Source organism: Beta vulgaris, chromosome 4 (assembly GCF_026745355.1).
Source record: "Beta vulgaris subsp. vulgaris cultivar EL10 chromosome 4, EL10.2, whole genome shotgun sequence".
Lineage (NCBI taxonomy): Eukaryota > Viridiplantae > Streptophyta > Magnoliopsida > Caryophyllales > Amaranthaceae > Beta > Beta vulgaris.
The window spans coordinates 48,197,253-48,269,341 of NC_079205.1; the positions used below are offsets into that span (position 1 = coordinate 48,197,253).

Here is a 72,089-nt window from a genome sequence, read left to right on the forward strand (position 1 = left end):
TCTAGCTACTGGCAGCAAAGTATTCCTAGTGTGAACTATGTTGTTAAACACTTCAAAGCACACACAAAAGCTATAATATGGGCTGTATTACCCAAGAAATTGTCTAGGAAGGATTATCAGTGGTTCAATGAACTGTAATTAGAGGCCTCAGTTGGGCTTGATTTACCAGCCTTAAGGGAGGGGGTCCAACCTAGTTGGTTCGTCTCCTTTTAGGTGTGGTTTGGTTGTAAATTGTGGTTCTATTAATCTACTCTCTTAATTAGCAAAAAAAAAATATGCTAAGTACAATTTGGTCAAGTTGGAGACCCTCATTATCCACATTGGTAACGTCTCCAATATCAACAGTCCTCCCAAGTACGCTCAAATAAAGGAGGAGGCGAGAATATGTAATCTAAATCAAGGGTTTCATAATCTGACTCCTCGTTGCCTTCATGCAACTTTGATTGAAAATTGGATGACTGGAGAAGTTTCATTTCTCTATTGCACAACACAACTCCCTCCTGTATTCTTTTCGAACATTCGTGATCTCTAGCCTTCTCAACTGATTTAAAATGTTGTAAATCAACCATTACACTAAGTCTACTTGCAACATCTAAATGTGCTAATATTTGTAGCTCTGGGAACATTCCAGTAATCCTACTACTATTTTTACACTATTCTTCTTTAACTTTTGACGCCATAATATGCTGAACTTACCACCCAAGCTTAAGTGTATCTGATCCTCCGCATAAGCAATAAGATGAATCACAATTACCAATTTCTCTAGGAAGCTCAGCTACCAAACATTGTTTAATGTCTAGTGTATGCCGGTTTCAGAGCTCCCCAATTGTACTAGGAAGGAGTTTTGACTTTTGTGTTCCTCAAGCTCAAATATTGCAAATGATTCAGATTCCCGAGTTCTTCAAGGATATGGATAATGGGAGCACCTTTAAGATCTAGTACTTTCAAAAGGCGAGCAACTTTCGAGAATGAGCTCATGTGAGGTTTTGATAAGTTGTTAAACTAAAGAAGAAAACGGGTACTACTCAAGATATATTTTTGTTATCAGAAACTTGTTGAACCATACTATCGCTACCACCATCTGTATAAATGGATAATCGTCGACAATTTGTATTGGTCGTGAACAAATTGTTTTTTGGTATAACTTGACCAAAGCACAAGTAATCTAACTTTGGAAGAATTATTTGACGCAGAGTGACTCTGAATGAGTCAGGAATCCACGTGTCAGGTGCAGATTAGTGCACCTGTCACAGGTTGACAAACCTACGCCTAACGCACAGCCGTGCGCTAGGTGCAGGTTGGTGCGCTAGGCGCACCAGCCTGGCTCCTGGCAAGCCTTTGTCAGCCTTATTTGAAACACGTTTTAAAATATTTCTTTTATCCTTTGACTTCAGATATCTGATTTTACGGGATAAAATCTGATTTTAACTTATAACAACTATCTTTTGAAAATATTTATTTACTAAAATAAATCAATTAATTATCAATTAATAGGGCTTTTCAAAGAATTGGGCTCAAATATAATTAATCATCATGAATATTTAATTGGGTTTTAGAATAATTTGGTTTTAGAATATCATTTCGAAACACAAATTTGGAGTGGTTCTTTAGATTACTATTTCGTTTGGTCGCGCTAACTAATACCGCGGTATGTTTCATCATTATATACTTAAATGGGGAGACACGATTATGTGTCTACACTCCTCCCTTTCTTGCACCCTCCATCTCCTTCTCTCTCTCGGTTTTGCTCTCTCCTTCTCTATCTTTTCCTCCCCCGTCCTCCCAAAATTAGGGTTTCATCTTCAACCCCAACACTCCACTTCACGAACTCCCCAATTTCCACCTCCATTTGCATAACTTCCTCCATCATCGTGGCATCTTTAAATACCCTATTAACAGTTGTTGCTACTGAAATCGCCAAATGGCTTGATATCTACTTTCAAGTGAATTTATTTGATTGAAGAGCTAGAATGGAGAGGTGTGAGTGTAATGGCTCGATATTCGTTAACAATCAAAATCAAGCGAAGAACAATGGTTGATCAACTAACATCAACATTTTCCCCCTCTCTCTCTCCTCTCTACTTCAAATGATGTCGAAGATGATGGATTATTATGTGCAAAAAAGATATAGGAGAGAAAAGAGATTGACGACAAAGTTCGAGAAAAAGATGAGAGTTTGGGGGAAAATTCGCCGGAGATGGTGACGGCGAGGGCTTTTCCAGTGGTTGTGGCGGAGAGAGAAAGCATTTGGAGATAGAGTAAAGAGTGAATCGTTTCCCTTTCTTGGGATTTTAAGAGAGAGAGTGAAGGTGGAAAAAGAGCAGCGAAAGCATCATTTCGTACAGATTTGGTGATACGCATCTGGTAAAAAAACTATATACATTTGGTGGAAAATGATATAGATTTGGTGAAAAATGACACAAAAGTCAACAAAACTGATATTAGTTATCTTATAAATGATATCAATTTGTCTAAATGATTTTGTACAGAAAAAAGTTGACAAAATGGTAAGAGATTCATGATAAGTTCATATTCTAAGATCATTTAGTTGCATATTAGGGTGCATTTTCATGTAGCATTAGAGCATTTACATTGCATTTATGCATATTTAAGTCTCCTTTTTATAAGTTACAGTGCTTTCACGGGTTTTTTGGTCTTTTGATGTAATAGCAGGTATTTTAGATTCCTTTTTAAGGAAATTATGATTAATGCACTTTTATTACCTTCAAACGATATCATGTGCTCGAAACGAATTGGAATTGAAGAAGATACAAACGACTTCATGTACTTGTGCGAAATATGACACCTCTACGCCATTTTTTCCATAACTTTTGACACAAAACTTATAAAGAGGTAATTCCAACTGTATTGGAAATTAGAATTTAATAGCTTTACAATGATATATTACATGCGGTAAACAAAGCTCTAGATTAAAAGTTATAGCTATTCGAAGTTGAGTTGGAAAAGCTGACTGTTAGAGGTCAACATGTCCGTGTCAGTTTTGACACGTCCGTGTTGTCCTCATTTCTTTGAGACAAGAGCTTATTTTCGTATACTAGTTTATATGGATAGAGGTCAACACGTTCTTCTCATGATTGACACGCACATGTTGGTCTTCTCTCTGACGCGTTCTATTTTGTCGATTTTTTTACTTTAGGAACTATAAATACTCTTTTTTGTTTAATGATAGGGAGATAGTTTATTGTATACACATTCTAGGGTTTATAGAGAGAAGTTAGAGAGATAAACTTGTAGGTTTTCATTCTTCTTCAAGACTTTACCTTTCTTTCATTAATTCGAGTATTTATATTCCCCTTCTTTTCCCAATGTTTTCTATATCATGAATTTTAATTATTCTTCTCTAGCTTATTTACTTATTTTATGCTTGAGTAGTTTTTTTTATCTGTTTTTAAGTTGAACCCTTGTATGAATAATTCATGTTGTATAATATGAGGACTATAAGAAGGGGTGTGAATTATAGTGAGAGAATAAACGTAACTTTTTGCGAAATTAAAAGCTAGCTAGCTAACACACAATGGGAACACAAGAGATTTTAGCGAGGAAAAACTTCCTAGGCCCAATAGGAAGAAACAACCTCGGCCACAAGGGATTTTGACTCAAACTTTCCATTATAATAGGCCAACAACTCTGTTACAAACCTATTAATTCTCTCGAGCCACAACCAGAGTTCATAAACTCAAGTTCCCAACAAAAGTTCCCACTAACTGTTGTTCCTCTCAAACTTCACTTGAAGTTCCTTTCTTTCTACCTTTCTCTTGCTTTACTCAAAGCTTTCTCACACTTACAGGAGTTCACTCAACCCTTTAACCAAATAGATAGAATTTCTGATAACAATGGAAGAGTAAAAACCAAAGATAGTAAGTATGAATTCTCTTGGGAACAAGGCACTGGCACTTTTGACAACTTAGGATTTTAAGCTATGTCAGATACACATCATGGTGTGACTACTAAAAGTCAGACACAAATTGATCTTGGGATTTAGAAGCCTATTTATAGAGTAAGTAGCCATGAATTAATATATCACTAATTAACCCACTAACCCCATGATATCCACTAATTAAATTGCTTGGGAACAAAGAGACTAACCCACTAACTTATTAAAACATGTAGTAGTAAGTATTACGTAATAAGTGGTTACTTGGAGGATAATTAAACCATTTAAAATAATTTAATTTAAGAAAAATATTTTTTAAATTTATTTTAGATACACTCGAAAATCATATTTAATTAAAAAGAAAAAAGTTTGATTTATTTAAAATATAAGATAATATTTTAAAATAATAGAATAATCACTACAAAAAAATTCCATTTAGAGACGGACAAAATCCGTCTCTAAATAGGTCAAATCTGTTGCTATATGGGCTCAGAGACGGATTTAGAGACGGATAAATATCCGTCTCTAAATCCCTCGTCGCTAATTCGAGTTAGAGACGGATTTTGAAAATCCGTCTCTAAACTTTACAGACGGAATTCGGAAATCCGTCTCTAAAGTTTAGAGACGGATTTTTGCAAATCCGTCTCTAAAAATCTTAGAGACGGATTTTCAAAATCCGTCTCTAAATTTACTGAAAATTAAAAAAATAAACGAAATTAACAACAAGATAGTTCCACATATTATCGTGATTATATTTAATCACCTATTATTACCTACCTAGTTCAAGTTGATCTCATTACCAGTTCAGAATATCACTCAAGTAAACTCGGTTCAGCTCTACAAGGGAAAGGATAAGGGGAATCCTCAGTCGCAAGAACCGTTGTTCGTAGGAATCGAACTTGCATTGTGACCTCAAAGAAACGAGAAGAAGCTCCAACCAACTACACCAAATACAACTTGTATACTCCCTCCATTTCCTAAAGATCTTCCCACTTACTGTTCCTACAAATACCAAGGAAAATCAAGTTGTGGGCATGTGAGTAAGTAGAGAGAAAAGGTTAAGATAAATAAACAAACAAAAAGGGTTAAAGTAGGAGAGAGAAAGAGAGTAAAATTGAATTAATAATTAATACCATATGATATACATAAGAGGGTAAATAGGGAAATTTTTTGTAAATAAGAATAAAGCAAAAGAGGAAGATCTTTTGGAAACACCCTTAAACGGAAAGAGTGAAGATCTTTAGGAAACGGAGGGAGTACTTCTCTACGTAATATTGGTAATATGTAGAAGAAATATTAGAGACGGATTCAAAAATCCGTCCCTAATTGAGAGATGGATTTTTAAATCTGTCCCTAATTTAGAGACGGGTTTTCAAATCCGTCCCTAATGTATAGACGGATTTTCAAAATCCGTCTCTAAATTAAAGAAGTGCAATATAATATTCATATTTAAATTTAGAAATGGATTTTTTAAATCCGTCTCTAACTTTAGAGACGGATTTTAGAAATCCGTCCCTAAATTAGAGATGGATTTTTAAAATCCGTCCCTAAATTAGAGACGGATTATTAAATCCGCCCTAAATAAGAGACGGATGTTCAAAATCCGTCTCTAAATTAAAGAAGTGCAATAAAATATTCATATTTAAATTTAGAGACGGATTTTTTAAATCCGTCTCTAAAGTTTAGAGACGGATTTTAAAAATCCGTCTCTAAAGTTTAGAGACGGATTTTAAAAATCCGTCCCTAAATTAGAGACGGGTTTTTAAGATCCGTCCCTAAATTAGAGACGGATTTTTAAAATTCGTCTCTAAATTAAAAAAGTGCAATAAAATATTCGTATTTAAATTTAGAGACAGAATTTTTAAAATCTATCCCTAAATTTAGAGACGGATATTGATAATCTGTCCCTAAATTTAGAGACGGATTAAAAATCTGACTCTAAATAAATTTAGAGACGAATTATCAATATCCCGTCTCTAAATTAGAACGGATATAAATATCCGTCGCCAAAAATTCGTCGCTATATGAGCTTTTTTTGTAGTGAATATCCTTTTCAATTAAAAGAAACTATTTAAAAAATATTTTCCTAACTAATTCCCTAAAATAGTGGATCTAGGTCAAACTTAACTAGGACTCCCATTTTACTGTTATACGCACAACATAAATTAAGCGCTCAACATTAATTCGGTTTAGGTGTTCCTAATTACGTTTCTAAGTCAGTTCCCAACCATAGTTCCTAATCTGTGCCAATGTTTGACCCTGTCATGGAAACATAACTAAGTTCCTTTTGAGAATTCAAATCCAAACATCTTTTATCTTTACTCGACCTTAACATGAAGAATATAATACATCCTAATGCATTCTAATCTTCATTCCAAGCTTGATTCTTCATCTCATGAACATCTTCACTTCGATCTTGATTAATTCTCCTTCCTTTAATCTTCGATCAAGTATTCTCTTTGTTCTTCAATGAATAACCTAGCAACATCATACATGAAATAATACAAGTATGTCTTTTGTGGTTAAGTCATCTACTGCTAACACCCGCATTCTCTTTCGAATTATGTTTTATGATCATGTCAATACTATGCTTATATATAGGGATTGTGGGAAATGAAATATTTTATGATGATATGATATAATATTACAAAACGATGATGTTATGAAAGTACGATGTTATGTTATTGATGAAATGAAAGGAATAATTCTTCATGACGATTATGATATACTTAAAAGAAAGGAAACATGATAAATTATGGTGAAAGACAGTTCTTTTTAGTATTATGTGGGCACCGCAAGTGTCACCTTTATTGTAGCCCCCATTCTGGTTAATGATTGGGCACCGAAAGTGCCACCTTTGTTGTGACCGCCTTTCTGTGGGCACCACAAGTGTCACCTATGTTGTGACCGCACTTCTGTTAATGATGTCATGTGGGCACCAAAAGTGTCACCTATATATGTCGTGGTCGCTTTTCTATATGTTCTGGGAGACGTCCCTTTCCGTTATCTTGTCAAGTTACCAATATACTTCTAGTAAAATGGAAAGATAATGATGAAGCTTATGATATTGATTATGAAAGGTACTTTTATGTTTATAAAATGATCTTAATATTTCTCTCCTCCCTATTTACAATGAAAATGAGTTGAATTGATCAATTGATGTTGTTAGGGTATTATGTTATTGAGCCTCGGATCACGACGTTTTATTTTCTATTTTACGTGCTGATGCTGATAACGGGATGGCGTAGCTAGTAATATAGAATATAAAATTATATAGATTCTAATGCTTATAATCTAAGTTAATGGCAGACTTTGCACGGTAACTAAGTTTTTATTAACTAGACTAAGCATTGATATATTATGTTTCCATGTTAAAATATATTTAAGTTTATGAAATTATGTTGCCTTGTGTTGGAGTTAAGGCTTGGAAAAGCCTTGGCTTATTTTGTTGTTTGTCCCACATTGCTTGTGGGAGGGAATCTCTCCTTGTTTTTATATTCCCTCCCTTCTTCCTTCTATTGTGTTGGTACTATAGTTGCTTTTGTGGTTGGATGTCATGTTTGGTTTGGGTTGCTATCACACGCGCGCGTGCCGCCCGCCCGGCCCGAGCCAAGGCCATGGGCTTTGGGCTTTGGGGAATAAACTTAACTTAACTAAAGTTTTGGACCTGGGACTGCGCGTGAGTGACCGTTGGAATTCTGTAACGTTTTGACCCTTACAGGATTCATGGCAAATCCCTTAGAATCCGCCGGTTTGATTGCCTTCCGTTTTGCCTGATTTCTTCCTATAAAATCAGAGCCTTCTGATCAGTTTGACATACATCAAAAACACTCTCCTCCTTCTCTTCTCTTCTTCTTCCTTCTTTTCCTAGATTTCGTGCATTTCTCCAAAGCTTAGTCTGCTAGTGGTGGCATTCTAAGCTATTGTGTTAACCTTGGGGAGCGTTCCGGCCAAGATCGATAACCACCATTGTCGGGCCGTAATTGCTTTCAAGTCAGTGGTCTCCTACCACGGCACCGTCTTGAAAGATTTCTTTTCTGCCATTGCAAATTATCAGTTTCTATCACCTTGTTTTCTCGTAATGGAAAGTACAACAGTAACGAGCAGACTATCTAGGTTTCGCTTCAAATAACTGATTAATTAACTTAATAATGTTGATTAGAAGTCGGGACATTACATTTTTGGACTGGATTTGGACTCACCCATTTAGAGACCATTAGGTCCAATCCAATTCGAAAAATATTTTACCATTCCCGCTACATATATATATTATCTTTATTGAAATTTTTGGACTTTTTAACATTCCCGCTCTATACTCTTTTACCCTTTTCGCGCCTTTTGTATTTTGCAATTTGCATTTTATAAGACTTTAAAGATGTATGTAACTTACTTTGTGGAATGGATGTAATGAATCAAATTTTTCAAATTCTAGTAATTCAATCATGAGAAAACATTGTAAACCTAAATAGGGAAAAAAAATTAATATATTATACTTCATCCATTCAACACTAAATGAAACACTAACTGTTTTAGGTTGTTTTAAAATAAATAGAATGTTACTTTATTTGGTATTCACTTCTTTGTATCTCTTTTCTGATCACTTGGGTCCCTCTTTTTCTTTCTTTCTCTATCTCTCTCCTCTCCTCAATCCCTCTACCAAGACCCTACGTTTCATTTACTACAAAACGGAGGAAGTATAATACTCGGGCTGGAGTGGACTGGATTTGGACCCAAGTAAAAGTTTCGGACTAGACTGGACTCAAAAAAGTTTGGATTGGACTCAATTTCTCGATTTTAATAAACTTTGGAGTGGATTTGAATTTGGATTTGGCAAAGTCCAACCCAACCCCTATTAACTGACAATGCTGAAACAAAACTCAACAAAATGATATTGATTGATATTATATTTGTTAATTATATAAGTCTATGGGAAGATAATATAGGAATAGGTAGAAAGGACATGAACTATGCTCAAAATGACATAACATTCAACAATATTGATACAAACATAAAAGAAACGGAATGATACAAAAGTCAACAAAACTGAAATCAACAATGACATGAAAGAGTATGTAAAATGACACATGAAATAATTCAAAATGATATCAAACATACCAATAATGAAATGAAAGTATTAATGACATGAAATAGATTTAAAATTGACAAGAAACAGTTCCAAAAAGATATGAAACACAACAATAATTACATTAAATTTATTTACAATAATATAAAACGGTTATATTAGATAATACATGTGAGATTTCGTTACATAATAAGTTATGATATAACATGTTACGGAATAAGAGTCCAGAAGTTTACTTTTCTCCATAACTTTTTGTAAAATAAAAAAAAATGAGATAATTTTTGGTTGATTTGAAGATAAAAATAATAAAAGTATATATAAAGAGACACATATATTGGAGAAATAATTTTTTGCCATTGAATGAAAAATTATTTTTAATATAATATTCTTGGTTGACTGCAATAATTGTGGAAGTTATACGACTAGATAATTTTGTAATTACTTTTTCATGTGGTAATCTTTCATTTAACCTTAATGAGTGAAAAAAAGGTTGATGTCGTTTTAACTTTCATCAATTAGAGGTCCTTAATCCTCAACATTAAAAGATGAGGTAGTTTTGCAGGTCCCCTACTTCCATCGCAGTTAGCTGGCAGCCTCCCCCCTCCAGTTGCTTCAAGCTTAGCTTTGATGGTCCAGTTATTGACTCATCAGCCAATGTCGGTGTTGCCATTCGCAACTCCGTTGGTATTCTTGTGGCCGCTCAAGTTTATCGATTTGGCCAAACCTTAGCTCTCGTTGCTGAAGCCTGGGGATTAAGAAATGGACTGATACTTGCCATCCAACAGCATATTCAAGATCTATATATTGAAGGAGATAATCAAGTAGTTATAAGAGTGCTGCAAGGGCATTATACTTGCCCCTGGACTATCCAAACCCTAATTGATGACATTCGATATTTGCTTCGTCATTTTATATTCTACACCATTAAGCATATTTTTCGGGAAGCTAATCGGGTAGCAGATCTTCTATCAAAAAAAGGTCACACTAGTTCCGCTGCCTCGATAGACGTGGATATCTCTACGGAACCTTTGTTAAATAAATTAGTTCTTCTTGATTCGTTAGGAGTCTCCCTTGAGAGAAGGGTGTCCTAACTTTCATTATGTACCCCCCCCCCCAAAAAAAGATGAGGTAGTTTAAAACTCTGTAAAAATTCCAGCTCCTTAAAGTAACGTTAACTTCGTATAATTTCAAAAATTAACTATAATAGAGAAAACTAACTAAATATTTTTTTAAAGAGAAATTTCATTTATCGAATGTCAAACGATATGTATAATAAGTATTAAAGAAAGACAAAATATAATCAGACAAGATCAAATCAAAATCAATGCATCCCTTTGTATTTGCTGAATCAAGCCGCTATTGATGGCCAAGTCTATCATTCTGAAATAGTTTTGAGAAGAATTTTTTTTGATTTATCCATTCATACTGCATTCAAATTTATAATACCTTTATGTTGATGTTCTTGAACTTCAATCAATATGAACAATTTTTCATACCATTTTTTAAACTTCAATATAGGAAGAAAATATAAGCAAACTCCACACTTTCATGAAAAGAGAGAAAGAATCAAAAAATTGGGTAGAAAACACTATAAAAAAAAGAATGGGAGATTATTAATAATAAAAGCAATAAAAACTAGAAGAGAAAAAGAAGAATTGGGAGGCTTACCACCACCGGAAAAATGATGGAGCCCCTAACTAGAACAAAATGATTAGAGTGTTTTAGGAGGAAAAGGAGGGAGGGAAGAAGAGGAGGCTAGAATTTTTTTTTATTTTGTAATTTTGAGAAAACTAACTATGTCTATATAATAGATTGACTATATCTTACAAATAATGATATTTCATAAATAAAAATACTACATCATATAAAAGCTTACTATTTCACATAATACTTGGTGGCTGGTGCAAAGTATATTATTCTACGAATCTGTTTAGCAAAACTAGTGGTTATAGTAGCTGTTAACTATTGTTGTAGCTTTTAGCGGTTGGAGTAGGGTTCAGAGATCAACTAGTAGCTGTCAGAGGTTAGTTGTCAAATTAGTTAATCCAAGTGCTTAATAATGATAGCTGTTAAAAATACAAAACTCAACGAAATAAGTATATATAGTTATAAAATTAACTACAAACATTTGATTATAAATTAGCATATGAAAGAGACGATAACTAAACAATAATAATACAAATGAACTCATGATTTTGTCTTTTTAGAAAATATATATTAAATTTTTAATATATAAATTAATTTTTTTATTAATAAGTCCTTTGCTTGTATATATGTCAACCGATTTTTGAAAAAACACATATGAAAGAGAAGTATACAACATAAGTAATGATAACTATATTTATTACAAAAATTAAAATATTCCACAAAAGGAGCATTACAAATTTATTAGCTCTCAATAAAATTTATCAACTTAACACTATGAATAATGAAGTACTACATCCATTCCAAAATAATAGTTACACTTACACTTTTTATGCATGTCAAATTGTCAATGCACTACTTTGAGCCTTTATTCTAAGGGTGCGTTCTCCTCAACTTAAAAAATTAACTTTCAGGTCCAATAAGTTCATATAAGTTCAGATAAGTTCAGGTAAGTTGCAATAAGGTCCAATCAGCGCAATAAGTTCCAATCAGGTCTAATAAGGTCCAATAAGTTCCAATCAGGTGCAATAAGTTCCAATCAGGTGCAATAAGTTCTAATCAGGTCTAATAAGGTCCAATAAGTTCCAATTGGGTCTAATCGGGTCCAATAAGGTCCAAACAGTCAATGTTTAATTAACAATAATATTATTGCCCGTTATTTTATTATTCATAATTTCATATCACTATTAGCTGGTTATGTTATTATTAGAATTTTAATTAAAGTACCACAATGATTATAAAGTATTATACTTGTATTAGTGTCTATTATTTTATTAAATATTTATATTATTGTCTATTATTTTATTATTCATATTACTATTAGCTGATTATGTTATTATTAGAATTTTTTATTAAAGTACCACAATGTATAGTATTATACTTGTATTATTGTCTATTATTTGATGATTCATATGACTATTAGCTTCACGTAAATGAAAGTGGAGTGAGAATTTTTCATATGTGCCAATTTTAACTTGTTTGCAATAAATGTTAAGCAACTTTTTATTTTCTAATAGTGCTTTATAAAATCAAAACAAGACTATTAGATATATTAGTGGTGAAAGTTATGTTATATAAATAGTAAATATTTTTTGTTAAATTAATTATCATAAGAGATAATTAAAATAATTTCTTTTAAATGACGAATTTTAATAATTATTACTTCATAATAAATTTTGAGGGGTAGTATTTACGTTAGGGGTAATAATTATGTTATTAATGGTCAATTTTTTTGTTTAATAAGGTCAATCAAGTTTCAATCAGATCCAATAAGATCTAATAAGTTTCAATCAGATCCAATAAGGTCTAATAAGTTTCAATTAGGGCCAATAAGGTCTAATAAGTTTCAATCAGGTCAATAAGTTCCAATCAGGTCCAATAAATTCCAATCAGGTTTAATCATGTCCAATAAGTTGAATCGGGTCCAATCAGGTTTAATAAGTTCCAATAAGTTCAGTTCAGGTTCAATAAGTTCAGTTCAGATAAGTTCTGGGCCAATAAGCTGAAGAGAACGCACCCTAACAGTATATATCGAGACGAATTAAATAAGGCTCCACATGACTATATCTTCTCTTAACCATAAATCAAAAATTATACTCAAAGGAAATTTTTTGAATAGTGTCAAAAGTGAGAGTATAATTATTAGAAAGTATCGGTGGTAGTATGAAAGAAGCGAGAAGATTGGAATACAAGATCAAAGATAAATCTGGGTCTTTCGTAGAATTTATTATTAACTTTTTAAAATAAATTAAAATAAAGCTTAACTATCAAATTGCATTTTGCACTAGACCGCTAGTTTACATATTGAAACATTAACTTGTGTAACGTCTCACAAACTCTACCAAATCTTTATCCCTAACTCTACTCGTTATTATAACCACTAGTCCACTACCTTATCAAACACGGCAAAGTATTATAAAAGACCGTCTCACGTTAACACTAACGTGAGACGAGTCTGTTTTTCCTCCAATTCTTAGCCTCGGCCTTCATTTATGGTTTTATGGTTGATAATTGTGATTCTGGCTATTAGTTACTATTTTCTGATATACATTTATGATATTTGGGTATTTAGTTATTATTGTTTTTCACACAAAACCCAGATTATCTCCTGCAATTTCTTCACCACCTTGAATCTCTCCAATGGCGAAAATGTTGAAGAAATTTCAACACTTCTCAAACACAACAATTGGGAAATTTTAATGGGTTCTTCAAACATCACTAAATAGCTAAATAACCCATATATTATTCAATCTGTTCTTCATCATGATCAGTTTTTTGATCCAACTAAACTTCTGGGTTTCTTCAACTGGTCACATTCATCAATATTTGTTTTCTTTCTCAATTTTGGTTGTTCTTCTTTGATACAGTGATCAATGTTTTTAAGAAAAAGAGTTTTTTGATTGAAGCTGCTAATGTGTTTTTGTGTGTTAAAGATGGTGATTTTTGCCCTAGTTTGGTTTGTTGCAATTCTTTGTTGTCTGACTTATTGAAGAAGAGCATGATGGGTTTGTTTTGGAGGCCTGTTTATGATAGAATTAGTGCATTAGTTTTTTTATGATATTGAAGTTATGGCCAATAAAATGCATTATAATTTGATTTTTATGATATAACTAATATACTTCAACGCTTAACTAATATACTTCAGCGTTTAACTAATATACTCCAGCGTTTAACTAATATACTCCAGCGATTAACTAATATACTCCAGCGACTAACTAATATACTTCAATGCTTAACTAATTCATCCAGAATCGATTGAAGGGTAGCATAACTAATAGGTGCAAGCGCTTAACTAATTATACTGTTGGTTTGATGCACGCGCGTGATGTCAGCATGACATCAACGGTCTCACATTAACACTAACGTGAGACCGTCCCTCCAAAAACGGACTCATCAAATACTCATAAAATTTCTAAGTAACATTTTGACCTTATCCAACCTCTACCCGGTACTTAAAACCTCATCCATTCAAATTCTTTCTAATGTGGCTTTCAGGTGCTTTCCCATCATTTCTTCAACTATCTAACGGATATGGCGGGAATTTGCTCCTCCGCCGTCATTACTTCAACAACCTACTACTCCAAAGTAAAATAATCAAATCTCATTTGTTCAAATTCAAACCCTTTGCAACGTATTTTTTTTCGCTCTTGCCGAATTTTATTTCTGATCTTTAAATTGCCAAATTTTGCAGATCACCAATACCACTAGATGCTGTTCAAACCCTTCAACTAATCGCATATCAAAAAAACAAACACCAAAACTCCTCAAATTTGCTGTTAATGGAGTCACCGAATTCCTTAGGATTTTTTCTTTTGTCGGTAATACTAACAGGTTTCTTTTCTTTCTATAATTTCAGGTTGATTGAGAATTTAGGGTTTTCATTTTTTTTTGTGTTTTTTTTTGTTTTCTTTAATGATAAGTTTGTTGATAATTTTTTAATTTTGTAGAATGGATATGGTGGAATCTAAAGAGGAAGAGGAGTTATTGGTTTATGGGGTTGATGATATATTGGCTATACTCAAGTCTGATTATGAAAATGCTTATTTTGTTACAGGTGAATTCTTGCTTTTTCTTTGATATTGCAATTCATGAAAAATTGTCATTATTGTTATGAATATTGATTCAGGAAAGTTATCCTGGGAATGCTGAATTATATGCGAAACGAGAATTGTTGCAAATTTTGTAGTGTCGTTTAATACACTAGCAAATTTGTGATATACAGAAGATTTTATAGTAATCATGTATGGTGTTATTTTGCTCTTGAAAGTATTGTTATGCGGACTTTTGATGGGATTATCGTAATATAGTTGTTGAGTAGACTACGTGCACGGTATCTTAACCTGTCCGCAAGCAGCGACTGGTGCAAGATTTCTATCTAGGGGTATCATAACACCGAAGAAATCTAATGGTATAAAAACTCAAAAGTTGCTAAATAATTTGTAAAATTGCAATAACTATTTAGGAACGCGCATTTGCAAGTCCCGGACTGTTCCAAAAATAATATATACTCCATCTATTTCATTAAAGGTTTACTCAGTTTCATTTGTAATGTGTTTCACAAATAATTATTCATTTCACTCATTCTATTTGGGGACATGAAGCCCACCATAACGTTTTGCTTTACTACTCTCATCTCCTTACTTTGAAGTAATTGTTTATCTTTAAGCCCACATTTTCAAAATCAGGGGTAGCACTGGTACCGCTTGCATCCTCCGTCACTGCCCACAAAGCCACAACCTGGTCTGTTTTTTTGTTAAGGTAGGGTGGGACCTACAATGAGGTCTGAGTTTCTCTTCAGAAACTTTAAACTTTTTACATATGCTTGACCATTCAGATGCTCCTAAGTGATACTTTGCATATCTATACGTAGAGATGATTTATGTGCCTCAACCGTCTTTCACATGTCTGCAACTGAATAATGGTTGCCTCTTGTACTGATCATTGATGATATAATTAGATTTCTTAGACTCACACCAACAAGCACGCATGAGATTTGAGAACAATGTACGGTGAATGCAGGGATTTTTACCTCTTCAATCTATGCTGAGGACTGTCTTTTTGAAGATCCAACCATTAATTTCCGTGGTAATAATGGGCTCTACAATCTCTGGTACTAGATGGTTTATGTATATAACACTTTGTCACTATTGTATTTGACTTTTGCTACAAGCTATCTATATTTCTCCACAGTTTGTGATGTCATTACCTTAAGGCTTCTGTTTTTGGGGGATTCTCTTGGACCCTCGCTTAGCTATGTTATCAATAATTGAATATTGGAGTCATATTCAAGTAGATATCGTACATATTCATACTGTCATACTGAAAGCCCAACTTTGTGTAGTTTAAACTTTTCGACAAGGGAACAATGGTTAAATATGGACATGGTTGCAGGAAAAACTTAAATGTATAAGCATGAAACTAACTTAATTAGGATAATAGAGGACAAAGCCCATATAATACAACTTGGTTTAAGGTCTAATTATGTTGTTGAAGCCGTTTAGACCGATACTTATCTCTGACCCAAGTTCCCTGAGTCAAAGTTCTCAGACGAGAGATTCACAAGGGGATCACCTCACCTTTACTGCTTGAACAGTAGGTTTACTGCATTTAGGTATATATCACACCCCTATACTTCTCTTCTCTGTTTCTTCACCCTATCTTTCCCATCTTATCTTGTGGTCTTAGCAGCATGAAGTTTTTAGTTGGAAGTTCAAGTCTCAGGAATGGTTTATATTTACCCCTGTCCTTGCCAGGTCGTGTCAATGCAATAACTTAGTGAACTACTTTTCGCCAGCAAATTGGTTAGTGGATTAAAAATTTATTGGTACATTTGATTTAGGCCATGGTAATACAAAGTTGAAGTTGTTCCTTCTGTAAAAAATGGACTAGATGATTCGAATTTTGACGTACCAAATTGCTCTTTTCTTGCATTATGAAGCAGGTTCTGTTTTACTTCTGATTGTATATCTTTGGCCATCGTTTTTGGAGTGAGGGGCTCATAGGTTTTACATGACTAGTACCTTTGATGATATGAAACTGGTGCACCATTAAGTCTCTAGTTCAAATAAACTGACTTTTTCACGATTTGTGGATCAGGAAGAGATTTGTATTCACGTAATTTGAAATTGCTGGTACCGTTTTTTGAGCAACCCTCTATTGTGCTCAAAAGCATTGAAAAGGTAATTACTGTCATTTTGGTACTTATGTTTACGTAAATATATTCATTTTCTGTCTCTTGGTTGCACCTATTTTTAAGCAAACCTTGCTTGTACTAAAGAAAGTTCGAAAATAATTTAGGCACTTCCTGTTTATGTATAGACCTTTGTCTAATAGAAGTCTAATGAGGATTGAAACCTTTTACATTTTGTTGACTATTGATTAACCGTATACTAAATTTCTTTCTGTATTTGCCCGGTCTCTTTAGTCTTGACTACATTCTCTGTGTCACCCCACTCTCACCTTCAGTCTTCACTCATGTTTAGATAGTGCACTGCAAAGGCTTACTAATTCATGTACGCACTAATTTTGAAAATATAGTGTCCCAAATATTAAGATTCAGTTCCTGATGCAGCCTAGTTGACACAAATTTCATAAGACTGAGTTCTCAAACTCCAAAATTGGGATCTGAAACTGAAAGCCAGATCCATATACATAGCAAAAGCATCGGAGAAAGAAATATTTTGGTTTGAGTCAAAACCTCACATCATTGCTTTCCTATTTGATGGAAAGCCTGGATGAACCTGTGAAGGCCTGACTTCAATGATTTGCAAAGTCAGAAAGTAAATGGTTTTTATCTCCCTCTTTTCTTTTTTTCTTTTTCCTATGCTACAATTTATGAAATTTAAATCTTGGCTATTGATCTTCAAACTAGACTATTTCATTGCTGAAGCATCTGTGTACTTAGCGTCCATTATATGCCAAAAGAAACAGAAACGGGCAAAGAAAATATTACTCCTAAAAGACTTCAATTGTTTGGAAAATGAAAACCCTCACTATTTCCTTTATTACTTATTGCTTGGTGATTATATAATACACTGTGTTTGGGCCCATTAAATCCCTCCAAGGAAATCATGCCACGTGGCACCGCCACCTAAGGATCGTGGGTCCCACCAGAATCATCCAATGAAAGGGTATCACCAATCCCAAGTGAGCTGTCAGTCCAGCACACCACTTTATGGAAATTCTCACCACTATAAATACCTCTTGTCCCATCAATGCAAAGGTATTGAATACTCACCTAACTAACTTGAGCTTCTCACTCTAGATTCTCTCTCTACCTCAATCATCAACTGACTTGAGCGTCGGAGGGGCGATCCCGGAACAACCCCCGGGGTAGTTTTTCTGTGTTTTGCAGGTTTCCGGTGAACTGATAACCAGCCCAACTCGGACCTAAGGACTTGTTCAGCACAGATCATTAACCTTAATTTCTAGACAGAAACAGTTTGGCGCCGTCTGTGGGGACAGTACAAAAAGTTACTTCGCCACCATTTCGAAAGATTCTCTTGCTACTCAGGACTTAATCTCAGTGCTAGTCAGCCATGGCACCTTCCAAGAACGCCCGTAACAGATCTACCCAACCTCAACAAACTGAGAGGGAACCCTCACCCCAACCAAGGAGGTCAGCACGAACTAGATCCCCATCGGTTCATACACTGGACCCTAACCTGGAGCTCTCTCAGGAACTTCAGCCTTCTCCCTCTCGGGAAATACAACGCGCTGACCCCAACCTCTACTCACAGCTGACATTGCACTCATAGCAGCTCAGCTGCAACAAACCTTGCAACAAAGCATTATGCAGATGCTGACCACTCTCCAGCAAGGGCAAGGGCATAACCAGCTCAACCTCCAGCAACGTGAGGACAATATCCAGAGGCCCTCTCATAGGGAAGAGCGAAACCCTCGCTCCCTTCTGACCAGCCTAACCGGCAAAGGTCAGCTGCTAAGGAGAGAACTCAGTCTCAAAGGCCCCCTCTCGGCAAGATGAGCGCCCCCTGCGGGCGAGAGGTCGGCCCTCGGGAAGCAGCTCTCCGGAGGGAGGAGACCCATGTCTCCAGATCGCCAAGGGGAAATCCTGGCCGCAAACCGGAAGACGCTCGAATATCCTCAACGAGAAACGCCGCAGTCAGGGATATGATGCTCGTCAGTTCCTGGATCGTAAGGCTGCTCAGCGCGAGGGGCACGGTGACTCCGCTCAGTCCAAACCGCTAAAGCTCGGCAACGGGAGTCTCAAGTTCATGACCCCGTTCAGCCGAGAAATCATTGACACCCCTACCCAGGGGAAAGTCAAAACGCCACTTATTGAACCATTCGCGGGCCTAACCGACCCGGAAGATCATATGGCCACGTATAAGGCCCAGATGAGTGTGCAGACCAGCTGCGAGGCCACATGGTGTCGGTTCTTCCCTACCACACTGAAAGGTCTCGCGCTAAATTGGTTTCAAGAATTGCCGGCCGGAATCATCACCGACTTCACCGTACTCGAGGATATGTTTACCCATCAGTTCGTGGCCGGAAAGAGGCAAAAGAAAACTAGCTTGCACCTCATGGGGGTCAAGCAAGAGAAGAACGAAAGTCTTGCCGACTACATAAAAAGATTCAATGAGGAGTCCCTGAAAGTTTCCGACCTACAAGATGCTGTGGCCTTTGCTGCTCTCATGTCCGGATTACAACCTGGCCGGCTAAGATGGACATTGGCTGAAAGTGAGGTCAAAACCTTCTCAGAGGCCATGGCAAAGGCTCAAAGATTTCCAAGCGGCGGATATTTGCCGCCACTCGGAAGAGGGAGAGAGAAGAGAAGGAAGAAGGAAATAACCGGGATCAGTCCAAACAGCAGAAAACGGGCGGTAGGTCGGATAGGTTCACTGATCATGGAAACGACCCTCGTTTCAATAAAAACAGAAGGGAAATATACCTGGACATCAAGCACAAGTCCATGCTGCCCAATCCCCAACCCATCCGGACCTCAGCTTACCGGAGGGACAAAAGCCAGTGGTGCGAGTACCACCGGGAATGTGGTCATACCACAAAAGATTGTAGGGACTGAAGAAAGGGTTGGACAATCTAGCTGACCAGGGGAAGCTGAACCGCTACCTCAAGCACACGAGTGAAGAGAAGGGGAAGCAGAAGGTCGGTCAGTCCAATAGTGGGGACACTGAAGGCTACATTGGGGTCATCTCGGGTGGCTTCGCTTCGGGAGGCCTAACCGGCCGAGCCAGGAAAGCTCATCTCCAAAACCTCAAGCACCAAGTACTTGAGGTCAAACCAAGCCGGTCGGACTGTCCTGTGATGACCTTCGGGGAATCCAGTCGACCAGTCAGCGTACCCACATGATGACCCCTGGTCATCGAGCTCAAGGTAGCCAACTCCCGGGTAAGGCGAGTCTTGGTTGATAGTGGGTCGTCCGCTGACATCATAACTTTAGAGTGCCTGAAAAAGCTGAAATACAGCGAAGAGGATGTCATACCACTCGACCAGCCACTCATAGGCTTCGGGGGTAACTCGGTACAACCCGTGGGATCGATAAAGCTCCCTACTCGGATGGGAGAGAAAGGCAAAGGCAGAAGCCTACCGATCGACTTTCTAGTGGTCGACATCCCCTCCCATACAACATAATAATGGGCGACCCACTCTGAACAAAACAAAAGCTGCTATCTCCACGTACCAACTCCTCATGCAGTTCGAAACAGATGAGGGGAAGGTCGGAAAAATTCAGGGAGATCAGCAGGCTGGACGAGAATGCTATGTTAATAGCTTAAAGAGCAGAACTGAGATCGACGTCCAAGAGGACTCGAAGAAGAGGAAAAGGGAAGAAAGTTCACCAAGGAACTTGGGGGTGTACATAACAGAAAACCCCAAAAGCAGTACGAACGACCTCAGCCAGCTGAGGAAGACGAAGAAGTAGAGATCGGGACAGAACCCGGTCGGACTGTAAGAGTGGGCAAGGCCCTAAACCCAGAAACAAGAGCACAAGTAGTGCAAGTGCTCAGGGAATACCAGGACGTGTTCGCCTATGAGGCCTCAGAGATGCCGGGCTTGACCCCAAAATTATGTGTCATGAGCTGAACATTAAGAGGGATACAAGCCAGTCAAGCAAAAGCTAAGGCATCAAGGTCCGGAAGGTGCAAAGCTGCCGCAGGGAGGTCAAAAAATGCTCGAGGCAGGTTCATTGAGGAATGCCAGTACTCGGAATGGCTAGCTAATGTGGTATGGTGAAAAAGCCGAGGGGGCTTGGCGCATGTGCGTGGATTTACAGACCTGAACAAGGCCTGTCCGAAAGACAACCATCCTCTGCCCAAAATAGACAGGTTAGTCGATTCGACAGCTGGTCATGCCCTTCTAAGCTTCATGGATGCTAATGCAGGCTATCACCAAATTCCCATGGCGGAACATGATCGGATTCATACCGCTTTCACCACCCGCAAGGGGTATACTGCTATAAAATGATGCCATTCGGACTGAAAAACGCCAGAGCCACCTACCAGCGGACAGTTAATAAAATTTTCAGTGATCAGTTGGGTCGGAACATCGAGGTATATGTTGACGACATGATCGTCAAAAGCAAGGCCCACTCTGATCATCCGACGACCTGAGGGAGACGCGAGCACACTGAGGAAGTATCGTATGATGCTCAATCCTAAAAAGTGCGTCTTCGGAGTGAAAGGGGGTAAGTGCCTCGGATTTCTGGTAGATGAAAGGGGTATTGAGGCCAACCCCGACAAGATCAAGGCAGTTCTGGAAATGAAATCCCCCGGAACGTCAGGGAAGTGCAGCGCCTAACCGGATGTCTAGCTGCCCTGGACGTTCCTATCACGGTCGGCTGATAAGAGCCTATTCTTTTTCAAGGCCCTTAAGAGAAAAAGATTCGCTGGGACGAAGAAGCTGAGAAGCCTTCGCCTCCCTCAAACTTCATCTATCAACTCTTCCCAAGCTCATGTCCCCCTTGCCGGGGGAAACATTGTTTGTGTACTTGGCCGTATCGAATACGCCCTAAGTGCTGTTCTTGTTGCCGAAAGGGAAGGGACGCAGCACCCGGTCTACTTCATAAGCCATGCCTTCCGAGGGGCAGAAGCGAAATATAGTGAGGTGGAGAAGATGGTCTTCGCCCTCGTCATGGCAAGCAGAAAGCTGAAACCATACTTCCAAGCCCATCAAATCAAGGTCCTTACCGGACAGCCTCTCCGCAAGGTCATAGAAAGCAGGAACCACTCCAGTCGGATGACTGATTGGGCTGACCAGTTGGCTGATTTCGGCCTGGAATATGAGCCCAGAAGGGCCATCAAAGCTCAAGCCTTGGCGGACTTCATAACTGAATGCACAACTCGGCCCCCGGTCGGCCAGAATGAAGAGTGGGAGCTATACGTGGATGGCTCTTCCACCAAGTCAGGATGTGGGGCGGGGCTAGTGCTTAAGCCCCCGGTCGGAGAAAAAATGGAGTATGCAATCAAATTCGAGTTCCTGGGGTCGAACAATGAAGCGGAATATGAGGCACTCATCCTCGGACTTCAGCTGTGCATTCTTGCAGGAGCCACGGCCATTGAGGCCCGATCAGACTCACAGCTTATAGTGGTCAGGTCTCCGGGAGTACGAGGCCAAGGAGGACAATATGAGGATGTATCTGGCTAAGGCACAAGAGTCCATCAAAAAACTCTCCCATTTCCGTATCAGCCACATACCCAGGTCGGAGAATCAGCAAGCCGACGCTCTGGCTCGTATGGCTAGTTCAGCAGAGGGGTCAGCCCCTCGGACTATCATGTGGGAGGTGCTTCGCCAGCCCAGCATCAAGCCAAAGAACAGCTGATTCTAGACGAACGGCCACTTGGATGGATGAGGTGGTCGGATACTTAAGGGATGGAGTCCTCCCAACAGATGTCAAAGAAGCCGAAAGGATCAAGCACCGAGCAGGTTGGTTCTTATGGCATGACGAGCAGCTCTACAAGAAGTCATACACGCACCCATTGCTGAAATGCGTAACCCCTGAAGAGGGAAATTACATCCTAAGGGAAATACACCAAGGGGCGTGTAGTAGCCATCAAGGGGGGAGAACCATAGCAGGAAAAGCTCTAAGGGCTGGGTATTACTGGCCTACCCTCAAGGCAGATGCACAAGAATTGGTTAAGAGATGTCCATCTTGCCAAATCCATTCGGATATTCCCAGATCCCCGCTACCCCCCTCATCCCATTCAAGCAGTTTACCATTTGACAAATGGGGCATGGACCTCTCGGCCCGTTCCCACCAGTCGGGTCAGCGGAAGTTCTTGATAGTTGCCATAGACTATTTCACCAAGTGGACTGAAGCCGAACCCCTTGCCTCCATCACTGACAAACAAGTGCAAGCCTTCATTTGAGGACATAATCACAAGGTTTGGAGTTCCCCGAGCCCTGGTCTCGGACAATGGTCGGCAATTTAATAGTGGACCAACTCGGGAATATTGTGCCCGTTTTGGGATACAGACCAGGTTCTCCGCCGTGTCCCGACCACAAACTAACGGCCAAGCCGAAGCGGCCAATAAAATAGTGCTCAAGGGGATCAAAAAATCACTTGACGCAGCGAAAGGGGCTTGGGTGGACGACCTACCTGGAGTCTTGTGGTCTGCTCGGACAACGGTAAAGGAAGCAACAGGACACTCCCCGTTCGGACTGGTCTATGGTAGTGAGGCAGTACTGCCCGTAGAGGTCGGTATCCCATCGCCTCGGATCACCTTTTATGACTTCGAGCAAAATGAAGAAGAAAGCCTGTCAATCTCGACCTGCTGCCAGAAACAAGGGGCAACTCATTGTTAAGGTCGATCCGCTACAAGCAAAGAGTCACTCGGCAGTTCAATCGTCGAGTCAAGTCAAGGCCGATCCAGCTCGGAGATTGGGTGGTCAGGAAAGTCGAAGCTACGGGCTATCACATCTGAAAGGCAAGCTAGGGGCCAACTGGGATGGTCCTTACAAGGTAACCAAGTCATCAAGCCTGGTACATTTCAGCTCGAGAATCCTGAAGGCATACCACTTGCTCGGCCATGGAATCTAGACAACCTAAAGAAATACTATGTATAGTCAATTGCAATTAGGGGCATATAGCCGAGATACTGGCCAGACGTGGCATGTAGTCACTCGGTTTGTAAGACTTAACCAGTCAATCTTCTAAGTTAATAAAAAGACTTAACCAGTCATTTCAATTTTCGAATTAAACTTAACCAGTTTAAGTGCTCGAATTTAGTCCGACAACTATATTCTTCGAAACTTAACCAGTTTCAACCAAGTTGTTCGAGTTAAATCCGACCAGCATTATCAAGCAAAAACTTAACCAGTTCGAGAATCTATACTTGAAGCAAAAATTGCAATGACAATAATAAAAGGTGCTCGGATAAAATAAAAGAGACTTTCATTAAATTAGAAAAATATTACATCCTAAAACCTTGGTACTACCAAGGTAAACAAAAAGAAAAACAATACAAGTCAAACAAAGCCTAAGCTACAGGGGGTCGGTCTGATCATGTAGTACTCCTATGCTCCTCAGACCTGGCCACCCCTTGGCCTTGATCTCCTCAGCTGCCTCCGCATCCTCATCATCATCATCGTCATCATCCGAGAGGCCAATATGCAGTTCCGAGAGGATGGCCTGATCCTCCTCCTTCAGAAGAGCTTCGTAGCTCCCCATGACCTCGGACCAAGGAAGAGAGGATGCGATCTCTCAGGGCCGCTTTCATCCTCTTAAGGGCGCCATCTACCCCCATCTGTTGGGCGGTAGATCCGACCTCGTTGAAAATAATTCGCAGGCTTTGGTCTCCTTCCAGCCAGCGAACCACTCATCTTCGGATTTCGAGGCCTTTTCCAGCTCGGCCAACTTGAATTGCAGATCAGTGATTTTGGTCTGCGCTTCCGCTACCTGGGCCTCGGCAGCAACCTTGGCGATCACAGCCTCATCCTTTTCCTTGATGAGTTTCCGCTTGGCCTCATCCCATTGCGCCCGCTCAGCCTTGAAATCATCCTGATCCCGGGCGATACATCTCTTGGCGTGGGCGAGATCCGCCTCGGCTACCCTCTGAGCCTGCTCGGCGGCGTGGAGCGCAGTGAAGTGTTTCTTGCCCTTGGCTTCCAAGTCAGAAACCTTCTCGGCCAAATGGCCTTGTTCCTGGCCACATTGACCAGCCGAGCGGAGAACTAAATAACAAAACAAATGGTCAGTGTAAAAACTAAGCAAAGTTCACAAAGCAGCCGAAGATAACTCACCTCAGCCCAACTGCGAAACAAGTCATTGGTCTCCTCCGGACCACTGGTCTGAGCGATGTACTCCCGGTCGGAAGCGCTGTACAGGCACTCAACAGCGTTGGTCCAGCGAGTGTCGAGTCCTTGGGCATCCAGTTCGCCAAAAGGCCTAGCTAGGGCAAGGCTAAGCTCCTCCGGGTCGTCATGGGGGCCGCGAGCGGCCGGCGATACTGAGGACTCTGAACAGGTCGGAAATCCTCCGAGTGGACAGAAATATGAGTCCCCTCGGATTTCTCCACCCGGTCCTCAGGTCGGGGACTATTGACTTCAACGGACTTGGCTTTTTTAGCTTTTTCATCCTGAGCCTTGGCCAGCGCCTTCTCGGACTTGGCCACCTTTGCGGATCCCGCTCCTTCCTTTTCTTCGAAGCCTTGGGCTTCGACGGATCCTGCAAAGTTTCAAGATCAGCTCGGAACTAGCAAGAAAGATACTCGGCCAAACCCGAGACATACCTTTGGAGGGTTGGGGACTCCGATCTTTTTTGCCTTCAACTCAGCCTTAAGTGGGCCGCCCTCATTGCCGCATAATTCAACTTCTCGGCCATTTCGGGATCGGATTCGAGGAGACGTGTCAAAGAGCAAGCTGCAAAAACAACCAAATATGAGAAATTGCAAGTACAAACAAAAACAAGTTAAACAACCCCCTCGGCCGATTACCCCTGGGAAATGTCCGGCTTAGTCCGACCGCCGACAGCAAGTGCTCGCTCTTGAACAAGCGGCAGCTCGGTATCCAGTTGCTGGCAACATAAACCTCCCCCCCTTGAACTATTTGGGCCTCGGTTTGTAAGTAAATAGCCGCAATGGCTTCCTCCTCGGACATCTTCGGAACCCTAAAGTTAAGCTCGTGGTTGGGTTCGACATCCGGTCGGACTGTAGGGATCCCCAGTCCCCTCCGAAAAAGAGAAGGCAAACTCTCTTCTAAACCCTTTCTGAGAAGTGGGCAAGTCAAGCACCACCTTGTAGCCCTGTCGGGCTTGAAAATACCACCACCTGGTCCATTGTCCCCAGCCGACATCTCGACCAGCTTAAACATATTACGCCATAGTCTGATGGTTGGTCGGACGCTCAGCATAGCACATACTGTCTGAACAGCAACAATACTTCCCCAAGAGTTCGGAGAAATTTGACTCATGCACAGATTGTAGGCGTTGAGGAGTTCCTTCACAAAGGAAGTCAATGGAAACCGGAGCCCCATCTCCATAGACTTGTAATAAACCGCGGTACAGCCCGGAGGGGGAGTGAGAACAGTATGATGGGCCTCTGGTCGGACAAGCATATAGGGGTCCCTTATCTGAAACCTTGCAGCCTGCCCCCTCGGGTCCTCAAGGATGGCCTTCATCAAAGCAGGGAGCGGAAACTTAGACCCCGGTCCTCCCTTCGGATCCGGATCAGGAAACTCCGGTCGGCCCGAGGTTGACACATCTTCGCTATCCGACATCGTCACCCTCACTACACCATCAGCAAGGTATTTATCTAAGTAACTGGCTTTAGAAGAAAAGGCCAGGGACACTTCCCAAGGGAAGGGAACAGCGTCCTCGGCCTCTTCCTCTAGTGACGATGAGGGGCTCGGAAGCAGAACCGCGTCAGGAACGGCCGAGGGGTCGGGGCAACTTATTAAGGTCGACACCAACGTTATTCCCATCCCCCTCACCTCCCGAACCGATTGTAGGGAGGTGAGGTCGGAGGTGTCACCGACTCGGACGATTCTCCCATTATTGTATTGACAAGGGAGTCGGCCGAGGTTATTGAAAAGAAAAAGCGAAATAAAACTAAAAAAGCAAGAGCGTACCTGGTCGGACGACGGAAACCGGAGAAATTGCAGAAACTTAGAGAGAAGCGAGAGCTTTTAGAGAGAGAAAGTGAAGAATTTTTTAGAAGATTTTGCACAAATGAATTCTCTCTCCTCTCCGTACAAATATATAGGCGTGCCTCGGGACGCGTCTCTCCATAAACCTATCAGATACCTCCACATGGCCAATGGAAGATGAAACGTCAAAACTTCCAGAAAGTCCCATCCAGCTCAACTACCCAGCTGAGAAGCGCCATGTGGCAGGCCAATGGCTTCCAGCTCAAAGCCACCCTCTCGGGCTTTACAAGCGTCAATTCCAACCCGGTCGGTCAAGTTGGGGCTCATCACCCGCTCCGACCAGGTCTCTACTCGCACCCTTCACTTAGCCAAGTTTGCTAAGTGCTAGGGAGCATCCGGTCGGTCTCTCCAGGGCTTGTTAGCCCCTGTCCGAGCAACCCCTTCAATCTGGAACCCGGTCGGTCAAGTTGGGGCTTCATCACCCTTTGCCCGACCAGGTCCTGCTTGTTCCCTTCACTTAGCCAATGTTGCAAGTGCTAGGGAACACCTGGTCGGTCTCTCCAGGGCTTGTTAGCCCCTGTCCGAGCAACACCTCCAATCCGGAACCCGGTCGGTCAAGTTGGGGCTTCATCACCCTTTGCCGACCAGGTCTCTGCTTGTTCCCTTCACTTAGCCAATGTTGCTAAGTGCTAGGGAAACCTGGTCGGTCTCTCCAGGGCTTGTTAGCCCCTGTCCGAGCAACACCCTCCAATCCGGAACCCGGTCGGTCAAGTTGGGGCTTCATCACCCTTTGCCCGACCAGGTCCCTGCTTGTTCCCTTCACTTAGCCAATGTGGCAAAGTGCTAGGGAACACCTGGTCGGTCTCTCCAGGGCTTGTTAGCCCCTGTCCGAGCAACACCCTCCAATCCGGAACCCGGTCGGTCAAGTTGGGGCTTCATCACCCTTTGCCCGACCAGGTCCCTGCTTGTTCCCTTCACTTAGCCAATGTGGCTAAGTGCTGGGGAGCACCTGGTCGGTCTCTCCAGGGCTTTTTAACCCCTGTCCGAGCTACTTGGGGCTAAGAGGACCTGGTCGGCGCCTTCCCGACCTGGTCTCCTTCTGACCCCCTCTTTCACGGAGGTCGGCCTGATTGAACCGGCTAATATCTTGGACCTGGTCGGCGCCTTCCCGACCTGGTCTCCTTTTGGTCCTCTTTCATGGAGGTCGGCCTGATTGAACCGGCGAATGTCATGGACCTGGTCGGCTCCTTCCCGACCTGGTCTCCTTCTGATCTCCCTCCAGGGAGGTCGGTCTAATTGGACTTGCGGATTTAAGACCTGGTCGGCACATGTCCGACCTGGTCTCCTTCTGGCTTTCCCCGCTAAGGTTAGTCAGATGAGGGAATTCTACGCCACCAAGGGGCTTCACCCGGTCGGACGGCCCTTCTGCCCCTTCCCGGCGTGGGGCTAAATGTTTGGGCCCATTAAATCCCTCCAAGGAAATCATGCCACGTGGCACCGCCACCTATGGATCGTGGGTCCCACCAGAATCATCCAATGAAAGGGTATCACCAATCCCTAAGTGAGCTGTCACGTCCAGCACACCACTTTATGGAAATTCTCACCACTATAAATACCTCTTGTCCCATCAATGCAAAGGTATTGAATACTCACCTAACTAACTTGAGCTTCTCACTCTAGATTCTCTCTCTACCTCAATCATCAACTGACTTGAGCGTCGGAGGGGCGATCCCGGAACAACCCCCGGGGTAGTTTTTCTGTGTTTTGCAGGTTTCCGGTGAACTGATAACCAGCCCAGCTCGGACCTAAGGACTTGTTCAGCACAGATCATTAACCTTAATTTCTAGACAGAAACACACTGTAATTATAGCTTTAACCTGATATTTTCTTATTGGAGTTTCACCTGTTTACTGGTTTGCAGCTGGCATATATATCATGAATTCCTTTGTTGATGATGATGCTGTTAACTCTATACACAGGGCGTTGATGCTGGGAGTGATTTTGTATTGGCAAATTGGAGCCTAAGGTGTTTACCTTTTTGCTATCTAACTCGAGTAATTTATACTGCCCAGTTCTAGTGAATAAATGATGTCTTCGTTGTAATGCTGTTCCTAGTATGTATGGTTGTGGTGGAATAATTCTCCATTTATTACATGCCAGTATAATGCTCGGGAATCTGGATGCAACTTTTCGTTAGGGTGCCTAATTTCTTGTCGACAAGTTTTATACCCTTTTCATAATGGTATTTGATTGTCCGTAAAATGACAATAAAGTTTGTAATATTCATTATGGGATCTACTTCACTTGGCTCCATTTGGTAGGGCGTAAAACATTTTTAGTGTAAAATTATTTTCATGGAAAACAATTTACAATGTAAAACAGAATCCCAGAATTAGTTTTCCGTTGTTTGGTTACATGTAAGAAAAATGATGAAATGAAAGGGAAATGAAAAGGAAAGTAAGAGGGTGGTAAGTGGAATATACAAGAGAGATAAGGAAAACAATTTTCCCTTCATTTTGAAGCGAAAATGGTTTTCCATCATTGTGAGAGTTATTTTACCCCAAGGGAAGATGGTTTTACACTCTTTTGCCAACCAAACAATGTAAAACTGAAAATAGAGAAAAACAGTTTTCCAGGAAAACGTTTTATGCCCTACCAAACGGAGCCTTAGCATATTGGACTTACGTCATACTTTTTAAGTTCTTTATTTTGACTTAGAAGCTATTATGTTTCTTCAGTCATTTTTGTGATTATGTTTTTGAAGGACCTACTTAAAGCTTCCATGGAGACCTCTGATTGCCATTGAAGGAAGTACAATCTATGATTTGAATGATAAATATAAAGTGAGTGTATAGATCTTTTACATCTGAGAAGCAGTGTCATATTCTAAACCTTAAACAATTCTTTTTAAAACTGAACAGATTGTCAGACATGTGGAAAGGTGGAGTGTTTCTGCAGTTGATGCAGTTGGGCAGATATTCACTCCTGGTTTTAGAAGATCTTTGGATTGAACAGGTAATTTCAGGAGAAATCTCATGTTCGAGCAACAGTTATAAATTTGAATATTGTGAGATTCCTATCTGATCTTTTGCGAGGTGAGTCGTTGAGGTGATTTCCCTCTTGGATTATTCTTTTGTATAGGTTGCTGCTTTATTTTTACAAAAATGACTAATGTTGCTTGATATACAAAGGACAGAAACCTTGGCTTCGAGCGGTAGCCTAGGGGAGAGTTGTCTAGTTGCTGTAGTGTCTCCACCCTTTGCCACTAACAGGTCGTTTGGTAGCTGGAAATTAAATTGTAGTCGCGATGAGGAATTTATATGTAAATTTGTAAAGAAAGTCCAATGCGGACAAGTAATTCTGTCTCTTGGTGCAAAACTATTCTGCTGAATGAAGCTTGTGATGTTTGTCATCAAGCTAGATCAACAAGAGATAAATTTCAAATCATTGAAAGTAAAACAACAAACAATTGTTTTTACTGATACATTGTGATCTTTGCCTCTTAGGGGACTAATTATACGCTTCTTCTTGTGGAGCCATTTGATTTTATTTCTATTACGGATAATTGCTGGATAATTGTACGGGTGATATTTTTGAATGATACTATCGATTTATAAAAATCATGTTTAAAAGTTGTTTGATTTTTGTTTTCCATAATAGAGACACATCATAGTGCTTAGGTACCACGTGTTGAATGTGGCAAGAGGCTCGAGATTTCGGGGTAGTTTGCCTCGTGATTTTTGAGGTGAGTTTGTTTTGGTGGTAGATTATTTTATTAACTGTAGTCTTAAATTTGTTGCATATAATTTCATTTTTTGTGACATTATTTGGTACATCGCATTTTTATGATGAAATTGTCTTTGATTACTTGTGTGATATGCTCACAAGTCATAACTAACTAGCGAAGGGAGTTAAATTAAAGAGGCAGAGTAGAGTGTGTTTCTGGTAATGTGGATAATTTGTTTCTCTGGACTTGACTCTTCATAAGTCAATACTCATGTGCATGTTTAGTTAAAAACTATTTTTTTTTTCGTTTTTGTTTGCTCTCAAGTTTTTGGATCGTCCATTAAAAATGAGTTTTTTTTTTCTTCTCATAAACAACCTTTTAAAAGTGACATTTTGTGAAAAACAACCTTATAATTTTTTTTTGGAAAAATTCACAAGAGAGAGCTCAACTATTACCCATTATCTTTTATAAGTCTCAACTATGAATTATTCCTTATAGGTCCCAAGTTTACTATCTCGTGATTTTCATAGGTCATGAGTTACTTATGACTGGTGTAGAAGGTAAGATTTTTTAAATGTTTACCGTCTTTGTTACACTTTCAGCAAGTAACAAAGACCTATGAAATGGGGTTAATATTTGAAAATCTTACCTTTTAAACTGTTTATAAGTAATTTAGGACTTACAAAAAAAAAACAAGATGGTAAACTTGGGACTTGCAGGACATAATCCATAGTTGGGATCTATAAAGAAAATGAGTAATAGTTGGGCCCCCTCTTGTGAATTTCTCCTTATTTTTGTGAGAAGCATGTTGGGTATATGGCATCATATGGAGCTCATGAAGGTGTATGGGTGTGGAGACGAGGTTGCGTAGAGGGAAAATGTCATTTGGACATAAGGCTGACTTTGAATGCACATATCTCTCGATATATAAATGGTATGATGTGATTCAAATTGGAGGTGATAGCTTGTTCCAAGAGCTTTCCAACAATATGTCATATGCCCAATTCCGCTGAGAAACAAGAAAGTTATGACTGTTTTACGAAGAACTGACGAAACTGTTTCGTGTTGCGCCTCACCCGTGTAGGCCGGGCGGATTTCGCCCGGGCACTTTTAGTCGGGCGCGCAAGCTGTTTAAGAAAAGTGAAATCTCGCCCGGTCGGGCGAATTTCGTCTGGGCAGCCCTGGTGGTTCGGTGTTTAGTCCGTAAAACGCGTTTTCTCGAAGGAGGGGTATAAATAGATGCCCTAATTCGTCATTAATCATCATTATTCACATATTAGAGAGAGAAAAAGCTATAGAGAGAGTTCTTGAGCTCTTTTGTAATCTTTTTTGAATATTCATCGATTTCTAGTGCATATTCGTGGTTTTTCTCCCAGTTCTTGGGTTTTCACGTAAAAGTTCTTGTGTGTTCTTTCTTGCTTTGTTATTTGTTGTTCTATTATTTTTTGCTATTGTTTCTAGATTGATAGTCAATAAAACTTACAAGTGGTATCAAGAGCTAGGTTGGTTTATTGTCTAGATCTAAAATAATTAACAATTGAGGATGCAAAGATCAGAATTGAGAAGTTTGATAAAACAGATTTTGGATATTGGAAGATGCAAATAGAAGACACCTTATATTAAAAGAATTTGTATCAACTTTTGTCTGCAAAGCCGGCTGACATTGAAGAGGGTAAGTGGAAGGTACTCGATCGACAGACACTAGCGGTGGTGCGATTGACGTTGGCTCGAACTGTGGCGTTCAATGTCAAGGATATCAAAACAACGGTGGAATTAATCAAAGCCCTGTCAGATATGTATGAGAAGTCCTCGGCAATGAATAAGGTATATATGATGCGCCGTTTATTTGATTTAGAGATGAATAATGGTAGTTTTGCTACTGAACATATTAATGAATTTAATTCATTAATAAGTCAGTTATATTCGGTTAATATTGTCTTTGAGGATGAAGTGAAAGCACTAATTTTGTTGTCCTCCTTATCTACTGCATGAGAAACTGTTGTAACTGTGATTAGTAATTCTTCTGGTAAACAAAAATTGGTTTATGATGTTGTCCGTGATCTGATTTTGAGTAAGAGTATTCGAAGGAAGGAAAGTGGAAAGTCATCTAGAGCATTCAGTGCAGAAGGTAGAGGGAGGGGAATAGGGAGGAATTTTCAGGGAAAATCTTAGTCAAAGGGGGACCGGAGTAAGTTAAAAAGCATGGCTAGTGTTACTTCTTGGGGGTGTGGTAATGAAAGACATTTAAAGAGAGATTGTCCTAAGAAAGGGAATGGGAAAGGGAAGAAGAAGGTTCAAGAAAGTGATGATGTAGAAGATGCATCAACTAACTTGATTTTGAAGTACGATTTCGATACTTTGATGGTAAGCATGGATGATCAGGAAGAGTTGGTTGGGTGTTCGGGATCATGTGTCTTGATTCGAGTTCTTCTCATCATTCCTCACCATGCAAGGAGTTGTTTCGGAATTTCAAATCCGAAAAACTTGAAAATGTCTATCTTGTGGATGGCAAGGCAGTGGAAGTCATGGGGAAAGGGGATGTGAGTGTGAAACTCACTCATGGTGGCTCTTTGGAGTTGAAGAATATCAAGTTTATCCCAAAATTGAAGAAAAGCTTGATATCGGTAGCCTAACTTGCTACATTGGGTTACAAGGTTGTGTTTGATGGTGGTTCTTGGAAGATTGTCAAGGGAGCTATGATCATAGCTCGTGGGACAAGGAGTGGAACACTTTACACCATGGGGAGCACAATAAAGGGGTCCGGGATTGGGATGAAAACTTCATGTAAAGTGTCGTTTTGTCGGAAAACTATCGATAGTGGGCCAAGGGATGAGAACCGTGGTAAAGCGGTATCCCCGTGGCAAATTGACCGGTAAGCGCACAAGGTGAAGGATGGCACACAAGCATGTTGTGTCGAAAATCCTAAGTGGAACAAAGGGTGTATTGTTCGAGTGGGAGCAATGTGAGTTTGCTTTTAAAACAATGAGAAGCTTCTTTGGCTTAGGTGGTAATTTGTTTTTATTGAAATTTGATGAGACTTCAATGTACTTCTTTGGTTGGAGAGGAAGTGGTTATCTTCCTTAGTTGTAGAGGAGGGGCTCTTCATTTGGTTGTGCTTGTCTCTAAGGTGATCCGACCTCCGGGGTAGGAGGGTGTGTAAGTTCATGGAGGGTGTGTAAGTTCATGGAGTGATGGTGCAATGATTAGGAGGTTAGTCATTAAGAATCAAAGTCGGTGTAGACTTTGATGCTTTTGTATTGGAATTGGTGCAAATTTCAATGTTATTTTCCTTGGTGTAGAGGAGATGTGTTGTCATGAGATGTTTGAGATATGCCATGGTTGGGACACGACTAGAGATTGCTTTTGCAGTGGGAGTTGTGTATAGCATGATGAATGAGAGGATGATGAAATTATGAAGTTTTCTTCACTTACACCTATCTCCAAGTGGGAGATTGTTGGGTATATGGCATCATATGGAGCTCATGAAGGTTTATGGGTATGGAGATGAGGTTGCGTAGAGGGAAAACGTCATTTGGGACATAAAGCTGACTTTAAATACACATATCTCTCGATATATTAATGGTTTTGATGTGATTCAAATTGGAGGTGATAGCTTGTTCCAATAGCTTTCCAACGATAGGTCATATGCCCAATTCCGCTGAGAAACGAGAAAGTTATGACTGTTTTACGAAGAACTGACGAAACTGTTTCATGTTGCGCCTCGCCCGGGTATTCGCCCGGGCACTTTCAGCCGGGCGCGCAAGCTGTTTTGGAAAAGTGAAATCCTGCCCGGTCGGGTGAATTTTGTTCGGGCAGCTAGGGCGATTCGGCGTTTATTCCGTAAAACGTGTTTTCTCGAAGGAGGGGTATAAATAGATGCACTAATTCGTCATTAATTGTATTATTCATCATTATTCACAGATTAGAGAGAGAAAAAGTTATAGAGTGAGTTCTTGAGCGCTTTTGTAATCTTTTTTGAATATTCATCGATTCCTAATGCATATTCTTGGTTTTTTCTCCCAGTTCTTGGGTTTCCACGTAAAAGTTACTGTGTGTTCTTTCTTGCTTTGTTATTTGTTGTTCTATTATTGTTTGCTATTGTTTGTAGAATGATAGTCAATAGAACTTACAAAGCAACCTTTCAACTTTATTTTCTTGTCAAACCAAACCTGTCAACCATTTTCCGGCATTGATTGGATTTTTTCGGCATTGATTTTTTTTTTTACCCCTAATCTCCTCATTTTCCCTCCAATTTCTGTATACCCACCCTCTTTCAAACATAAATAAACTATTCTCTCTTCTCTTGCACTTCCTTAGCATTGAAGAACAACATTGAAGTCTCTCCTTCGACAATAATCACTTACCGTCTGCAACAAGTAAGAAACATTAAATCTTCCCTCTCCCTTTCAGAAATTCGTTTCTCTTGCTTTTCATACGGTTTATTTCTCTCTTGAAAACTAGAATTCACCATATTGTTTTGAAAATCACAATTCACCACATAGTTTTGAAAACCACAAATTACATGTTCAAAAATGCCCTAATTCAATTGAAAAGAGAAGCCTTAATTGTTTTGAAGAAATTTTATGAATTGAGATGAAGAACCCTAAAACATAGTAGCGAAGAAGATTTAGGAATCAAGAACCCCAAACGTTCCGATTGAAGATCCTGATTGAGGGGATTTCTTTGCAAAAAATTGGATTTGGGGTGTGGGAATGAGTGGTTAACTGCAGAAGAGAGGGAAAGAAGATTATATATGGGAAAATATGGAGGGAAATAAAACTCCAAAACAAATAAAAGAGGGGGAAGAGGGGAATCCACTCAATGTCGGAAAATGGTTGACACGTCTGATCTGACTGGAAAATAGAATTTAGAGGAGGTTTCTCACAAAAGAAATTTTATAAGGTTGTTTCTTACAAAATATCACTTTTAAAAGATTATTTCTAAAAAAAAAAAACTCTTAAAAAATTGTTCCATATCAAAAATGAGTTTAAGCGCCTAAAACCTTTTCGTACCTTAACTATTTTTTATCCGGCCAATTCTTTTTCCAAGTTATGGTACATTCACATTCACTGTATTCGAAATTCTTCTGTATGAACTTTGAAGTGATGAATGGAAAACCTATCATAAAAACTAGTTTTACTCATTGCATTATTGCAGTAATAGCTACGCACTAGCCATATTTTAGTTGCTTTTGGCCCCATAATGTCTGGTATTATGTATGTAGTATGATATAAAAAGCGAATTTAAAATATATATATTTTGAAAGCTTTAACTATTTGGAATTTCTTCCTATCCAACTGTCTGTTTGAAAAGAATGCAATATCCCCCTTCCAGAAAGATAAAAATTTAGAAAAAGGACGAGGAAAAAGTGTTTGAAAATGAGAGTATAAAAAATAAAAAATGATGGTAGTTGCCTAAGAATCCAAGGCAAGGAAAAATAAAAAATGTTGCATCATCCATGCGCAGCTGCACCTCTGTTGTGGAGCATCCACCAAATGATTATGTGGTTCTTGTGTTTTCTAAATTCGGTGGGTCCATTATTTTGGATTTACTCGCTACTCCTATAGTCTACTTGAGCTCCGCAACAAATCCAAAACCCCCACCCACCTCTTAAAATAAAGACTAAGTTTTCAGGTTGTATTATTAGCAGTATGGTTCAAAACTAACTTGGACTCTTGGGAGTAACTTGACATTGTTTTTGGTCTGAGAGGGTTGGTGTATTTTTATGTATGTGTGACAGTGTGAGTTGTTCGATTTCGAAAAATATATCAAGAAGTATTTGGTCGAGTTAGTGGCGGAGCTAGGATTTTCAAAGTGGGGGGACAAAATTCGACTGTCAAGTATTCGGAAAACAAATTTAAAAAAAAAACAATACAACAGAAATTGTTTAATACTTAATGTTTTACATTCAAAATTCCAAAATGTTTATAGTCTTTTACAATCTAAGAAAAATGACAAAAAAAAAAATAAACTAAAAAAAAAATTACAAATTCATCTTTCGGGTCTTCATATTTTGAAAGTGATCAATGATTTTTTTTCATTGGGATTTTATTCTTTTAAAGAGAAATTGTCGAAGATCGGGTTGTTTTTCCTTAGCCTTGGACTTGTTAGAATTAGGTGAATGTGAATCACTTGACATTTTCTATTAAATTGATAAACATTAATCACTTACCTATCAAAGTATTCCTCTTCAAAGCAAACTATTCAATATTTCAGTTATAAATCAACTCATATTTATAATTTCCTAATTAGAAATTCCAAATTGCAAACTAACAATTTCCTAAATCATGAGTTCATGGCCAATTCCAAACCAACAACAAATCAATCAACAACCATACATCCACAATCACAAATTAACATTTCACAAGTATCATAATTCAGTAATTCACAACCAAACAATGTATTGTAAATATTACCTTTAAAAAAACTTAAACTAAAACTTAGGGTTAAGAATTAAGAAAACTTAATGACTACTGAAGTGGGCGTCTCGGGAGGTCGGTGACGGCGAATGGACGTGGGTAGTGGTGGTGTCGCTTCGTCTCCTGACTCTGTCGCAGCGTCGCTTCCTCTTCGTCTCCTGACTCCGTCACAGCGTCGCTTCCTCTTCGTCTCCTGACTCCGTCGCAGGCTCGCAGCGTCGCTTCCTCTTCGTGACTTCGTTCCTCTTCCTCACCGCTCGTCGTCGTCGACTCCGATGAACGCGAATGTGCGATCGACGTTGCCGGTCGTCGTCCCTCCGCCGCCAAGTTTAGGGTTTCTCTCAATCTCTCTCTTCCTCAGTCTCTCTCTTCAACGTTTTTTTTTCAAAATGTTCAGGCGTCTGCTGAGCGTGTTTTTTTTTTTTGTTTTTTTTAAAGAAATTATTTTTTTAAAGTGGGGGGACATCTGTCCCCGTATCCCCCTGCTAGCTCCGCCACTGAGTCTAGTAGTATTTTAGGGGTGGGATTGATCTCTTACCTTTTCCTCCCTCAACTCTAAAGGTTCTTGCATGTGTAGCTAAGCCGAATTAACCTATGTTGGGATTCCAATTCAATAGGTTATTTCTCCTTACTAATTCAAAAAATAGATTTTGAAAAAGGGGGAAATATCACTTTGTAAGACTAGAAAATACTTCTCTGAGGATATCTTTGGATAATACTTAACATATAGTTCATAATTCCACAAAATTCAACAGTATGCCGAACAAAAAAAATTGGAGGAAAAGAGATAGTAGAAAAGAAAGGGTTGAACAATACAAAATTTAACACAAATGATGTATGTTTCCTTTTTTTTACCTTATAATTTGCATTCGAGCTTGGATTGTGGTTATAATAACATTTTAGGCAAATCTGATCCTTATAATATTTGTTTTTGTTTTGCTTTTCACCATTTTATATCCAAATAAAGGTAAATCAATTCCTTACTATTTTACTCTCTATTCTTAGAGAATATTTATAGTACACCTGGGTGTACCATGCTCATGGTGCACCCAAGACTATTTTCTCCAAATGAGCAAAATGAGCGAATAAGCAAATGAGCAAATGAGCAAAATGAACAAATGAGCAAATGAGCAAACATTTCTACTCATTTAAGAAAATGAGCAAATACTTTTATTACAAAATGAGCAAAATGAGCAAATGAGTAAATGAGCAAAATACCCATATAAGCAAATTTGGTGTCAAATGAGCACCTGCAATTCTAATTTATGACAAAAACACCCCTAGGTGTACCATGCTCATGGTATACCCGGGTGTATCATGAGTAAACTCCTACTCTTTGCCTCTATATTCTCTCATAAATCAATTATACTCGCAGATTTAAGAATTTTTTAAAGCCATTACAAGTTTAGAACTATGACGCGTCACTAGATGATAACTGATAATATATCAAAATTCTTTGAATGTTCCCATTTGGTGTAATTCTTATATAAAAATTTTATTGAAAAGTTAAACATAAGCTGATACAGTGTCAAAACCATGACAAGTTCAAAACAACGAGAAAAAATTGAATTGACAATATTCGAAAACACAAAAGCAACTTATCCTTGGAAAAATTTAACTTGGCTAAACAATTTGAACTCATATTTATATACATAGACAACATAGTGAATCTTATTAGGATTTATTTCTTACTTTATCTTGAATAAAGAAAGATACACATTTCAACTTCCATATTGAGCAAATCAGGAGATAGTATGCCATTATGCAAATTTAGCAAGATAAATAAACTCTATTGAAACCTAAACAAAGAAATATTTTGTTTGAACAAACAAGAAAACTGTACACAATATGATCAATTGATCAAACATACATACCAGAATACCACATTTCCTAACTTCACTTTACCCCAAAATTTACCCATAATTAATCCACTAGGATGCAAAAAATAAAATAACTTTTTTTTTTCACTCTTTTCTCCATGCATACAAAACCAAAGAAAACCCACCACTGCCGCCACCACAACCACCGCCGAAGCTACCACTCGATCTCGTTGTCGAAGAAGAACCCGACGAGCTCCGCCCACAGTCGCTACTCTCTTCCGCCCATTGCAACACACTCGAGCATGACCCCGCCGGAGACAATGCCGTTGCCGGCGCCGGCGAATTTTTTCTCATCAGTTTTTTTTCCGGCCCCACCATTTCCGGCCAAACCCCACCTTCACCCACCTGAAATACAAACACCCCATTTTTTTGCGCACTCATTAAATTTCCACCATGATTGTTATTATTATTATTATTATTATTAACCCAATTTAACACATCCCAATAAAATTCCACGCCTACTCCATCAATCACCATTCTTTCATTCCCTCTAAATTTCCACGCCAATCTTTTTACGTTCACTTTTATCTCCCCATCAAATTTCACCTTCAGCGTTCCACCGGAGCAGTCGATCTCGATCAACCGAGTCGAACCCAGTATCTCGGACCGAGTCACGTACATTCTACGTCCAAAAACATGCTCCCTTCGAGACAGATGAGTTAACTCGGGCGAGTTTCCGGCGACTCGGTTATGCCCGAGTCGCCGAGTCAACTCGTCGTGGAGATCCCCTAGGAAGAACTCGACCCTGCCGTTGCAGGTCAATGCAAGATAAAATCTTGACTCAGGCTCGGCCGAGTTCGGCTGAGCGAACTCGGCACGAGTGAAGTCATAATACAATTTGAACTTGGATTCATCATAGTGATCATGGGTTTGGTTTAGCTGGATTGATTTGGATCCGGGTCGAGTTCGGAATATCGAAAAACTCGAGGGTTGGATAGATATTGTAAGGGAAAACCAATCAGGAGCATGGATTGTGATAGTGTGTGAGTAAGGAGTTCTTGACCAGGTGAGTGTAAGATAAATCGGTGAGTCACATAACCGAGTTTGGTATATACATGTAACAAGTGACTCTTTTGATGAAGTAGTTGATGCTACATTATTACTTCTACTAGAATGTGGACTCCCTGGATTGCTAAAACATCCTTGGATCATCTTTTCTCAAACTTTTCCAACGTTTGTTTTGGGTTGATTTTTGAAAGTTTTGAAGTTGTTTTTTTATGGTAAGTTGTAACATATAGATTATAGTATATGGTATATAATGCTATATATTACTATAACAATATGATTGGAACTACTATGTAGTAATGATAAGTAGCAGTTGCAAAAGGAGAAAAGGAGGGTAAGAATGAGTTGGGTTCCAAGTTGGCTTGATTTGCGGCTTTGATATCTCTCCCTTATACTCTAAGAGGTGAGCTGGGGTGCACTTAAGGACTGTATCAAAATGCTTCATCCGTTTCTTTTTACTCGCTACACTTCTCATTTTATAGACTACTAGACAATTTTTGGAGAAGAGAGAGGTAGAGAGTAAAAAGAAAAGGGACCCATGTGGGAGGAGAGAGATAGAGAGAGTTTATTGCCCAAAAAAGAAATGTAGTAAGTAATGTGAAATTTTCCATAATGAAAAGTGTAGCGAGTAAAAAGAAACGGAGGAAATATAACTAATACTGCTGAGGGTGGTGACTTTGAATTTGCCTCATGTTATGCTCCCTTTCTTACTTGTCAAAATACCAAACTTTTTAATTTTATCTTATTTTTTTTTTATTTGTAGGCCCATGCTTTGCTTTTAAAAGCCAGTTTGATTTTGATGTTTATTTGATTATACTATATGTTAGTATGGTACTCAATTTGTTCCCAAATTAAGGCCATTTAGCCAGCAGCCAAGCACTACTAACTTGTTAATTATTGAGAGTGTTTGACAAATAGTTTTTGAGTTACTTTTGTATGTAGTAAAATAGTGTAAAGAATGTATTTAGTAATGGCTTTTTGGGTAGCTAAAAAAACCAATATATTTGAGCTAAAATTTTAACAGTAACTACTCGTATTGATATTTGGCTCTTGTTTTTGTTTTTTACTCCCTCCGTCCCAAAATATAGTTCCCGTTTCTATTTTGGGAGTCAAATTTTAAAAACTTTGACCAAATATTCTTACTAATGTATACAAAAAAACATATTTAGGAGGGGTCTTGTTAGATTCGTCTCAATGTGTAAATTCGTAATATCAACTTTTTAATTTTTTACTAATAAGAAATGTAGGTCAAAGGTAGGTCTTGGAGACTGTGCAAAATGAAATGAGAACTATATATTGGGACGGAGGGAGTATTAGACAATCGATAACAATGGTTGATTTAAACACGTCTATAAACTATAATAAGACAATAGTTAAATAATTAATATAAATGCGATATAAACATTTGATTAAATCATTTTGCCAATTGCCAAACACCATATTTTTTCTCAAAGTGCAAAGTAAAGAGTTTTATCAATAATACTCTATGGTGACGAGTAGAATTGCATAGAAATAGTTTTGAAAATCCAAAATTGTTATGTTATTGATATCCTAGATTGACAAATTATGAATGAAGGAAAAGCCATCAAATCGAGAAACTTTTGAAAAGGGAGAAATTTGTTGGCAAACAAAATTGTAACTTAACGAATGATCTATATGCGCGAGTTTTGAAATTGATAATCTTGGCCTTCTGGGATTATAGAAGCCCATACGCCCATAGTATTATGTTTACCATCAGGCACAAGGAAAGGAATATTTGAATTTCAAATCTAATGCAAGGAAGAAAGTCTTTGGTGAATGAATCTTTTCATTTGTTGAGTTTGTTTTATAAGATTCATTTTGTTGAATTTATATGTTTGATAGCTCATAGATGATAGCTGATCAACTATCATAGTTGTATGGGGATGACTAAGTTTCATATCGGTTAAATCTATACCGGTCCAATAGCTTTTGGGCTTACGAGCCTGGGCTTAGATCCAGTCTATATCTCCAGCGCCTACGGGCCTAAAAGATATACTTTCAGTAAAAGATAAGAATATATCCTAAGGGAATATTCCTGGGATATCTCCCGTAAATACCGGGCCCAACTAAGATATGGGCTTACTCGGGTCCCTATAATATTCCGTTGATCTGAGTCATAAGGTACGGACACGAATCCCAATACATTATACTTGAGAGCTATCGACTTTTAACCTAATACTGACTTAGGCATCGGAGGGGCGTTCCTCGGATCAACCCCCGAGGCTAGTTTACTTACTCTCTTTTGCAGGGATCCAAACCGGCTTCAATACAAGGACTTAACGGTTCAAGACCCTGTAACTTGTCCCATACCGGAACAATTGGCGCTAGAAGGAGGGGCGAACAATACCTTGTAGTCTAAGCCATCTCTTGCAAACAAAAACCCTTATGGATCCTAAGCAGCAATTAGGGATGCCGGAAACCGATGAGAACAATGTTCCTGTTGACAAAGCACCCCCGGGGTACTCAACTCCACTGTCGGCCACTAGACAAAATCGGCCACCTGTTGACGCAACTAGAAAGACCCCCGAAACTCCCCAGGAAGACATCTTCCATACCCTGAAGACTATGTTCACCCCAGATCAGCTCAGGAGTGCGGCAGAGGTATTCCAAGCAATGGCTAGCGGTACCCCACCGACCGGTCCCCGGGCAAAGCGACCTCTGAGCAGAGCCCACAGTCCAGTGAGAAAGCTCCGCTCACCGTGAACGGGCCGCCAGGGCGAGCGAGACCGGCATGATCAGGATCAGGTGGCAAACTCGAAGACCCCCACAGAGCAGGTGGGGGGTGAAGAGGAAGAAGAGGAGGAGGCGCAGGACACTGAGGTCCAGCAGCATTCCTCCCAGCCGAGAAAGGGAAGTGAATATCGGCGTAGGGCGCCGGTATCACTACGGAATTCGCCTTTTTCTACTGCGATTCTACAGGAGCCCATGGAGAAGCTGAAAATGCCGACATGCAAGTATGACGGCAAAACTGACCCAGAGGACCATATATCGGCCTATGAGGGTCATATGCTGTTATACACCGACACCGACTCGGTGTGGTGTAAGGTATTTCCATCTACCTTGACTGGACTAGGGCAAACCTGGCTTAAAAGTATTCCGCCGGCAACCGTGTTTGACTTCCGTCAACTCACGTCCATGTTCGTAACACACTTCGTCAGTAATAAGCGGCGTGAGAAAACAACCGGCGAAGCGGCGTGAGAAAACAACCGGCGAGCTAATGTCTATTAAACAAGGAGAGACAGAAAGCTTGAGGGATTACGTCGGGCGTTTCAATGCTGAAGCCGTCACCATCCCAACACTGCAGCAGGAAGTAGCGGTACTGGCCCTGATGACTGGGCTGAGAGAAGGAACCCCATTTCGCAGTTATCTCGGCAGAAAAAAGATGACATGCCTAACAGAGGTCTTGGGCAAGGCAAATGACTTTATCAGGGGAGAAGAGTTTGACAAAGCAGCTAACGCGAAAAGGCCGACAGCTATAGAAAAAGATAAGGAGAAGGACAAGGATAAGGATTGCCGGGACGATAAGTACCGGAAGGATAAAAAGTCCGAGACCGCCGGCAGGAGAGAGGAGAACAACTCGGTGAAAAAAGGATTTGAAGGACGGCCAGATAAATATCACAACTATACACCACTGACGATATCCCGGGCCCGAATTTTCGAACTGCATAGCAAAGATAAAAATGGCAAAGGCCGAGAAAGATGTACTATAAGGGTAGAGACAAGTCCAAGTGGTGTGAATTCCATGACGATTACGGCCACAAAACAGATGATTGCAAAGACCTTAAGGACGGGATTGAAGACCTCATCAGGAGAGGTTATTTCACCCAGTACCAAGCAAGGACTGATCGCAAAACTCCTCCTAGGGAGGACGAAAATAGTAACAAAAGGCCGGTAAAGGATAGGATCACTGAGATCCATGTCATAAGCGGAGGACCGACAAGAGGCGGCAGCATTCACGGGGCGAAAGCTAGCCTAAAAGAAGTTCGCCACCAGGTGAACTACAACAATGCCAGGAAGTGGCCGGCACCTCCATCAATGCCGTCCGTGGCTTTTACTTCAGAGGACGCTAAAGGGATCGTTTATCCCCATGACGACCCTTTGGTAGTATCTCTGCAGATATCCAATGCAATGGTCCATCACGTCTTGGTTGACGGAGGAAGCTCCGCCAATATTCTCTACAAAGAGACGTTTGAAAAAATGGGCTTTGATGAAACATGTTTGAAGCCGGTCTCTTACCCAGTTATCGGTTTCACAGGAGCATCTGTTGTCCCAGAAGGGACGGTAAAGCTGGCTGTCAAAATAGGACAAGGATCCCGTTCCAAGGACCTCATGGTGAGTTCCTGGTTGTAGATGTCCCAGCGGCGTATAACGCCATCATTGGGAGACCGTTAATTCATGACGCGCAAGCTGTCGTCTCCACATACCACCTTACCATGATCTACACCTCCAATGAGGGCAATCCCGAGAAAATCAGAGGAAACCAAGAGTCGGCAAGGGCTTGCTACCTAACCGCATTAAAACACTCTGACCATAAGCGGCCAGCTGATGCACCACCGTCCGAGAGAAAAAGGAGAAGGCTGGAAAACAATGCCAAAAAGGATTTGTCTATGGAGAATTTCGAGGCAAGGCCGGCAGATCAGCCGAGACCCAGCCCAGAAGGGGAGACTGAGGAAATCAGTTTGGAAGAAGAGAGACTGGACAGAACGGTGAAAATTGGGGCCGATTTAGGTGAAGAGGTTAAGGTTAACTTAATCTCCCTGCTAAGAGGTCATGCCGACATATTTGCTTTCTCGGCGGACGAAATGCCCGGTATTGACCCAGGGTTCATGGTGCACCGTCTAAATGTGAATGAGGATGTCAGGCCGGTAAAGCAGAAGAAGCGTAACTTTTCTGCCGAAAAGAACGCGGCCATAAAGGAGGAAGTGGACAAGTTGATGGCAGCAGACTTTATTGAACCTTGCGATTACCCGGAGTGGTTGGCAAATGTGGTGATGGTGAAAAAATCCAATGGGACATGGCGTATGTGTGTAGACTTTACCGACCTTAACAAGGCCTACCCAAAGGACTGCTACCCCTTGCCAAGAATTGACCAATTGGTTGACTCAACTAGCGGCCACGCACTATTGAGCTTTATGAACGCTTTTTCAGGGTATCACCAGATAAGCCTGCTAAAGTCCGACAGGAATAAGGCAGCTTTCATTACAGATGCAGGAGTATATGCTTACAAAGCCATGCCATTTGGGCTCAAGAATGCCGGTGCTACCTACAAAAGCTAGTAGACAAGATATTCTGAACGGCAAAAAGGCAGAAACGTAGAGGTATATGTGGACGACAGCATAGTCAAGAGCTTAACAGAAGAAGACCACATAGTAGACCTCGAGGAAACGTTCGAAACACTCCGGCAGCATCAGATGAAGCTAAATCCGAAGAAATGCGTGTTTGGAGTGCGATCCGGCAAGTTCCTGGGTTTCATGGTGAGTGAAAGGGGATCGATGCCAACCCCGACAAGATCAAAGCTATCAGTGATCTCCCGGAGCCAAAGAGCATCCGGGACATTCAAAAGCTGACCGGGCGGATGGCGGCTCTAACAAGATTCGTTTCCAAGTCGGCTGAAAAGGCCTTGCCATTCTTTAAAATACTCAGAGGAAACAAGAAGTTTGAGTGGGGAGAGGAGCAGAAGCAAGCCTTTGAGAAGGTAAAAGAGCACTTCCTGAAACTGCCCACCATAACCCGGCCGGAATTGGGGGAGAAGCTGCAGCTATACGTGTCAGTAACTGAGAAGACGGTCGCAACGGTTTTATTAGTAAACCGGCAGGGGGAGCGAAGCCCCATATACTTTGTCAGTCACGTGCTTGCCGGCGCTGAGCAAAGATATGAATTACTAGAAAAAATGGCCTATGCCGTCTTGATTGCAGCAAGAAAGCTGAAACCATACTTTGACTCTCACACTGTCCAAGTCCTCACCAATCAGCCTTTGGAAAAAGCTCTCCACAAGCTGGATACCACAGGCAGACTATTGAATGGGCAATTGAGCTATCGGAGTTGACATAGAATACCGGCCGCGTACCGCAATCAAAGCCCAAGCTTTAGCAGACTTCATAGTGGAGACAACCTATCTGAACAACAGAATCCACCGGCAGGTGGAAAATCGAGGTAGATGGATCAGCGCCCAGAGTGGAGCGGAGCCGGGTGGTCATGACGTCCCAGAAGGGGAAATCTTTGAGCATGCCATCCGTTTCGGGTTTAAGGCCTCCAACAATGAAGCTGAGTACGAAGCAGCCCTGGCCGGACTAAGTCTGAGCATTGCGGCTGGAGCAAAAAACGTCATCATGATAACGGACTCGCAATTAATCTCGAGCCAAATAGAAGGGACGTATGAGGCTAGAGAACCGGTAATGCAGAAATACCTCAATCTGGTCAAGAACATGGTAAAGGGGTTGTAGAGTTTCGAAGTGCAATTGGTTCCAAGAGCAGAGAACATGGCGGCAGATGCCCTTTCAAACTGGCAAGCTCCAGTCTAAACGACAAGAAAAGGAGCGTCATGGTAGAGACATTGAAGAAAGAAGCATAGAAGACCCAAGTGTCGTTAAACAATCACCTCTGAACCAGAATGGTACGAGGTATACTGGCATATAAGCTCAAGGGTGAGCTCCCGGAAGAAAGATGGCGGCGAAAAAATAAAAAGAGACTCTGTTTGGTACTGCGTCTTTCAAGGACACTGTACAAGAAAGGATTCTCTTGCCTTTGCTAAGGTGCGTCACGGCCCACGAAGCACAAAAATAATTGAGGAGATTCAGAAGGGTCTGTGGAACCATATCGGTGGTAAAGGCGTTAGCACTTAAAGCGCTGCGAGCAGGGTTTTACTGGCCTACAATGCTGACGGATGCCCAAACCTATGTAAAAAAGTGTGATAAGTGTCAAAAGTTTGCACCAGTGATAAACCAACCGGCCAATGACCTTCAGCCAATCTTAAACACAATCCCTTTCGCACAGTGGGGGATGGATATAATAGGGCCTTTCACACCGGCATCTGGGGGAAGAAAGTTCCTGATAGTGGGCATTGACTACTTCACGAAATGGATTGAGGCAAACCAACAGCAAAGATAACGGCAATCAGGTAAAAAAGTTATCTGGCAGAACATCATCACTAGGTTCGGCATCCCATGGGATAGTGATGGACCATGGCGTCCAGTTCGATTGCGGCCCAATACGCGACTTTTTGCGTCCTACAGCATCAAGTTTGCCTACTCTTCAGGTTGCCACCCACAAAGCAACGGCCAGGCTGAAGCCGCTAACAAACAGATCCTCAATGCCCTGAAAAAGAGGTTAGATGAGTTGAAGGGCGCATGGGCCGACATGGTACCGACAGTGTTGTGGTCCAACAGGACCACCGAGAAAGAGGCCACCGGAGAAACACCGTTCAGGCTAGCTTTCGGAGCAGAGGCAGTACTACCGGTAGAGGTGGGGTTACCCAACTGGCGGATCCTGAACTACGAGCCCGTTTTGAACGAGCAAATACACAAGGAGGACCTAGACCTCTTACCAGAGATCAGATTGGCTGCATAACTGAGGTCGGCAACATATAAAGACCGGATAAGCAAGGCCTACAATAAAAGAGTGCGAAGCCGTCCTATCTCCGAGGGAGACCTCGTCCTCAGGCGGACGGCAGCAACGGAAAAGCCCACTTGGATGGAAAGCTTACGGCCAATTGGGAAGGGCCTTACTTGGTTAAAGAAGAAATAGTACCAGGGTCCTACGGCTCGAAGACATGGCAGGCAAGCTGTTGAAAAATAGTTGGAACGCCAGTGTCCTTAAGAGATACTATGTGTAGTTATCAGAAGGGCAATGTTGCTAGTAGAAGGCAATAATCAGGCGCTTATGCCGAAAAGATTTATCAGTCTAATTGTAGGCAATAATTCTGGCGTAGCCGGGAAGAGCCGTTTTATCTTAATAAAATGAGCATCTTCCACACACATAAAGTCTCAATACTGCCCAAACAAATTAAATATTATTGATTAGTGAGTCAATGACATTAGTGGATCTGCTGAACTAATCAATAGTATAAACCGGTCAACGACCTTCGTCGATCTGCCGGGATCAACAAATTAAATATTATTGATTAGTCAGTCAATGACCTTAGTGGATCTGCTAAACTAATCAATAAATGAAACCGGTCAACGACCTTCGTGGATCTGCCGGGATCAACATATTATATATTATTGGTTAGTCAGTCAATGACCTTAGCGGATCTGCTGAACTAATCAATAATACGAAACCGATCAATGACCTTCGTGGATCTGCCGGGATCAACGTATTAAATGTTATTGATTAGTCAGTCAATGACATTCGTGGATTTGCCGGAATCAAATAAGTCGCAACAAAATAAACGTAAAATTCAATAAAGACGACACAAAAGTTGAGCAAAAAATGTACTTCATTAATCAGCAAAAGATTACAGCCCTAAAACTAAGCAGTCAACCACAGACGGTATGACCTCAAAAATAAAGACAAAAAACCGATCACAGGCGAACGAATTTACAGAACGGTAAAGATAGTTTGGCTGCCCAAGGGAAAAGACGGTATGGTCGCAAAAAGCACACCACCCACAAAGTGACCCAGTACAAGAAGGGCAAGGGGGAAGGCTGAAAGTCTACTTGGTTTGCTCTTCCTCCTTAGAGCCGTCAACGACCACCACTTGCTCTTCCGGACTAGGACCAGCAACAGTGTTGGCAATCTCAGCGGCGTCGTTGACAGCTTCCGGCTCCTCTTCGAATTCAGCTATGGGGTCAGCATTGGCGATGTCGGCCTCAGTGACGCCAGGGTCCAGGACCTTACCCTCAACCGGTAGGCTGTGCGCTTGCAGGGTGTGGGCATCCTCAATCTTGTACCAGTCAAAGTCCGGGAAGGTATGCCGGACACACCTCATGGCCGCAGACCAGCTGTCGTTGTACCGGTTAAGCAGGCGGTTCACAAAGTCCACGCTCTTCCGGTACTCACTAACGGCAGCGCGTTCAAGCTCCTTAGCCTCGTGGATCTGCTCTCGGAGAAGCCGGATCTCTTCATCCTTATTGGACAAGACCAAAGAGTGATCCTCCACCGCCTTAGTAAGGGTGGCATCAGCCTTGCTGTCCGCAGCCAGAGCGTCGTTCTTCTCGGTAATAGCCTGGAGCAGCTCTTATTCTTTAACGGCCATCCGGCCTTCCAGCTCCTTGTTCTCCTTCACTTCATTGAAGTAAGAAGTCTGGAAGTACCGGTAAAAGTCACAAAGCTCTTTACCGGACTGGGCAGACTGCAAAAGGCAAGAAAAAACGGAAAGGTCAAAACGAGGAAAAAACCGATAGCACACTTGCGAGAAAAGGAGTAAAAGTAAATATCTTACCAGGGCCAAGTTGTGCGCATGCGTTGCAGCCAACGTGTACACTTCGTACACCGGGATGTCGTACTTGAGCTGCATAGCTTTCAAGACACGATATCCCAGATTTCCGCCTTCAAGGGGGCGGTCCAGAAGCAGCGACTTGTCGTCCAAAACGTTCAGCTTTGGATCAAACTTCTCACCGTTTTTCACTGGGGAACGAGTCCAGCGCTTCTTTAAAATTTCCGGCATTTCCATCCGGGTTCGCTCCAGGAAGCCCACCTTTCTGGGCTTGGCAAAAGACTCTAGTCCGGGAACCATCTCCGGCAGAGTCAATTGTTTGTAGATTTTGGGCCGCAGAGAAGAGCTGCCCACTTCGGCTACTCGGCCGGTAAGGAGGAGGGTGGACGCGGCAGCAGGAGTTTCCTTCTCCTTGCTCGCCTTAGAAGCAGCCCTCTTTGCCGGCGGCTCCTCTCTATGCTGCTCAGAAGGCTTCCTCTTCTGAGCAGCGACCTCGGCCTGACGGCGCAACAGGGGCATGGAATCCCTGGAATCCTCGTCAGGACCGGTTCGGTCGTTCCCTCGACCTCCTCGGCCTCCGCGGCCCCCTCGACCACCGCCAGCCGGCAACTGAATAGGAACGAAGCGACGGGCAGGCTTGGGAGGCATGTTGCTAAGCGGCCGGTATTTCTTGTCTACGTGGAGGGCTTCACGGATTAAAAAGTCCCGACCTGAAAAGAGGAGAAATCACAGTTAGTACAATTCAGAAATAAAAATACAAGGGTGAAATCAGAAAATCAAAAGAAGATTCATAAACACACCATACGGATCGGAACGGCAAAACCCAAGGGCCGACAAGGCAGGGTTGCTAAATATATACGAGGCATGAGGCAGCCAGTACTTAGGCACAGCTATTTGTTTTTTGCCCCTCAAAGCCGGGATCGAGGTTGAGGTAAAAAAGTCATAAGCCTCTTTTTCCCGGCGAGTAAGACCGCGGTCACGAATATGCTCCATTCGTGACCGAGGCTTGGTCCAATGCCGGCGTAGCGGGTAGCTCTCGGGCATTCGAACCCAGAAGAACCGGTCCCTCCAATTCTTAAGGGAGGTGAGTTTGGGGTATACCGTCAGCTTGCCAGCCTTGGTGTACAGAGACATCCATCCACCTCGGCCTTCATCCACCCCCTCCCGAGATCTCTTCTTTTTGCCGGCTCCTTTTCCCTTTGCGGATCCATCCTCCTTGATCCAGTGCAGCTTCCTAAATAAATTTAGTGTTTCCGGAAATCCCTTATACCGGACAACCCAGGCGTATCCCATCTGATTCCGCCATCCTAAGGGGGTCAACTGGGCAAGGCAAATGTTCCAAGCCTGGAACACCTTGACGAAGAAAGGGTCCAAGGGGAATCTCAGCCCAAAGTCCAGCATGTGGGCATAAATGGCAATATGGCCGGGAGGGCAGTCAGTCACACAACTCCCTTGGGCCGGAAGTACTAGTTTGTATTCGTCCCAGAAGGCAAAATACAAGGGCCCTTTAGTGGGAAATTTATTCCCCCTGCATATACCGGCCCAATCCCAGTCGACACTCACGGCACGGGCACTGCCGGGTTCATTGATAGGTAAAAACGGTTCGGCCAAGCCCTCCTCATCCGATTCCTCCGGAATCACTTCTAGGGAGTCATCCCGGTCTGAGTCATCCTCAGCCTCTAAAGTGGTAGACTCTTCACCTGACTCCTCTAAATGCCTCTCTACACTCTCGACGGCATCAGAATGCACAGGGGAGGCCGGTATCTCTCTAGGCCTGGGTCTGGTGGAGGTTTCCCCTATTTCAAACGTAGATTTGGGGGCTGGAGACGTCACGACAGGAAAAAGTTCCGGGGACCTCTCAGCTAAACCCACCATGGTTCCATACTGGCCGCATACATTCACTCCCAGGGCTGCGGCCTGATCTACTACCATTCCTAAGGGAGAGGCTCGTATTGCCGGTTCATCATCTTGCCTACTCTTGCCTATCGGAAGTACTACAATTATCTTGGCTACGGGCCCTAAGTTCCGAAGTAGGACTGATTATGGGAGAACTGTTAACTTCTACAGACCTAATAGAGGTACTATCAGAGTCCACATCACTCTCTATCATGACGGAAGGTGTTTTGGATATATTTTGTGAATCAGAGTTCTCGGAATTGGAAGACATTATAAATAAGACGGTATGAAAGATGGAAAAGTTTCGATGAAATACATGGAAGTAAGAATGCGAGGAATAAAGGCACCGGGATCAGCAAATAGCGTGAGGCCGGAAGAATAGATCAGACAAATACCGCCGGGAACACAGAAAGGGATTTTTGAGAGAGAAAGTCCGATATAAGCACAATTGCAAGAGAGAGAATGTGGGAAATGAGAAGCGGAGGTCGCACAAAGGGTATTTATAGAAGAAGTCGCGGTCGAGATTAAGTGACTCTTCGTCTTCCCGTCCTGATCATGCCACTTGTTTCAGTAGCACCCAGCTGTGAAGCAATTACTCTTTGAAGAGCTTTCAATGCAGGTACGCAGCTTGAGACGACTGTTGGAATTCTCTGACCAACATTTCACATTCTCTCGCCAAAAAGGAATCAACAATTCCCATAACGGTTTTGAACCTATTAAGCAGGATATGTCTATGCTAGTCATACCGGCTTGGGGGCTAGTTGTATGGGGATGACTAAGTTTCATACCTGTTTAATTTATACCGGTCCAATAGCTTTTGGGCTTACGAGCCTGGGCTTAGATCCAGTCTATGTCTCCAGCACCTACGGGCCTAAAAGATATACTTTCAGTAAAAGATAAGAATATATCCTAAGGGAATATTCCTGGGGATATCTCCTGTAAATACCGGGCCCAACCAAGATATGGGCTTACTCGGGGTCCCTATAAATATTCCGTTAATCTGAGTCATAAGGTACGGACACGAATCCCAATACATTATACTTGAGAGCTATCGGCTTTTAACCTAATACTGACTTAGGCATCGGAGGGGCGTTCCTCGGATCAACCCCCGAGGCTAGTTTACTTACTATCTTTTGCAGGGATCCAAACCGGCTTCAATACAAGGAATTAACGGTTCAAGACCTTGTAACTTGTCCCATACCGGAACAATAGTAATTATTATTGATGTGTATATAATTTTGTAAACTAGATCTCGACCTATGACAATGAAACTTTATCTTCAATATGTTTTTTCATTACCACTTAGGGCCTGTTGTCCCCAACTTATTTTCAGTTCAGTTCAATTTAGTTCAGTTCAGCTCAATTCAGTTCAGTTCGGTTCAGTTTAGCTCTGGATAGTACTTTTACTCTCATATATCACTATTCATTTCAGTTCAATTCAGTGCAGTTCAGTTCAGTTCAATTCAGTTCAGTTCAGTTCAGTTCAGTACATCTGTTTTATGCCAAAGAGAACAGTCCCTTAATACCATGTTAATTATTAAGTGATAATGAACGGTAATAAAAAGTTTTGAAGGAAAAAAATGTATTTAGAGTTAGACACGCATTACTTATATAAGATTATACATTCATTACTATGACCCCCAATTTATTACCACATATCGTTGGTCGTTAATTCTTCTTTGAAGAAAATGATATGTTAGGCAGTTTGCATATAGAGTTGTGCAAAGTCCCTCGTTTAGCAAAAAGAAACTCTTTGTTTTCGCTACATGATCGTGTGAATATGTAGGTACAGTATAGCAAATAGCCCCACAATTGAGCGACCAAAATTTCCAAAAATCTACTAATATGGTTGTCCAGGCAGCCTCTCAAACCGAGTATAGATCCTCTAAAGTTTTAGTGAAACTCTATAAGATAGAGTTGTATCTGAGCTATACATTTTAAAATCAAGGGCTCATATTAGTGGAAGAGAAAGATTTAAGGGCTGATTTTGATGAGATAAAACAGAGGATTTTGGAAAGAGAATAAGTGAGGAGTCCGTTTTTGGAGAGCACTAACTGGAGAGCATTGAAGTATATTAGTTAGTCGTTGAAGTATATTATTAGTTAGTCGCTGGGAGTATATTAGTTAATCGCTGGAGTATATTAGTTAAGCGCTGGAGTATATTAGTTAAGCGCTGAAGTATATTAGTTAAGCACTGAAGTATATTAGTTATATCATAAAAATCAAATTATAATGCATTTTATTGGCCATAACTTCAATATCACGCATAAATAATTATGTCTTTCTCAAAAAAACTAATGCACTAATTCTATCATAAACCCTCCAAAAAAAAAATTCATCATGCACTTCTTCAATAAGTCAGACAACAAAGAATTGCAACAAATTAAACTAGGGAAAAAATCACCATCTTTAACACACAAGAACACATTAGCAGTTTCAATCGAGAAACCTTTTTTCTTACAAAAATTGATCACTATATCAAAGAAGAACAGCCAAAATTGAGAAAGAAAACAAATATTGATGAATACCCAATTGAGAATGTGACCTTGATGAAACCCAGAAGTTTAGTTGGATCAAAAACTGATTGTGATGAAGAACATATTGAATAATATATGGGTTTAGCTTTTTTGTGATGTCTGAAGAACCCATTAAAATTTTTCAGTTGTTATGTTTGAGAAGTGTTGAAATTTCTTCAACATTTTCGCCATTGGAGAGATTCAAGGTAGTGAAATTGCAGGAGACAATCTGAGTTTTGTGCGTTTTTTGTGTAAAAAACAATAATAACTAAATACCCAAATATCATAACTATTTATCGGAGAACAGTAACTAATAGCCAGAATCACAATTATCAACCATAAAACCATAAATAAAGGTCGAGGCTAAGAATTGAAGGAAAAAACAGACTCGTCTCACGTTAGTGTTAACGTGAGACAGTCTTTTATAAGACTTTGCGATATATGAGTCAGTTGATTTTTTATTCAATGGTTGATATTGCTCAAATTCTACCTTGCAGAGTTATTTTAATTAGATTAATATTTTTGACCTCCATATTTGACTTTCCGCTATTCGACTTGGATCTTTCTAATCGGATTGGACTCAAGTTAGTGATCCCATTTTAAAAATAGAAACAAAAGAAAGGGATAAACTAATAAGGCGCATCGCAAAAAGGAATAGGGGTAAACTAATAAAGACCGAAGTAAGTATTTCAGACTAGCACTACGTACTAACTTTCATATAATCAACATTACTCAATATTGCCTACCAAAGGGACTAAATTGTCATATAGTTGTGTATCAATTGTATATTTGCTACGCAAGCAACAAAAAGGACCATATAAGGATTAATGAATACTGTTGCTGCGTACAAAAGCGACATAATGTAGCAAGAATATCCACAGATTCCACAACGGCTAAATAACTACTATGGTAATACCATTCATTTGCCTTGGACCAAATTCTCAACGTAACACTATTCCTTTGCTCTACACCAACTATGACACCGAGCTACTGTATGTCTGTATCTAACCTGCGCTTTGGGAAAGGGAGTGACTAACAAACTATTTTGGGTGGTATTAAACGACTCGCACTCAAAGAATAGAAGCTAAGTGGGGTAAGAGTTTCAGAAATTCTGGGCAGTATCCATGTTTTCTTGTTCTTTTGTTAAGATGACAACAAACATCCAACATGTATGCATGCATTACAAGTTTATACCATCTTCTATTACTAAAAGTTCAATTTGCATCAATCATGCATGAATTTTGTTTGGCCCTTTATGTCCAAGTGTTGTTTTACACCTACAATAATTTATTAAAAAGTAAGGATTAACCTACTATTTATAGTTCAGACACTTCGGAATAATAGGGAAAAAAGTAAGGAGATAAGCTAACTAAAGTACTCGCACTTTGAAAGATTTGTACCATAATTTCTACGATTTTAAGTAATTAAGTGTCTTGCCAAATGAGTTAAACCTTGCTTAGTTAGAAATCATATATGTGCATCTAACTATGTAAGTTTGATAAGGTAACAATATCAATATACACTTGGAGCTTATTGTTTTTGAAAAATGTTGAAATACATATATAAAGAAAGGAGTACCTTACAAAAAAGACATAAAAGTTCAAATGGATCAGTTTGGGAATTAGAACTGTGCTTATTACATATGCAGGGGCGGATTTAGCTAATAACACGCTGGTGCACGTGCACCAGCAATAAAATTAAAAAAAAAAAATCAGAAAATCACGCACGATTTTTTCCCCTGTAGACACTCAGCAACGTTCTTTTCTCTCACCTCACAATCGCGACCTCTACCTTTCTCTCTCATAAAATCTCAAACCTTCTCGCTGCCTCGCTGGTGGCTTGACTGGCTTCATCCGGCGGCCTCACCGGCAAAAGTGGCTTCGTCACTGCTGGTGGCTTGGGCGATTCGTGGCTTCGTCACTGCTGGTGGCTTCGTCCTTCGTGGGCGATCGTGACTGTTGACGTCTCACATCCTTGATGATTCGCCGACGTACAGCCGCAAAAGTGGTCGGAATTCATTCCTTGGTGGACGACGGTGGACGGACAACTTCCAAGAATCGTGAATCTACTCTAGGTACATCTTAATCTACTCAATTTGCTTGATTTCTTGTTTTACTTTATAGATTAGGGTTTACCAATTTCATGAGAATTGAAAAATAAATTGCAATTTAAGTTGTTATAGGTGTTTATATATCAGATTATGTAATGTAGAATTATTATAAATGTTGATTTTGTTATTGTATTTTGATTTGTGTGTTATTGGTGTTTGATAATTGAAATTACATTATATTTGAATTGGGTGTTATCACTTTATTGCTGATTTTGTTGATGATAGTTGATGGTCTATGACAAATTGGCATATGTTTCATTTGGTGAGATACATCAAATTTAGTTCAATTGTTACTTGATTTTCAGATTTGATAATGAAGAGAAAACGTACTCCAAACAAAATGCAAAATATTGCTATTTTTTCACTAAGATACATTGAATGTTAACATGAATGATATTGTAAATCGATATCAAAACATGAAAACTCATCGCGAGCAATTGTAATCATTTTTACTAGTATTTGGTTGTATTTTGTAGTATAATTTGAATATTTGGTTTTTCTAGTACTATTTAGTTGTATTTTGTATAATTATTGGTTATATATTTATTTTCTTTTCGATTGAAATTTAGTTTGGAGTATTTTTTATTAAAAATTAATTTGATTTAGTGAACGGTAATTGATGGTGAACCACCATTAGAAAATTCCTGGATCCGCCACTGTACATATGTGCATCTTGTTTGATCAATTCACCTGTATACAAAACCTGAAAGTTTAATTTATGAATAGAGAAGTGTGCTTATTACCAAATGGAGCCTTGCGCGCTCTTCAATTATTAACCCCAACTTTTGTCTCCCACCTTTTGTCTCTCTACATCGAATGTCGTTTTTTGCTTGCTTTTTGTAAAAATGAAATATCGATAAGTAAGAAACTCGGTTATTATTCCTGAGAGTACTTGGTGTAGATGGGCTAATTAGATTCTACATTCATGGATCATGGTGGAAATGGGGGACTATATCTACGACACTTTAATTTACTTAAATGAGTTCTATAATCTTTTTAGTTTTACTTTTGGGGACAAATATTAAAATAGGAGGGAAATGGACATCTGTAAAAAAAAAAAAAAAAATATGTTTTAAGATGGAGTTTCATTACCACGAACATTAATGTCAGTTTTTCTTACAAAATAACATTAGTTGCTTACTCGCCATTTGTGTTATTTGTTTATATAATAACCCTTAATAATGCTAACTTACAAATTATTTTCAGATATGCGCTACAATCAAAATTAATTCTCGCCCTACCGTCCACATCAACATAAAATATTTTTCAAAATTTTCTTTAGATAAAACCACTACTAATAGTCAATAAGAAAACCAAATTTTGGCGTATAGAAAGAATTAAAATTTCCTTTGACAATATATAGGGAAAAAATTCTAATACTTCCTATGTGCCAAGTGGTGGATAAGATTACGGATATGTTTTATCCAACTGATTTGGACTTATATCTTAACCTTTTGAGCTTATCAAAAGCCTGTTTTGTGACTTGTTATTAAATTTATCAAAAGGCTTTCATTTGTAAGTTGAATGGGGTGGATAGGAAGATGGGGGAGGTATGGTGTTCCAAGTCTACCTCTAGTAGCCCCCCCCCCAACCCCCCCGGGTTAGTAGGTCCAATATTTCCTAGGCACCGCCACATAAGAACTTTACTAAACTAAATTTTGATGGTTCATTGCTTAGTAATGGGTCAGCAGCTTATGGTTTTGTTTTACGAGATGAGGATGGTAAATTATTATTTAGTGGGGTTGGCTCTATTCTCCCCAACCTTTCTATCCTGGTTGCTGAAGCTTGGGGATTACGCGAAGGTATCCGTGGTGCGCTGTTTTTAGGTATTAAACACCTTATTATTGAAGGAGATAATCTTTCTGTCATTCAAGCGATAAAAAGGGTGTGGAAAGTTCCTTGGTCTATCCATGCCCTTATTTCTGATGCGGAAATTGATCTTCAAAAATTCGATTCCTACATCATTCATCATGTTTTTAGAGAAGCAAATTTTGCTGCTGATTGGATGGTTCATCATGGTCATTCGACTTCGAATCTATGCTACTACTTTACTCCCTTGGATAACTCTTTTTCCCAGATCATCCGTAAGGATGCCTTAGGGTGGCCCGTTAACTGTCCCTAGTTTTCTTTCTGGCTAAAAAAAAAAAAAATTAAATTTATCTAAAATTGTCTTTTCATGTTTTTAAAAAATTAAGTAACTAAGTATGAATCAAACAAAACCATTATTTACTTTACCGTTTTCCCCACTATCAAGGACGTGATGCCTCACACACTGTTTAGGGAGCGTTTGGTTCATATAATGGAATGGGTTAAAACTAATGAACCAAACACCCCCTTAGTGGGTAATCACAGAAACCCAACCCATTAGAAATGAAGCCAAGGTCCAGTTAAATTAATCGTTAGAGAAGGGGGAAAAAAAAAAACAGCTCTCAGTTTTGTTTTTTTTTTTCTTTTATTTAAGATATTCTTTGCATACAAGCTATATTGTCTTCTTTCCCTATTTGCTTGATTGATTGGTACACCGTATGAGTTTTCAGATTCAGTGCATGTGTCTAAGTCTTTGTCTCTTGTTTCTATTCTCGGATCTTAAAGTAAGTAATAGAAGTATATATGAATAATATGATCTTGATTCTTGCAATCAAAGATAAATATGTCAATCTGTTTAATTATTTTTATCCTTTTCCCTACATTAGGTAGAGAGCTTGGTTAAATATTATATGAAGTTGTTGTTTGAGAATTGAGGTTCATGCTTCAAAATGTAAACTCTCAGTCTGACTAAAGGGTACTCCATATGATTAGACGAAAGATAAAATATTTTATTTAATAGAGAATTATATGCATGGAGGTACTTGTACGACAACTCCCGACACTGCTCAAAATCCTAAATCAAGCATTGAGTTCAAAGTTGCACCACAAACTCAAAAAACTCTTACACTATTTTTTGCCGACAACTGCTAATTTTTGACAAAACAACTCATATATCCGTGATAAACCTTAAAAAAATCCTAGATAATTTTTGTATTGATTCAGGCCAAATTATAAATTATTATAAATCTTCGATCATTTTCTCTAAATAGATCATCACAGACTGAGGTGTTTTTTTTTACTACCCAGCCTTTTTATGAACAAGGTGAGTCTTCTAGTCAGCCTAATCTGCCTCGTCAAACATTCTTTGATGCTCTTAGAATTACGGAAATGGCTAGGCAATCTTTTGAATCTAGTCATTACATCTAAGAGGTGATCAGAGAAACCAATTTCATGAACCAAGTCAATATTTTTGGAGAGATGAATGAGGGAAGTGAGTTGTTTGGAGGGAAAAACAAAAGAAATAACCGATGTGGTTTGGCAAAACCCGTTAAGTGGTGGGAGTTTATAAAGGTTTTGTAAAGTTTAGGTGAAAATTTAGGAAAAAAAAAACATAAAGATGGGAGTTTCTAAATAAGTGAAAACTTAAGGTGGTTTTGTGCAAAATTTCCAAACAATAAATAGGGTTTTAATACTTTCGCTTAATGGATCTTTTTTCTTGGTTTTATTAGGTCAAAACACTTAGTTTTCTCTCTCTAATTTTGTATTGACTCTTTGTTTTGAAGATTATAAAGATCGTTGATTTCGTTTCCATTGTTCTTCAATAATTCGGTATTCTTTCTTACTTAGTTTAATTTGATGCTTTTATTTTCATTATGTTTATTGTATTCTTCACTATCGTGAATGAGTAGTCTTTTCTAGGGCTTAGTGTGAGAATCCATGTTTATACCTCTTTGATTGCGATTTGAAATTCTTCAATGATTGGATTTGATTAGAATATTTCCTATTGATTTGTTATAATTATTTAATTCATGTAGTTACACAATATCATGGGTTATAATTAGTTAATAAGAGTTAGAATGAATGATCGTACTTATTAGAGGCTTGTTACAATTGGTAGATCCGATTATGTTGAGCAACCGTACTAGCATATGTTGATCTAAGAGTGTTAAGACTCGACTGTAGGATAAATAAAAGACTCTAATCACTCGACCCTCACTCCAAAAATTGTTGAATTGTATCGTATTGATTGAATTGGTATAAGCATGGTGGACCGAGCAAATTCCCTAAGTTTTTAATCATCTGATTTACATCCTTTACTTTAGTACTCCCTCTGTCTCAAAATACTCTTGACACTTATCAAGGCACGTAGTTTTAGATGATAAGTTGTTTGGTTATCAATTGTTATTTTATTGAAAAGAAGATGTGATAGGAGTTAGTAGTTAGTAAAAGTAGTATTATTATTTTATTTTAAAGAGAGAAAAAGTGGGTCATGGTTAGAGTTGGTAGGTAATAAGAGTGATATTATTTTATTTGAAGGAGAGAGAGTGTAGGCTAATAGTTAAAAGGTAGAATGATTAAATTAATAGCGGATCATATCCTAAAATAGAAGTGTAAAGAGTATTCTGGGACAGATAAATAAGGAAAGTGTAAAGAGTATTCTGAGACGAACCGAGTACTAGTTATTATTCATTCAACTATTTTTCTTTTGAAGTAGTTAAGTAATTGAACATCAATCTGTAGAACTCCTCTCATGTGGATCTCCCCGTATTTGCTAAGTCTCTTATAAAAACAAACGTCGTGCACTTGCGGTACTATTTTGAAATCCATCACCTTGCTATATAGAAACTGATTGGGCGTTTAAAAGGCGTCGCACTAGGTTGGAGCACTAGGAAAGCAAGGGAGGGTTTAATCTTTGGTGGCTTAACAAAGATGAATTTCACTTAAGGCCACAAGTTATAACTGATTTGGTTATGGCTGAGAACTTTGGCGTTGAGGCTGGTGAAGAAATCACATGATCTAAGCTATCTTTGAAACGTCCTTCCCTAAAGAATGATCCACCTTCTATAAAAAACTCAAAGGCGCACAAGAAGCTTCAACTTCTCTCAATCCTACAATAATGGTTAATGATGACATGGAGCTCCAATTCTCCACTGTTCTTTCACTATTTCCTCCTGCAAGTACTGAAGTTGGCCTCTCTCAACCTCTAAGGTATCCATGAAAATAGTATCTTGAAATGCAAGGGGCATGTCGGATAAGAATTCCCTTGCTTATACGTATATTTGCTGACTTGTTAATACGCATCATCTAATGTTTGTTGACTTTCTTCAACCAAGTTTTGTTTTTGGGGTTGATGCTTTAGGTACGAAATGGGGGGGTTAGCTATCCTAGGTTGGACCTCTAGTATGGTTTATTTTTTCAAGCTTGTCAAACTTCATATTATGTAATGTACTTAAACCTAGTGGAAAAAATTGGCACGCTTGTGTTTTTTTATGTTGCACCTCTACTAGAAGATAGAACCGAAGTTTGGGATCTTCTTTTACAATACATATTTTACCTCTTCCAAGTTGCCTAGTGCTTGGTGATTTTAACCAAGTGGAAAGATATGGAGATAAACTCGGGGGTTCTAATACCATTCGAGGTTGGAAAAATTTCATTGATTGGCTTTTTAAGACAAACTTGGTTGAGATTCCATTCATAGGTCCTAAATTTACTCGGACAAACAAGCAGTTAGGTTCAACCATGATTTTAGAGCGTCTAGATCGTGCTTATGTAACTGATTCCTGGACTTCTTTATTTTCTAACCACATTTTACAACATTTGAGCCCTATCATTTGCTCGGACCATGCAACTATTATTTACTCTACTTTCACATTGGACATGCTTCATAAACCGACTTCTCAATTAGAAATATGGCGTTTGCATAACACTGAGATTGTGAGTATTATCAGGGATGAATGGAATTTCCCTTATACTGGCTCACCAATGTCCAAAATCCAATTGTGCCTCACTTTTATCCTGAAAATAATAAGAAATTGGTGCTTGCAACACAAGAAGTCTCATGGTATAAATTGGAAAACATTATGTGATGATCTTGCTTCTATAGGCCAAGTTGTCTCAAATACTGAAAGTGGTAACTTATACTTGCAATCAATTACCAATACCCTACCAATTATTAATACAAAGTCCAAGATTGAAAAGATTTGTTTGGACTCTTTAGAGTATTTGGCTCCATAGGAATGAGATGATCTTTCGCCAATATTTCTCCTAGTGCGTGTATCATGTACTACTTAGCAAGTTGCGGCTTTCAAAGCTCTTGATTCTCAACTCATGAGGTTGCCCCTTTTCAACAATTTGCGTTCGTTAGATCCACCAGAAAGTAGTTCTCCAACCCCACTAGGTTTTCTTGGGGTTCAATTGGGTCAATCACATACTGGGTTTAACCAGCATAAGATCCAAATAGATGCAGAAATCAACTTGAGTAGCGAGCTTAGCATGGATATTGCAAACTCAACTTGCTAATTATTTACACCATATAGTAGGAAGTCATCAAGGAGGACGTCGTTATAGCCTGGCTACTTCTACTTTTCATGTGGAAGTGTAGGCGTGTTTTTTATTTCGCCTACGCGGTGTGAGCGCGTATTATATTTAAATAATACCCCATTGTAAGGTTTTATTGAAAATTGTTTTCAAAGAAGTCGTCAACAATTCTTTTTAGGAAGAATCATAAACCTAATTGGATATGGAAAAATCGTAGGGACAAATTATCGAATGTATATTTTCCCTTCATGACTCCATAGATGGTCAAAATGAACTAAAGATTAAGTTCGAAGGTGAGGGTATAACACAATTAGGAACTATATTTTCCATTGCTGGCCTTTACTAAATAACCAATTCATTACAGATTTTATGTCAAAGAATAATCATCTAATATTTTAAACACCCTAAAAATATTTAGTCTAGATTGATTCGGGAAATCATGAGTATTTATAAGCAGAAAGACACTGCACCTCACACGCCTACTGTGCCTGGCACACGTTTTGAAAAAGATAAAAAAGAAACACCGCGTCTCACGCGCATGATACAGGACTTTGAATGAGTCAGGAATCCACGTGTCAGGTGTAGATTAGTGCACCTGACACAGGTGGACACACCTGCGCCTGACGTATAGCCATGCGCCAGGTTGGTGCACTAAGCGCACCATCCTGGCTCTTGGCGAGTCTTTGCCATCTTTATTTGAAACACGTTTTAAAAAAATTATTTTATCTTTTGACGACGGATATCTGATTTTACGGGATTAATCTGATTTTAACTTATAAAAATATCTTTTGAAAATATTTACTTGTTAAAGTAAATCAATTAATTATCAATTAATTTGGCTTTTCAAAGAATTGGGGTCAAATTAAATTCAATTAGTTATCATGAATAATTAATTGGGCTTTGGAATATTATTTCGAAACACAGTTTTGGAGTGGTTCTTTATATCTCTCTTCCGTAGGATCACACCGACTAATACAGAGATATGTTTCATCATTGGATCCTTAAATGGATAGACACGATTATGTGTCTACAGAAGCCCCCACTTTGACTGAGGTTCAGGAAACCGAAAATCAAAGTATACGGTGTCGAGACGAAGAACGATTATAAATGCTCTGCAGTTTAGAACTAATCTATAATCGCCGGTCTCTGCAAAACAAAGTTAGTATGCTCGCTGGACAAATAACTACAGGCGATCTGATTACCTGCAGGGAAAGATGTTAGCAGATAGGTGCAAACAACTCAGACAAAGCACATAATGATGCAATAATGCAAACTTAGACTCTCTAAGGATGCATGAGTTGCTATGCAAGGATTAAGTTTATGCAAAGCTAAGGGTTGACACGTCATGCAAGGTCAGGATTATGCAAGACTGGAATGTATGAAATGCAATACAAGGTAGGGATTTTACAAGGCTAGGATATTTGTAGAATGATAAAATGATCAGATTGAATATAATGATTTTCGAAAATCATTTTTAATAAATAATTAGGATCCGCAAAACGAGGTCCGCGGATTATAACTTTTCGGAAATTTGATTTGGAGGAACTTGCTATCCTATACCCACAATCAATAATCAGTCATTGAGTCCAATTTTGGAGGAACTTTTCGGGAATTTGAGTGATTCTAACCAACATTATAACAATTCAACACTTAATATCGACAAAACAACAACAACAACAACACACAACCACACCAGCAATCCGCACAACTACAACAACTCCACCACTATCACAACTACAACAACAACAATATCGACCACACCAACAATCATAACAGCAACAATAACACCACCATAACACAGGGGACGAAAAGCAGAACATGACACCAACACAATAGCAATAACGACACAACAAGAGCAGCAACATAACAACAATTCAATGACCCACTAACAATAAGCCACCACACCTCCTTTTAGCTAAACTCACAATCACTAATCAATCTGCTAATTCAAATCTTGAAATGAAATAAAATCTATTTCTGAGTAAACTCAGCAAACTATAACAACTCAAGGAATAAATCATATTGAAGATTGGAAATAACGGACCACCTCAATCAGGAGGCAAAACGCCATGGTGGAGGCAGACAAGGCACAACAGCGCCGGCGAGGGCTCCGTACAGCAGCAACGACGGCACGACAAGAAGAAGAGAGAGAAGGAAACACGAGCACCACACACGCACATCTCCGATGAGCTGAAAACGATCGACGATGGCGCACACAAATAGAGCTCCGGCGAGCAAGAGCTAACAGTGACGACACCAGCGAGTAGCAGCTGCACTGATAGCACAACAACACCGCACACACCGACGAATGCACGAATAGAAGCAGAGCATAAGGAGGATAAAGAGGAAGAGAGAGAACGCGAGCTACAAATTTAGCTCCGACGACTCAGAGACGACGGAGGACGCCAAAGAAGGTGCGAAAGAGATGAACATGATTTCATAGGGTTCCATCGGGTTGGGGTTTTGGGTTTTGGGGTTCTGAGGTTTTAGAAACCACGAGAGAGTTAAAGAAGGTGATGGGTTGGGGCTTAAAAGACTCGAGAAGGAGTGAGAAAGATTTAAGGGTCGTTTTTGGTTTATCACTAAACCGACAAAGGGGGTGGGTTGGGATTTGAGTTTTGTTTCATCTAAAATAAACTGACTCTAATTGGGAACTTTCGACAAATACCACTCAAATAATTTTAAATAACTAAAATCCAACGCATATATTATAAATAACTTCATAAAATTTACAAATAAATATATTACAAATACGACAAGATATAAATCCATACTCCAACTCAAATAAAATAAAAGTTTTCGGAATATAATTAACTTAATAATTATATCTAGCTTTTAAATAAATGCTCTTAAAAATAGGGCTATTACATCAAACTAGATGGACGTAAAATGAATGCAAAATGGACTCTAATGCATATGGGCCTAGATTGAATGCAAGTGAATTCTAATGCATATGGGCCTAAAGTGAATGTAAGATGGATTGGATTTGGATGAAGGTGTTTGAACTGGGTTTAGAATTTTTGAAATTCGTTTTTGAAAGGAACCCCTTGTTTTTATATTTTGTTAGGAAAGGATGATGGATTTATTTTGAAGATGTTTTTGTAAATGTCGTGTATGATAATGATTGATTTTGAAAAATGTCAGTTTTTGAAATTGATTGAAATATGATAGGGTACAATTGATAGGAAATATTAGTTGAACAGGCAGGGAAAAGGTAGACATGCATGATGACTCTAAATCTACATGACCATTGTTCCTAGATGCATCTTTTTCAGGACAAACTCGACCTTGCATGAAAAGACAGAACCTTTTGAATTAGGTAAGACCTCTGATTGGACCATGTACTACGCGAATGCAGACATACAAACATAGGATTGTATTTACGATCATTAAATCAGTGAAAAGAGTGCGACGCACAGACTGCGTGTCACACAACATTGTTGTGCGCGACACAAAGCAGTGCGCCTGGCCTAGGAGTGGTGCGCCAGGGCCCAACTTAATGCAATTGGCGCACTACTTTCTAACACGTTTTTCGGAGATTGAGGCGACGTATTGGTCAATTGACGGTTTTTTATGTTCATTAGACGCGATTTTAGGAACGATGCATAATAACAACAATTTGACAGGATAATAATAGGCGAGAATTGAAATAACAGGCAAATGTCATATAACATGGACGCAGAAGTTCCAACTTAAAGTCTAGTTCTATGTTTGACACTATTGGTCAGGTTTAGGTTCAGTCTGAAAAGGGCCCATGCCTAAGAAGAGGCCATATGTAAGATGCACTCTAGTCTCAAGTTAGGAATAAGAGAACAATGCCATGGTTGGGTAGGTTTGCTTATGACTAAAATCCAACACTATCGCTCAGGAAGAATTTTGGAAGGACAAAGCGCAAACCCCCACTAGTAGAATAAATGCTTATTGATGCGGTCATTAAGTGGTCTATTGCGACAGTTTTGGCCGCGCAGCAATTAAGGGGGCAGCAATAGGTAATTAATAAATTGCTGCGGTTTTTAACCACAACAATATATGAACATATTGCTGCGGTTTCTAGGAAAAATCGTAGCAATATTAGCATTTTATATCAGAATAATACAGCATATTGATGCGGTATCTAAGGAAAACCGCAGTAATATGCTATATTTAATAATAAAAAATATGCATATTGCTGCGGTTTTTTCCTAAAACCGCAGCAATAGACGCTGGGTAGGTAAAAAAGAAATTTTTTTTTTAATATTTCTCGAGACGTAAATTTTTTGTAGTGATAGTACCATTATAATATGTTACATAGATACAACAATCCACAGTTACAAACACCCAATACAAAAGAGAAATTAAAAAATTTAAAAATTGAAATGAAAAGACTAAGAAACAAATTAAAACTAAAAATGTAAGAAACTACAAAATTAAGAAACTACAAAATCAAAAAACTGCAATTAAAAAACTAAGAAACAGAGAAAATTAAACCAAGACATGAATGAGAAAATTATATTGTAGATAAAAAATCAACTGGCAATAATAGATCAAATTAAAAATAAGCAAAACAAAAAAGAAACAGAAAAATATATTATAAAGAAAAAATAAAAAATCTGAAAATCGAAAAAAAAAAAAAATCATCACCATTGTCAACCCTCATAGCCGAGGACGGTGGCACGATCAAAATAAAATAAGAAGTGGGAGTCGAGCGAGACGAACAGACCACGATGAAAATAAACTCCGATTTGGGTGTCGAGCGAGCGACGAACAGACGACGAACGTCTCAAAGAAGGTTAGCATGACACAACCATGATCAATAATCGATTATTCTACTAGTGCCCCAAGGGGTGACCTCACACATAAAACATGTGGTAATGAGGCAAGGTAGATTGTCGTTATGGCAGTTGAACAAAAGCCATGCACATGCAAAACTGTATATTATTCAAATGCATATAAATAAGAATGAATCGTATTTTTCAAGTTTCACCCACTCATTTAAGAAAACTTAATTTTTTTAAAAGTCATCTCCAGTGAAGTCGCCAAATTGTAAGCGTGTTTTTATTTCGCCTACGCGATGTGAGCGCGTATTATATTTTGACTACCCCATTGTTAAGGTTTTGTTGAAAATTGTTTTGAAAAAAGTCGACAACCATTCTTTTTATAAACCTAATTGAATATGGGTCGGGAAAACCCTAGGGACAAATTATCCAATGTAGATTTCCCCGTCATGACTTCATAGATGGTCAAAATGAACCAAAGATTGTGTTCGGGGTTGAGGGTATAACACAGTCAGGAACTAGTTGTCCATTGTTGATCTTAATTAAATAATCAATTCACTACAGATTTTATGCCAAAGAATAATTATATAATATTTTAAACACTCTAAAAATATTTAGTCAAGATTGGTTTAGGAAACACATAAATAGACTATATTTTAATGGCATGTTATTATGCAATCAATATTACAGGGAACCTAACATGTCCAAATTAATCTGATGGGTTTTTCTACGTATTACCCCTGTGTTTTACAAAATTCTATGTTGTACCCAAACCTTTTTCAAATTTTCACGTTATGCCCCTAAGCTTTCTAAACGTTACACAAATTACCATTATACATGATATCAAAAAGTCGATTTTGGTAGTTTCTTACCCTTTGGGTACAAAGTAAGATTTTTTAGACCTGTTAGTTGACTGAGATTTGGGATATGATATGAGAAATTAAATGCTAAGTGAGGCTTGGAGTAGGATTTTCTATGGGTAAGGGTATTTTGTGTGACGTTTGAAAGTTTAAGGGTACAATGTGGAGGGTTCAAAAAAAGTTGGGTACAACGTAGAATCTCATTAAACACAAGGGCATTGTGTAGAAAAACCCTAATCTGATTAATATTAAAACAGTTCTTTAGGTCTTTGACTAGTAATAATAACATGTGGTTGATAACAATCATGTAGGAAAATCATGTAATATGCATAGAATGATGAGGTTGGCAAAGGGATTAGAATATACAAAGGCACGATTTTAATATTAAGGATCTACATCATGAAAGTAAGGATTAGTAACTTCAATATAAAAATAGAGAATTTATTCAAGGATCCTCAAGATTATACCTTTGCGGTTTAGATTAAAGAGAGCAACGATCTTTAAGCGGAGCAATCGTGGAGCCAAGAACGAAGTGATTAGGAATTGATTGAAAGTATTAAGAGTGTTTGAGAGAATTTGTGTCCGTAAGTACTCGTAAGGATTTTTTTGTATTCGTAAAATAATAATGAAAAGCCTCGTTTGATTCGGAAAATCACGAGTATTTACAGGCAGAATGACACTGCGCCTCACGCGCCTACTGCGCCTGGCGCAGCTGACGTGTGAAGCGCATAACGCGGCATGCCAGTACAAAGCGTACAGGTGGCACGCGTTTTGAAGGTAAAATAAGAAACTCCACGTCTCATGCAAAGACATGCACTTGACGTAGGGCTATGAATGAGTCACGAATCCACGTGTCAGGTGCAGATTAGTGCAGCTGATATAGGTGGACAGACTTGTACCTAACGCACAGTCGTGCGACAAACACAAGGCCCTGCACCAAGCGCAGATTGGTGTGCTAGGCGCACCAGCCTGGCTCCTAGCGAGCCTTTGTCAGGTTTATTTAAAACACGTTTGAAAAGATTTCTTTTATCGTTTGACTATGGGTATCTGATTTTACGAGATAGATCTGATTTTAACTTATAAAAAATATCTTTTTAAAAAATTTATTTATAAAAAAAATCAATTACTTATTAATTAATTGGGCTAAAATACAATTAATTATCATGAATAATTAATTGGGCTTTAGAATATTATTTCGAAACACAATTTAGGAGTGGTTCTTTAGATTGCTCTTCCGTTGGATCGCGCTGACTAATACTGCGGTATGTTTTATCATTGGATCCTTAATTGGAGAGACACGATTAGATGTCTATAGGAAGCCCAAGCATTCCTTCAAGCTCTCACCTGGCTACTACTCACAACTTGAAGCGAGTTATTTTCCTTACAGATTGTACTAACCTTGTGACATGTTTGCTGGGATATGCTTCTGCTCCAATAGCCATATCCTGGACTCTCTAACATATTAAGACTGCTTGTTTGAGTTTGGATTCATGCTTTTTGTTAAAATTGAATCGTCAACAAGTTCCGCAAGCTCATGACTTGACACAAGTCTGTGCATGAACTGCCCAGGACTCACTACTTCCATAGGATAGGTTTGCTGATATACTTTCTCCTTTCTCCATTGTAAAAAAAAACATGCATTTGATAATTAGAGCAAACTAAAGGTAAAAAAACTTGAGTAAAAATTGTAGTTCTCATATTTGGATTAAGAAGAAAAAAAAGACGAATCAAAAAAATCAAAGAAATTTCTCAAAATTCTCAAATATAGCAACTATTAGCAATATAATCTACTGACCAAAAAACCCACAACCTCAAATAAACCCACAAGTATTGTGAAAAAAATCAAATTCATAACCTAAAATAAAGAAAAAAAAATCAACTCTCACCAGATTATCATGGGGGGTTTTCACCAGATTATCACCAGATCTTTAATTTTGTTATAGAATTTGAAGGATAAGTGTTTGATACATTTGAAAACGAGCACAAACAAATAATTAGAGGAAGCTATAGAGATGAGAGAGAAAAAGGTGTAAGGAAAACCTTTATTTTAAAAGTAAACGTATGTTGAGTATGAGTTAGTAGCGACGGATATCTTACCCGTCTCTAAATTATAGACGGATTTTTATTTCTATCTCTAAATAAGAAACAAGTTTAATTTTCCGTCTCTAAAGCTTATTAGAGACGATTTTAAGTTTTATGTATTTCTATTTTAGAGACGGATTCAAATCTATCTCTAAAATTTCGTAGCTATATTGACATATTTTTGTAGTGAGTTCCCAGTAGATGGAGGGACCATCAAAACTAAAAGGCAAACAAAACTAAAGAAATGAAGCCAGAATCAAAGATTGAGAAGGCTAGAATTCGAGAGAGAAAAAAGAGAGAGAAGAAGGCGACAAGCGAGTGTTTTAGTCCATACTTCACTAATATGATTAGAGTAATAACTTTGTCTTAAATGTTCATCATATCCTTAGTCATTATTGTTAAAATTTCGATCCGGATCTTACGATCCTACGATTTTACGATCCTAAAGGACCTCGCCGATCCCGATCCTAAGTAGAATCTTAATTTTGTATGATCTTTCAATCCTACCCAACCATAAAAAACACACATGGTATGATCTTAACACGATTTTACGATCCTACACGATTTTGGTCGCATGTTACTTCAATCTTATAGTATTGAAAAACTATCACCATTTGCTAATTAAAAAAGTCATTATTAATATGTGTAAATTTTTAACATGAGGTTCTCACCATATTCATGTATAATTATCACTATTTTACCGAATGATAGGATCTTACGATCTTACGGTCCGATCCCACCGATTCGATTCTACCAACCCCTCGATCCAAAGTAGGATCTCGATCCCGATAACATTGTCCTTAGTTAAATTCATTTATTTAGCATATTTATTTGATCACTATCGAAAATAAATTACACTATTAGTTAAACATGAGTTATGTGCAAACATTAGAGAAATTATTTATCTATATTTAACATAAAGAATAATATTTTGAGAAAAGCACATCACATTTGAGAGTACGTTAGTGTGAAACTCATATTTTAAATTTCACAGTTTGTGTATCACCTACTCTCTTTGTTTCTTTTACCAATCTCATTTGGAATCTTGACATTATTCATAGTTAGAGAGAATGGTCACAATTTTTTTCAATTTATAAGAAAAAAATATAGTCATATGGAGTCTTGTTTATTGACTCTATTTATAGTACGTACTTTATTGATATTTAATCGTTATAATTTTTATTCATATACAATGAAAGATATTTAAGTTGAAAGATGTGCATTAGAAGACACGCACATGAAAATGAGAAAGATTTAAAAAAAACAAAGAGAATATATGCTTTTTTTTAATTATTGTTGACTATAATGTGTTATATTCTAATGTTGTGGATAACAACAACACGAACTCTATCTCATAAAAATTACTTCTTCATTCAAGTTTTCGTATTTCAAATAATAACCACTAAAAAATGGAAAATAAATTTCGAATTTGAAATATGACCATTTGTTTTTTCACATTTGCCGAGACGATTCTTTGAACGTTAATATCTCTTATTGAGTGTAAGTAAAAATTATAAAAATTTGATATTTGGAATCTCGCATTGAGACGAATCTAACACGACCCCACTTGACTATATTTTTTCTTATATAATAATGCGAGATAGCTTAACTAAGTTGGTTGATGAATAGTGCCACAAAACCAAATGGTGCAACTAAAAAAGTACGGAGGTAGTATATAGGATATGTTCAGTTCACCTAATTTTTGCTTATTTCAGATCAAATCAGAAAAAATAAGTTCAGATCAGATCATGCTTATATTTAAAAATCATTATATCTTTCATTACATATTAGTAAAAATTATAATAATTGAATATTAATAAAGTACTTATTGAGACGAATCAAACAAGACCGACTATATTTTTTCTTATATATTGAGAAAAATCTAAAAGATAAGATCTTGTAATCAGAAAAAATAAGTTCAGATCAGATCAGAAAAAATAAGTTCAGATCAGATCAGATAAGTTCATATCAGAAAATTTCAGGTGAACTAAACATCGCCATAGTGTAGCGTTCTATCGCAGGCAGCATTATGGATTTATGGGGTGAAAAAATTCCATAATATGTGCCCTATATTTCTGGCACCCAAAACTCAAACCCAAACATAACACATTATCGTCAACACATAACAAAAATCAAAACTTCGCACCAAAAAGAATTTAAAAAGTCTCTGTTTATCGAATACACTTCATGTTTGAAACTTTCCCTCAAATTCTCATATCTAGAATTAATCAACAACTTAACAAGAAACGCAAATTCAAACAAACCAAAAAAAATAACAATTCCAAAAAAAATCTAACTTAAAAACTTTCAATTCCAGAAAATATATACTCACCCTAAAAAAGCAAAAATCTAATTATGCTCAACAAATTGTTTCCCAGAACACGCACAGAAATTCAAAAAATCAAAACTGTTCTTCTTCT

General features: G+C 39.2%; 3 protein-coding genes across 15 annotated transcripts; 2 read left to right on the forward strand and 1 right to left on the reverse strand.

Annotated features, from left to right (window-relative positions):
• The first annotated feature begins 14,071 nt into the window (after positions 1–14,071).
• LOC104890919 (uncharacterized) lies at positions 14,072–30,322 on the forward strand. Of its 13 annotated transcripts, none has more exons than XR_008969082.1 (9): positions 14,072–14,207; positions 14,314–14,440; positions 14,570–14,676; positions 15,642–15,732; positions 16,719–16,801; positions 28,661–28,735; positions 28,842–28,923; positions 29,446–29,524; positions 29,603–29,674. XR_008969082.1 is itself a non-coding variant. In XM_019249009.2 (9 exons), exons 1-8 carry the CDS (start codon positions 14,154–14,156, stop codon positions 29,690–29,692), a joined length of 678 nt encoding a protein of 225 aa, XP_019104554.2. In that variant the 5' UTR covers positions 14,072–14,153; the 3' UTR covers positions 29,693–29,696; positions 29,823–30,322. The 13 variants fall into 13 exon arrangements, 12 of the variants coding, with proteins under 12 accessions (XP_019104554.2, XP_010674836.2, XP_019104553.2 ...); XM_019249009.2 differs by lacking the exon at positions 28,842–28,923 and adding an exon at positions 29,823–30,322 and having other exon boundaries at positions 28,661–28,707; positions 29,603–29,696; XM_010676534.3 differs by lacking the exon at positions 28,842–28,923 and having other exon boundaries at positions 14,314–14,453; positions 15,642–15,707; positions 28,661–28,707; positions 29,603–30,322.
• Positions 30,323–38,486: 8,164 nt separating this feature from the next.
• Positions 38,487–40,070, reverse strand: LOC125497011 (uncharacterized). Its single transcript, XM_048643223.1, has one exon. It carries the CDS (start codon positions 39,857–39,859, stop codon positions 38,792–38,794), a length of 1,068 nt encoding a protein of 355 aa, XP_048499180.1. The 5' UTR covers positions 39,860–40,070; the 3' UTR covers positions 38,487–38,791.
• A 3,362-nt stretch (positions 40,071–43,432) lies between these two features.
• LOC130591166 (uncharacterized) lies at positions 43,433–44,083 on the forward strand. Its single transcript, XM_057394102.1, has one exon. It carries the CDS (start codon positions 43,433–43,435, stop codon positions 44,081–44,083), a length of 651 nt encoding a protein of 216 aa, XP_057250085.1.
• Positions 44,084–72,089: the final 28,006 nt, after the last annotated feature.

Excerpts from the sequence above, each read along its gene's own strand:
- LOC104890919 (XM_019249008.2), top strand. The coding sequence starts at position 14,154 with ATGGCGGGAATTTGCTCCTCCGCCGTCATTACTTCAACAACCTACTAC. Across the intron at positions 14,208-14,313 it reads CAACAACCTACTACTCCAAA|ATCACCAATACCACTAGATG; the intron begins GTAAAATAATCA and ends CAAATTTTGCAG. Across the intron at positions 16,802-28,660 it reads TGCTCAAAAGCATTGAAAAG|GGCGTTGATGCTGGGAGTGA; the intron begins GTAATTACTGTC and ends CTCTATACACAG.
- LOC125497011 (XM_048643223.1), bottom strand. The coding sequence starts at position 39,859 with ATGATCCAAGGATGTTTTAGCAATCCAGGGAGTCCACATTCTAGTAGA.
- LOC130591166 (XM_057394102.1), top strand. The coding sequence starts at position 43,433 with ATGTACTATAAGGGTAGAGACAAGTCCAAGTGGTGTGAATTCCATGAC.